Here is a 72,089-nt window from a genome sequence, read left to right as displayed (position 1 = left end):
AAGAATATAATACATGACTGAGCATGTTAGAAATATAATAAATGACAGCATGTTAAAAATATAATGCATTACAGTGCATGTTAGAAATATAATATATTACTGAGCCTGTTCTTACAGAAATGTGCATATAAAAGGTGACTGTATGACTGACAGAAAATGGTGGGTTTAATAGTAAAAACATACAAATCTTTTTTATTTAACATTTGTTTACCAAGAAAACTTGGAACAAAGCCAATTTTCAGTAGATGCCCAGGGAGAAATGCTCCATACACATGTTTTTATACCAGGGGAAGAAACCTGAGTACCTGGAGAATACCCACATGAATGCAGGGAGAACATGCAGACTCCGCACAGAGGGCATTCCAGTCGAGAATTGAACTGGAGAACCTCTTGCTGTGAGGTGGCAACACTAGTGCTGCACCACTGTGCCATCCAATGAGACACAAAATTGTGTTTGGGCTGGCTGAAGTGGAAATGTCAAAAAAGCCACTCCAATTTGTCAGAGAGGCTGAACTGGTAAAAAAGCAGAACGCTAACTAAATAATGCAAATGATGTGTGAGAAGTAAAATGCAAACTTAAGGACAAATATTGTAAAAGACATTGAGTTAATCAGACTAACCAAGTGATCAAGAAGTAGGGTGAGAGGAAGCCAGGCAAATACATGAGGTGTGACAGTAACTATAATGAGTCAGAGTAGTGTACTATATGTGGCAGATGGTTTAAGAAATGCAATACCCTGGGCCGTTATGCTGCTTTTGTAAAACAAGCAAAATAAAGAGATTGCTATTGAAAATGATGATGAAATTAAAATCATATACAAAAATATTTTTTTTTGCATTCTGTTACTACTGTGTTAGATGTATTGGCTGACTTATAAGAAAAAAATTCTAAATTAGGGTTCAGTTATGAGTTTTAAAATTCATATGGCAGAAAATCTTAGGTACTGATGGCATGTCAACTGAGATTTTCCACCATAAAATGACTGATTTACTCCAGGGTCTGGATTATGTTATTATTGTTGCTATGAATGACATCCTAGAAATTGGTCCAGACAAAAAACAAAACAAAAAAAACATAATTCAGGATAGAGGCAGTACTGCAGACAATCAAAAAAATCAGGTCTTAAAGTTAATCAGGACAAATGCTACTTTAATAAAAGTGAAATTGGGTATCTGGATACCATAAATGCACTGGTGGTATCTACTATATAACCAGATGCAAGCATGATGCATGCATCAGTTGAGCTGCAAAATTTATCTTGTGGAACTGATTTGAGACAAGCCCTAGACATGGTTACCTATCTGTGCAAGCTTGTACTTGACCTTTCAATAATGCTTTGTTCTTTAATGGACTCGATGAAGGAAGATGTGCCTTTGTCTTGGGAACATGATCAAGTCCATAAGATGATATTGGGCTGGATTCATGAATGGCTACACTAAGTGCTGCTATCATGTAAGAGGGGTGTCACGTACACAATAGCAAGTTATTTCATATTCATTCCTACACAGTATAAGTAGTGAAATTACCTGCTAGCCAGTCCAACATGGTGGAGCTAATCAGGAAGCTATAAGGCAATTATATATATATATATATATATATATATATATATATATATATATATATATATATATATATATATATATATATATATATATATATATATATATATATATATATATATATATATATACCCAGTGTAGCTATTTGCCCTGAAATCCAAAACTCTTTGGATTGCAGCTTCAATTACACTTGGAGGAAAAACTGTCATGGGTTGTTTGTTAAGAAAACAAATCAAACTTGAACAACTGAAACGAAAAGCTGTGGACTGTAGAATACCACACAACCAAAAACACGGAGTAACTGTATGGTAAATTGAAAACCTTGTTTAATACAGATTGTATAGAATGAATAAAAACATATACAAGTTAAGCGCTTTTCATCCCACCTAATTGTGGGACTTCTTCAGACAAAGAGACCTCGCAACAACTACCATTTATATCCTAGACCGGTGGTGCCAGGAATATAAACACCACAGCTGATTGAAATGCTCATTTAACATTGTGTAGTTTAAAGATAAAAACAAAGAAAAATAAACATTAAACAGCATTTGAAAGCATGTTTTCCATCAAATGCAGAACAGTTTAACCCTGTAATTTCCTGACATATACAAAAATATTTTCAGTAATTTATTTTAAATTATTTTAAAATATTTTAAAATATTCGGTGTGTGTTTTATACATTCTATACTGTAGGCCTATAAAATTAACCCAGGTCTAATAAATACAACCAAGTAAAATATGAAAAACTAAAAATAATAAGAATAATAAGAAAAAGAATAATATCACCTCTTACTAGATGATATGAGACAGAGAATAGCTGGAGTTTTTTGAGTCTGTCCATGTAGGACATGTGTTTAAGACTTAGGATCCTCTTTGTGAGGTACTTTTGTGGCCTTTCCAGCTGTTACATGTCTAGTGAGGTAAATGCCAAATGGGGTGTTATACTCAATGATTGGCCTAATGAAGGAATAGTAGAGAGAGATGATGACCTCTTTCTTCGTAGATGCAAAACACTTGCTAATGAGATGTGTCACATAGAAGGACTTTCTGACCACAGTGGCAATGTGGTGGTCGAAGGAGAGGTTGCTATCAACCTGTGTCCCCAGATCTCTTATAACACCTTCAGTGTTCAGTGGGCTCCAATTGATGTTGTAATTAGTGGGAACTGAGTTTTTCCTAAAGGGGGTGATGATGCATTTTTTGGCATTAAGCTTAAGCCCATGGTTTCGACAACAGACATTCGTCTCAGTGAGGCCTTTCTGGAAGATGTCTACATCACTTGAGGAGTTAATAATGGCTTCCAGCTTGCAGTCATCTGTGAACTTGGTCAGCCATAGTCCCTCCGTGTTAGTCTGGACTTCTGTGAAGTAGATGACAAACAGGAGAGGACCCAGAATGGATCAATGTGGGACTCCACTCATGACTGGTCGGTAGTCTGACTTGGATTCTGCTACTTTCACACCATGGGTTCTATCTGTGAGCCAGTTTGCAACCCACATAGTGATATAGGGGTTGATGCCTAGTTTAGTGAGTTTATCAATAATTCCTGAGTGGGGAATGGTGTCAAAGGCCTTGGCCAGATTGAGGTAGGCTGTATGAACTGCCTTGCCCTCATCCACAGCTCTGGTGACTGACTCAAAGAAATCAACCAGGTTGAGCAGGCATGATCTACTTTTCACAAAATCAAATTGCGTGAGATCTAGAGTTTGGAGTTTCCCTATATCCTTGTTAATTAGGTCCATGATGATGTGCACCATAGTTTTACATATCAGACTCAGGCTAATGGGGAAATACTTCACAGGGTCTGTAGTTGCTCCCCTTTTATGGAGAGGGATGACTGTAGCAGTGCACCATTTGTTAGGGACAAAGCCTGAAGTGAGACTGTGATTGAACAGGGCACATAGATGTGGTGCCAGTTCACTTTGCAGTTCATGTAGAACACATCCAGGGATATTCTTGGGTCCCATGGAAGATGCATTCTTGGCCTTGGACAATGCAGATTTAACCTGTGCTGCAGTAATGCTGGGTGCCTGGCATTCCTCCGGTATTGTGATTGGTCCTTTAGGGGTGGAGATAGGGGTAAAGTTGGCACTGAATCTGTCCATCAGTATGTTGGAAATACCTGTTGGCTCAATATAGGAGGTACCATTGTGCAGTAACTCAGTGCAAACCCGGGTTTTGCCGTGGAGATTCTTGATATAACTATATAAGGCTTTGCGGTTGTTTTTATTGTCTGCCACAATTCTGCCTTCATAGCTGGCTATAGAGGTTTTGATGAGGGATCTCAACTTTTTTTTGAGGCTAATAAGGGAGTTTTTCCAGTCTTGAGATTTCACCTTTTTCTGCAACAATTTATTCCTTCTGTTGTAGAGTTTATTCATGGCAGAGGACCACCAGATTGGCTTCATTTTTTTGGAGGAGAGCATCTTGGTTCTGTTGGGTATGGCTAGTTCCATGCATTTATGTAAGTGTTCGTATAGTGTACTGGTGTGTGATTCAGCAGTCATGCATTTATTTTCCATTGACATAGGTGCCGTGAAGTTAGCCACCTCTGTTTTTAGGAGCCCAAAGTCAGCTTTGGAGAAGTTTTTCATGGTGGTTACCGTTGCGGGGGGGGGGGGGGTGAGGGTGAGATGTAGATTTCCATGGTCATTAGTTTATGGTCGGATCTAACCAGGGAGGAATTGGCTATTGGTGTAGAACAATGGTTGCCCATGTTAGTAATAACCAGGTCAAGGATGTTGCTTCATCTAGTGGGGGTAAGAATGAGCTGGTCCAGGGCATTGGAATTGATAAATTCCAGGAAGTGTTGGGCCAGTGTATTGGTGCATGAGTATGTTTTCCCAGTTGACAGAGGGGTAGTCAAAGTCACCTAGTATGAGAGTGGACCCTAATAGTTTCCAGGGTGTTAAGGAACATGGAGTGAGAGTCTTGGAACATGGTTGAGTGCCTATAGCAGGTTATAACTTGAATTGCCATCTTATCCAATGTTAGTTGTACCTGAAGTATCTCAGATGCGTTATGCTGGGCTACTAGTTTGAAGGTGTGCATATCTTTTATGAATATGGAGACACCACCACCTCTGTAGCTTTGGTCCATGTTCTGGGGCCGAAAGGTGTGGAATGAGTTATAGCCTGGTAGCGCAGGGGTTCTTTCTGCTGCTTCAAGCCAGGTCTCTGTTACAGCACAAATGTCGATGTTCTCCATTTTGAGGAGTGCTTTGAGCCAGTGCATCTTGAGATTTAAACTTCTAACACTGAGCAGCACGACCCTCAGGTTGCATTTATTTATAGCTGTTACAGTGGTAGTTTGGTCTTTGGGACATCACCTAAAAAAGGCAGTATAGGGGTGGCAAGAGCCTTAGCCAGTATCCCAAAATCCAGGGTTGACAGATGCAGGCCATCTCTGGCAAAGCATCGAGGTATGTCAGTCATGTCAACCTAAGCGGACATATACTGGATCCCTTTAGAATAACACCAGTAACTTAGCCAATTGTTGAAGTCACTCATTTCTGCTTGTACTGCGGTATCATTCTGGGTGACAGTAGAATGCTGCTCAGGGTTAGGGTCACTGGACCTGTTTCTTTATATATTCTTTATATATTCCTTTACAGGAAAAATGTCACTCAAGGTGTCTGAGTCTGTACACAGCACTGCCAAACTCTTGAAGAGAATTTAATACACAGACCCTGAAAATTTAAGGATGAAGTATTTGGGCAGATATTCTGAAGTTAGAAAGAAATCAAGCAGTACTTACTGAAAAATAAAGAATTAGCTTGGCAAGACTGATGAAAATAAGGGAGTCACATGAATGGCTACTGCCTGGCTACTACTAATGCTGGTCTCAGCACAGCTTCACTCTGTTGGATTACAATACTCCTTTGCTTCTTCTCTCACCAGAAGGAAAATGTTAGCACCAATCCCATGAAGAGAAGCAGGCCACAACTGGTTTGGTGATCCACAGTCTTGTCCCAGATGATGCAAGGGTCTGCAGTCGAGTAGCATTTTTCTGGTAGATGCCTCAAATAGCAACCAGACCAATCAAGTCTGTTAAGCCAAGACACCAACTCTCCAGCCAGAAAGAGTCAGGAATCAATGCACTCTGCTCCTACTCTCACCAGGATCAGAATATAAGCACAGATTCCAAGCTGTCCTTTCTGGTGATCAGCAGTCTCCAGGAAATAATGTAACTGCACTTCTTCTCTCACCAGGAGAAAACAGAAGCACTAATCCCAAGATGACTACTGAGATGCAGAATGTGCACTCTCCAATAACTGGTGGTCTTGCAATAGATGCTTAAAGTTAAGATAAAAAATGGTTTATCCTAAACACTGCAGTGTACACGAGTGGAGTAGTTTTACCTGTCTAAAAGGTTAAGGCTTAGTGTAGAGTCACTATTTTTAAAACAGCAAGATAGACTAAAATGAGGTGGTCACTTTTGTATTCTGGTACTATGGAATACAGTAGGATAGCCAATAAATTTAAATAGCTGAAGGGGAGTGATTTTTCAAAATGATAATTTTGTGCTTACTCACACCAGCCAGTAAAAACAGAGAGGAAATGAGATATATGGTCAAATTAACATAAGGCAGGCAACTCAAAAGACATTGGTGTTTAAGAACATAACAATAACCGGGTGGAAGGGTGTGAAAAATTTCTGTCTGACTCACAAGAGACAGAACTGTGGTCTCTTTTCAAGTTTTAATATGCAGTTTAAAGCAGAATACAAGTAAAACACAGTGTAAAGAAAACAAATCACAGATATGGTCATATACTATTTGTCAGTTCATCCACTTTCTAAGAAGGAGCCATGTTGACTTCATTCACTGTAGCACTATATGGCACTTTAGAGTATGCAGATTTCTTGGGCACAATAGCCCTGTATAATATGAAAAAAATAAACATATCATACACAATTAAGGCACAAGTGAATGTTAACAAAACAAATATGTACGTATGAATTAATGCATCCATCCTCTACAAAATAATTTAAACAATAAAGTCCCATATTAGTAAAGAAGTAAATACAACCCCCCAAAAAGTAAAGGAAATGAAAAGAAAGTGTACATGTTATGTATGAGGGCAACAGGTGTGCAACTGAGTAGTACAATACAGCATTAACCAAAGCAATGTACACTTTTCCATTACAATTGCCTAAAACTGTTCCTGGATGTCCACTTATGTGGAGGGTGGTCTGTTATATATCACAGGCTTAACACATTTGGGTTACAAATGGCAAACACCTGACTTTGCCAGTAAGTGATACAACTATGTTCTGCAATAACTGGCCAGATGGGCATAGAGAATTTTCCATAATGCCATGTTACATTCTACACTAGGATTTGTAATGAAGAAAGTAACCGATTTACATGTCTATGTCACCAGCAAGGGACAAAAAATACAGACAGTAACACTACAGTTATATTGTAAAATGCAACCCATCACTAAGGTTGAAATATGACATTTTTAACAAATAGCAACATACCTTTGCATTAAGTTAGTTGTGACACTAGAAACAGGTTTTGCAAGCAAATAACAACATTCAGTTCTCTGGATCCAAACAGTCTCCTATGCTACAATCCAATTTCCTTCCAGCATGATTACATTGATATAGTACAGATTCAGCACTGTGAGCACTGTGAATATGCAAGTGAAATGTGAACTCATTAGAATTCATGAATTCCACAATCTGTGCTATGAAAAGTGTAGGGGACGTGAACATGGTGTAAGGACCTACACAATCACATGCACACACCAAACATCTGCCAGGACAACCACTGAGAAGTGTTACCTGTTAAGTTCTTGCAAATGTGAATGATTACTCTGCTGGAACAATCAGGTATTCACAGTCAGTCCTCTTTGATGCACATTTACCGAGGCTTACAAGAAAGCTTGTGACTACAGTGACTGACTTAGGTGAGCAACATTCCTAACATTTATATGATTTTTTTATGACACTAGTTTCTGCCTCTGTGTATATTGTGTCTGCATTCCTATGGAAGTAGATTACTCATTCAAGGTGGGAGGTTGGCATAATGGTTAAGGTACTTACCTTACAAACATAAGGTGCAGGGTTTGATTCTCACATGGTGTAATTGGCTAGGCTGAAAATGGCCCACAAGGGCAGTTAGCCTAGTACTACTCTATGAACCTATGAACCAAACATATATCAACTGCAAGGTAAACCACATAGCAGTCTTGTTAGAGAAGCATAGATAAGGGAATGATGTTCACAAAATAAAGAGAAGACAACAGCTGCAGTCTTCAAATCTGTTATTTTATATTGTATAAGGAAAGATTATCTTTCCTGTAGTCAGCATCACAGCCACCCACACATGTAACTAAAAATTCTACACAACAAAGTTCAAAACTTGGCTCTGTTGCACCTGTAATGTCAATTGATACTATGTCACATTTTGAGTATATGTAACTTCATTTTTATCTTCACAGTATAAGTATGCATATGTGGCACATAGTGATAAGAATCTCAAGTGTGTCATGGGAATGCCCTGCTCTCCTGGAGTTCTGATTCAAAAATCATGGTGTTTGTACGAACATAAATAATGTTTAAGATATCTTCATATTGAAAGACAAAAAGTTGAGGAAATATCAGAACTTTACATTTTAACTACTTGTTTCATAATATTGCCTCTGTTTTAGTACTTTCTTCTTTTCTCTTCATCATTTGCATGCTGTTTGGCATTGTGCATTCTGGGCTGGAAGATGACCCTAAGGTCCACTTCCTGAGGAATATAGTGAAAAAATTAATTTCAGATGCCTTCTGTAGCACAAACAAACCTGGAGCTGGTGCATGGACATCAGCACTCTGGATAGTACTGAGTGAAAAAAAAATCCCATCTGTCAGGTAAGTATCTCTGTGGCACAATGTGTACAACAGGTGAGTATAGAGAAATAAGACAGGTGCAGGGTTTGATTCCACTTTACAGAAATATTTTTATGGCTGGATTCAGAAATGCTATTGACACCCAGTGTTGTATATGAAATGAACAGGCTAAAGTCTGTAATACATGCTAAAACTTTTACCTGTAGTCTCTGTGAATGCATGGTACATAGGTGTTTTTGTTGTAAATTCACCTCTTCTCATTACTAGTAATAATATGTGCTATGGATGTTGTAAGACATTGCATTGTTGACAGTGTGCTAACACAAAAGTAGTAAGATAAATAATATGGACATATGTGTCATTTATGTTGGAGAAGTTATCCGTAGGTCACAAGTTGTTATCATGACACTTATAGAATATATTGCAAATGTTAATATCATGAGTAATTGTATGCACTGTTGCAAGAATTACAACCTGGACTGCGCAGTGGTGCAGCGGTAGTATTGTCGCCTCACAGCAAGAGATTCTCCAGTTTGATTCTCGGCTGGGTTGCCTTCTGTGTGGAGTCTACATGTCCTCTCTGCATTCATGTGGGTTTCCTCAAGGTGTTCCGGTTTCCTCCCACTTTACACAGACATGCATCTGGAGCATTTCTCCCTGGGCCTCTGCTGAAAATTGGCTCATTCCAAGTTGGACTTTCCCAGTTAACAAATGTTAAATAAATAAAAATAAATAAAATAAACTGTTATTGTCCATGTGTCCTCCTTCTGAGCAATAACCATTACATGAAATTCTGGTTAACCTAAATGCTATTATGATGATGCAAGCAGATGTGAAAAGGATGAATGTGTCATGCTAATGCTATAACAGCTTTGTTCCTTGAGATATATATATATATATATATATATATATATATATATATATATATATATATATATATATATATATATATATATATATATATATATATATATAGCCATTTAAAATGCTAATCTGGTCCATTTTATTATTTTTTATTTCAAATGTCTTTTTTTCATTTGAGGTCACTCAGCAGTGTGCAAACACAGTTCATTCCCTAAGGAAAAAAAGAGTAAAAGTTTAATTGAGGCTTCCTTTTGTAGTGCAAACAAACAAGGCACTGGTGTATGGCTGCCACCACTCTGGATAGTACTCAGTGAATAAATTGCATCTCTTGTATGCCTGTGGCACAAGGTGTAGGTGCAGTATTCTTAAAGAGCAAAGACAGCTGAAGCAGAGCCCAAATCCAGCTGACAAATATCAAAATGCTACTTATCAAAACGTTTTGCTTATGAATGTCATAGTAAATGCACGAGTATTATAACTATGTTTATTGCAAGAAATATATCATTACTGCATGCTATAGAAGTCCAATATAATGCATGTAAATTATGTTAAACATGACAATGATATTTAATGTAGATTGTACATTCATAGTTATGTGCACAATATTTTTGTTCTAATTATTTAGTTTTCACATATCATGTATGTGTTTATGACAGTATGTGTTATGAAACATGTATGTAACCTAACCCACTATATCTTACTCATGCCATGCAGCTGCCTGCATCTGAGATGTATTTGTAAACACAAACTCTGCTTTTTACATAGAAATGCAGTCCCATGACTAAGTAAAATCATGGCCATCTCTTAAGTACATCTGCATTTAGTCTTAACTCATTACAGCCAAGTGACGTCTTCAGTTACATGATGCCTCTAGGCATCAGATATTACTTGCTTATATTTATATTAATAATTACAAAACCATGTTACATACAAAGGATTAGACTATTGTATCTTAAAGCATACACAATGGCAAACAAAACTATATTCATATTTGACCTCTGTCTAGTACAAAAGAGATATTAATTTTTGTGTGTATAATATTTATTTATATTATAATGAATTTCATGTATTTTTTTTAAATATCTCAACAACCAAATAGCATATAGACAGAACTCCTCAGCCTCATATGAAAGCTTTTAGCCAGAAGAACAAAATGCTGCAGATAGTATGTGTATAATTTGAGTGGCTGCTGATATACTGCAAGTTGCTTACAAAATATCATAATCTTAATAGTTATTGTGTTTATTGTGATTTATAAAATCCAGTTTAAGATGTAGAACCCAAAGAATACTATCACTATAAAAAAGTTTTTGCTGAAGAGTTTGCCATTTACACTTCTTTAGTAATCCCTGTGGTTCCAGAGATATGAACATTTGTTTGAAATGTGAGGGGATAATTTCATTCTATCAAAAAGTTTAGGTTCTGCCCATTGGAAGTTATAGTGCAAACTTCCAGAGCTCCATTGGAGGAAATGAGTTAAACTACTACATCTCTAATTTCCATGTTAACGAGTAAGTTCTCCTGTGCCAGTGACAGTTAATGAGAAAAGTTTTATTCGTTTTTTTCTATTGGTTTTGATTTTCAGGTGATACTACGCAATCTTACCAGTGTCTAAATTCCATCATGCTAGTATGTCACAAGTTGTACCATTTTTCCTCCAACAAACCTTGATTATAACCAGCACCATAGAGCATATCAGCGTTTAACATTGAAATATGTCTCAACAGTTTGAGCAGTGCATATGGCCAGATCCCACTACTATTTTTAACAGCTTCTGTGCTTCTTGATGTATTCATTACCAATGTGTCTGGCAAGTCATTGTGCTTCTAGTTGTCAAAATACAGCTGGCAAGACAGTGTGCCTTTGCACATAAGCTGTTATGTGCAAGATCTGAACTGGGTGCCAATTCAGACCCATATTTCTAGCTTGAATGCTGCAGATATGGTTGATGACAATAGGGGTAATGCTCCATTTAGAGCACAAAGGTAGGATGTTGAGTAGACCAGGATTTTTGTGGCACTCCTTGTGAAGTGCTACAGCTGGAGGCTACCGCAGGGAGAATATGCCAGGTCTCAGTATAAGGCCAAGGCTTGGCATAGCTTGTCAAATGTTGTCTCCAGTGCAGCTGTCATCCCACGCACTGGGGAGCAACGTCATCACCAATACAGTGACATGAAGAGGCACCAGAGGGACCTCTTGAGCTGATGGGAGGATGTATTTAGGATTGCAAACATCCCTCATTTATGTAATTGGGGTCTATATTATGACGAACGCTTAAATGTTCGAATCTGTAAAGGTCAACCTTTACAGATCAAACAGTTAAACGTTCAAAGTTATAAAAAATTAAATTAAAAAAACAAAACAAATACAAGAAAAGGGTTATAGCAGGGGGTAAGCCCCCCTGTACCCACCACAACCCCACTACTTAAATATACCAACTCTGAGATTGCACTTTAGTGAACTACAGTGCGGAAATGGGTAACTTCCCATTCCCTACACTTTAGCACAATCTTGGAGTTGCGATATTTAAGTAGGGGGGTGTGGGGGGGTGCAGGGCAGCTTGGCCCCTACTTAAACCCTTTAGTTTTTTTTTTTGACTTGTGATTTTTTTTTTAATTTTTAAAGAAATTTGAACGCTTAACTGTTCGATCTCTAAAAGTTGACCTTTAGAGATTCGAACATTTAAGCATTTGTGGATCTAATATAGACCCATGTAATTGTACTTACCCATACCCTGTCTATGATGTGACATTAATTAGCCAACCAATGCAATTATTTATTATGCTGTTTATATATATATATATATATATATATATATATATATATATATATATATGTGTGTGTGTGTGTGTGTGTGTGTTTTTTTCTACAGTGATACAGCTGCACTAAAGATAATAGAAAGCCATGAGGTGCATCAGGAGAGACTAACTCACCTTAGAGAGGCATGGACCAAGTATGCATCTGTTCTGATTGTAAGACACATAAGTATCTCAGGCCATCACTGTATATCATCTTGAGCTGGCATATCTTAAGTTTTATATGAAACCTACATACCTGCTGTAATAGCTGTTGGACATTGCATTAGGCAATGAGTACATCAAATTAATTATGTATGGGCTCAATACACAGAAACAGAAATTAAATTTTTTCAGAAGCTACTATTTGTAAGATATTTTCACTTCAATACTGTATGATATTAACAATTTAATATTTGTAAAATTAAGTTATTACTTAGAAAGCAGATATCTGATATGGCCCAGTGAAATACATAATTATGTTAGTCATATCATGCCATTGCAATTGATTGATTGATTTTATGACACATTAATGGCTTCTCAACATATATGACCACTGGGGTTTTGCCCACCATATGTCCAGAGGTGGCTGTAGTGGCACCACCACAGACAGCACAGATGCCCAGCACATATGGGTTGCAAACTGTCAACATTGTTTCCACATCTTCTTCCCTACATGCTCCACCTGATTCAGATAGCCATGCCTGGCTACTAGTGCAATGGTACCCTCCAGTGGTAGTAGCAGTGGAGGTGGCAGTTTTGTTACCCATCAGGAGCTGACCGGGCTAGTGGAGGGTGTTATGAAGAGTACCCTTGGTGACAAAACTAGCAGGGTTGAAAAGATCTTGTATTGTATTGCCAAAGCAATGCCACATCTGGCGCTGACTCAAGCAACTGACACAGGAGACAGTGAGGACAGGTCTGAGGATAAGAACTAGATTGTCATTGGTTTCACATTGGATGTGGATGCACTTCCATGTCCCCCAGCCCTTTGAGTCCATCACCATCCCTGTCTGTCTTGTATGTCCTGTATATCTAAGCCTGCAAAAACCTTCCATCCCCAAACAGTAAGACCTATTAAAGCCACCCTTATCCTGCTTATGTCTTAATGTTAGTTGTTTTCCCCTACTTGTAAGCAAACCAAACCCTCGCAAGTACAGCAAATGCAAAGGCCCAAAAAGAATCAAGACTAGTTCAAAAAACAGCAGGCCAGCACAATGTAGTGTGGAAATAAAAAACTTTAATACATAACAGGGGCAATCAAAAATATTCACCCCACAAAAAATAAATCAATCACAGACCAGTTTCGTCTACGAAAGCTTTCCTCAGTGTTAACTTCTAAACTAGCAAAGCATGCTTATATACATCCTGGTAACCTCAAAAACTTCATTGATTGGAGATTCATAAGTGCTCATTTAATCCAGCAGGAATAACCCACTCAGTTTAATAATCCACTTTCTCTCTTTGTTATTTAATAGAGTATGCCACCCAGTTTTGTCAATCCTATCACCTAACATTCTATCAATAACCATGAATCTAAGACATGCAGAGAGGTGTATAAGTTCATAGGTTCATAAGTAGTTACTAGGCTATTGGCCCTGGGGCATATATAAGCCTAGCCAAAAAGGTTCCTTGACTTTTGCCACCCAAGAAAGTTATTTTCCTGCACCCCTGTCTAGCAGATCCACAGAAGTGATCCCTGGGGTGAATTTCCTAGTTCCCATCCAATTGTCAAGATTTTTCTTAATGAGTGCTAATGAGAGCTTTGCTTGACATGAATGGGTAGTCTGTTCCAAAGCATTGGAAGTCTCTGGGACAGGAATCTATCCCCCCAGCATGTTCTCTTTATTGTGGCGGCAAGGTTTAGGTCCCTGGAGAATGTGGGTCTGAGGGATTGGGGTTTCTTTAAGTGTAGCATGTCCAACAGATCTGGGTTTAACATGGCTTTGTATGTTATGCAGAGGTTGCCTCTGAGTAGGCGATAAGCGATGGAGTAGAGCTGGAGTTTTTTGAGATGGTCTGCGTAGGGCATCTGTTTGAGACCGGTAATCCTCTTAGTGAGGTATTTCTGTGGCCTTTCTAGTTGTTGTAGCTGTCCTGCGAGGTACATTCCAAATGGGGCATTGTACTCTATAATGGGTCTGATGATGGATGAGTAGAGAGGAACAATGACCTCTTTTTTTCAGGAGGTGAACCCCTTTGTGATGAGATGTGCCATGTAGAAGGATTTCCTGACTATTGTGGTGATATGATTATCAAAGGAGAGACTACTGTCCACCTGTGTCCCTAGGTCTCGTATTACACTTTCGGTGCTTAGTAAGCTACCACCTATGTGGTAAACAGCCACAAATGTAGAAACCAGTTCAAAAACAACTTAGCCAATGGATCCAAAAATGCAATTTATTGCACTAAAATAGCTGTAAAACACAGACACTTCTTCTCTCTAGTGCCTTGGTCAATGCCTTTAACAGAGTATAACCCTACTTTTCAACATCTTCAGTTATATACAAAAACACAGCCAATAAAACAATTTAAAAACTCATTACAAGAGCCATTTCCAATTAAGCTCTCTGTAAAGTATTGAATTTTTAAATAAAAAGTGCTTCTTCATATTGTAATTTACTTTTTAAACATGTGCCTCTTGCACAATGAACTTTTTCCATAATAGTGCCTTTTAATTTACTTCCATCACTATTATGGTACATTTTAAAATGTAGTCCTAATGGGCTTTCAACTTTTTCATTTTTAATATTTCTTAAATGTTCTAAATATCTAACTCGGAAACTACATTTAGTTTTTCCTATGTAAAATAAATCACATTCACATTTAAGTACATATATAACGCCTTGTATTATACAACTATAACTATTACATAAAACATACTTTTGTCCATTTATGCTATCAAAAGTACATACTGTATAACTACATATACTACAATGACCACAAGCTCTAAACCCAAGTTCATGTATAGGTTTTCTCAACCTTTCAATGGGGAATTTAAACTAAGCATGCACTAACATATCTTTAGTGCTTCTTCCCCGCCTATATGACACTATGGGTCTTTGAGGTAAAAGTTCTCCCAACAGAGAATCTTGTGTCAAATAGTTCCAATGGGTCATAACAATTTTCACTAGTTGTTCCGTATGAACCCCATATGTAGTCACAAAAATATTTTGTCCACTGGGACGTTATTTCTGTTTCTATCTGGTTTACCCTTATATGCATAAGATTTCTTATACTTATCTCCTAACAATCTCACACCTATCTCTTGATATTCCCTGATTGCTGGGTTAAATCTGTTTCTCTTCTGCCTGGTGTACAGTGAATAATCATTTTCTATAAATACTCTGCTGTCTCCATATTTCAGTACTTTGCCATTTTGCTACAGTTTTGTAAGCATCAACTCTTTCTGCTGGTATGACTGCATTTTTACTAGTATAGGTCTTTTCCACTTTCTCACTTCCAGGTTTGTAGCATAAACTCGATGTGGCCTTTCAATTAAAAAATTCTGCTGTGGAACACCAGCCCAGTTGCTTACTTATATTAATACAGTCTGTTCTTTCCAGTTTCCCTAATACAGCAGAAAATCTCAGGATTTCTCTATGTGCTCTGTCTTTTAATTCTATTTTTTAAACAGTTCTTATTGAGAAGCCTCATATTCAGGCAGATTTTTCTCCATGTGAACCTCTGATTTTTGCAGTGTTATAGGTTCATCTGAATGGCTAGTAAAAGCTTCTATTTCCTCCAGCCTTTTGTTGTCTGAATTGACATATTCCTTCAATGTTTCATTTATTTTAATAACTTCTGAGTACATTTGATTTGTTTTTTCCTCTAAATTATTGAAGCCATTTCTTGAACCGTAGCTGAAGCTTAAACTGCTTTTTGATAAAGAGCTGCAGAATCCTTCCCAGTCAGTGTTTTCTCCTCACCTTTTCTGGTTGAGTTTCTTTCAGGTTTTCCAAATTTCTTCTTTGCTAGCATTCAGACAGTGTTCTTACTTGCCAGTAACTGTATTTTACCAAAGAAACATTTTCAATGGCACTTATTTTTCACATTTTCTGTTTTCACACTAAGAGGGCTGATGTTAACCTGTTGATCAGTGTGCAGCCATCTTGGAAGTCCTGTTGAATCTTATTTACATTTTATTTCTACTGTAAATGTTTAGTTTATTTTTGAAGAGTACCTGTTAACAGTATGTTATCAAACTACAGATATATGAATAAACAATATATGAATAAACTTCAGTGAAGTTTGCAGATGACTGCAAACTAGGAGCCATAATTTAAATGCCTAACAATGTGGACATCCTACAAAAGGGCCTCACTGAGACAGATGCCTGGTGTCAAAGCCATGGCCTCAAGCTCAGTGCCAAAATGTGCATTGTCATCCCCTTTGGTAAAAACTCTGTACCCATGAGCTACCATATAGGTGGTAGTCTACTTAACACTGAAAGTGTGATAAGAGACCTTGGGACACAGGTGGACAGTAGTCTCTTCTTTGATAATTACATTGCCACATTAGTCAGAAAATCCTTCTACATGGCACACCTCATCAAAAAAAGTTTCTCATCCAGGAAAAAAGAGGTCATTGTTCCCATCTACTCATCACTCATTCGACCCATTATAGAGTACAATGCCCCTTTTGGTATGCACTTCACAAGACATCTGCAACAACTGAAAAGGCCACAGAAATACCTCACAAAGAGGATTACTGGCCTCAAACAGATGCCCTATGCAGACCATCTCAAAAAACTTCAGCTTTATTCCGTTGCATATTGCCTGCTCAGAGGCGATCTCTGCCTAACATACAAAGCTATGTCAAACCCAGAGCTGTTGGACATGCTCCACTTAAAGAAATCCCTCCGAGCTACACGCTCTATGTACCTAAACCTTGTCACCACAATAAACAGAACATGCTGGAGGGATAGATTCCTGTCCCAGAGACTTCCCATACTCTGGAACAAACTACCTATCTATATCAAACAAAGCTCCTCATTAGCTCTCTTCAAGAAAAATCTTGATGATTGGATGGGAAATGGAAAATTCACCCCGGGGATCACCTCTGTGGCTCTGCTCAACAGGGGCACAGGAAAATAATTTTCTTGGGTGGCGAAAGCTAGGGTACCTTTGTGGCTAGGCTTGTATAGTCCCTAGGGCTGATGGCCTAGTACCTCCCTATGAACATATGAACCTAATAATCTATTCTTAGCTTGTTCTACACATTCAGCACTACACCTATGTGGTAGTTCATGGGTACAGTGTTTTTCCCAAAGGTGACGACAATGCACTTCTTGGCATTGAGCTTGAGGCCATGACTTTAACACCAAGCATCAGTCTCAATGAGGCCCCTTTGTAGAATGTTCACATCATTAGGTGATTCTATTATGGCACCTAGTTTGCAGTCATCTGCAAACTTCATTAGCCAAAGACCTGCTGTATTAGCCTGGACTTCTGAGAACTAGATGCCAAACAGGAGAGGACCCAGGACTGAGCCCTGTGGTACTCCATTTGCCAGTTGTCTGAAGTTGGATTTGGAGTCGGCTACTTTCACTGTGTGGGTTCTGTCAGTGAGCCAGTTGACCACCCATCTAGTGACACAGGGATTTATGCCCAGTCTAATGAGTTTATCTATAATTCCAGAGTGGGGGATGGTATTGAAAGCCTTGGCAAGGTCAGGATAGGCTGTGTGCACCACCTTACCCTCATCCGTGGCTCTGGTGACTGCTTCAAAGAAGTCAATCAGGTTTAGGAGACATTACCTACCTTTTAACCCAAACTGAGTGGGGTCCAGAGTTTGGAGGTTACCTATGTCCTTGTTTATAAGCTCCAAGATGATACATTCCATGGCCTTGCAGACCAGGCTTGTCAGGCTAATGGGGCTGTAGTTCCCGGGGTCCGTGGTGGTGCCACCTTTCTGGAGTGGGATAACTATCACTGTCCGCCATTCAGTAGGCACAAAGCCTGAAGTGAAGCTATGATTGAACATGGTACTTCGGTGAGGTGCCAGTTTGTTCTTTAGTTCATGCAGAATGCAGCCTGGAATGTTGTCAGGTCCCATGGATGCTGTGTTCTTGGCTTTTGGAGGTTACCTATGTCCTTGTTTATAAGCTCCAAGATGATACATTCCATGGCCTTGCAGACCAGGCTTGTCAGGCTAATGGGGCTGTAGTTCCCGGGGTCCGTGGTGGTGCCACCTTTCTGGAGTGGGATAACTATCACTGTCTGCCATTCAGTAGGCACAATGCCTGAAGTGAAGCTATGATTGAACATGGTACTTCAGTGAGGTGCCAGTTTGTTCTTTAGTTCATGCAGAATGCAGCCTGGAATGTTGTCAGGTCCCATGGATGCTGTGTTCTTGGCTTTGGAGAGTGTGGTCTTTACTTGTGCAGCCGTGATTACAGGGACTTTGCATTCTTCTGGTATAGTGATGGGCCCTTTGGGGGGGTGAGGGGGGTGAAGTTTGCACTGACCCTATCTGCCAGGATGTTGGAAATATCAGTTGGTTCTGCATATCTAGTGCCATTGTGCTGTAGCTCAGAGCAGATCTGAGTGTCGCCATTGAGATTCTTGACATAGCTGTAGAATGCTTTGTGGTTGTCTTTAGAATCAGTGGTGATTTTATTTTCATAACTAGCTTTGGAGGATTTCATGAGGGATCTCAGCTTTTTACTGTGGCTGACCAGGGAGTTCCTGCAATCAGGGGATTTTACTCTTTTTAGCAACAGCTTCTTCCTTCTGTTGTAGAGTTTGTTTATGGAAGAGGAGCACTAGATTGGCTTTTGTTTTTTGGAGGATAACGTCTTGGTTCTGTTGGAGATGGCATGCACTCGTGTATGTGCTTATGCAGTGCATTTGTATAGGATTCAGCAGTCGTATCTCTATTTTCCATCTGTATGGGTGTTGTGAAGCTTGACACTTCTGTCTTAAGAAGCATGAAGTTGGCTTTGGAGAAGTTTTTTACGGTGGTTTCCTTAATGGGGGGTGGAGGCGGGATATTGATGCCTAGGGTGATTAGCTTGTGGTCAGATCTGACCAGTGAGGAGTTGACCTCTGGCGTGGAGCATCGGTTGCCCATATTGGAAATGACTAGGTCCAGAATATTGCTGCCCCTGGTGGGGGTATGGACAAGCTGATCCAGGGCATTAGAATTTAGGAATTCCAGAAAGCATTGAGCAAATGAGTTAGTACATGAGTAGTTTTTCCAGTTGATGTTCGGGTAGTTGAAATCACCCATTATTAGGGTATTGGGCTGTACCTTAATATTACCCAGTATATCAAGAAATGTGGAGTGGGCATCTTGGGGCATGGTGGGGGATCTGTAATAAGTTACAACCTGGATTGCAGTCTTGCCCAGTGTTAGTTGCACTTGGATAATTTCGGATGCATTATGTTGAGCAACTAGCCTGGAGGTGTGGATATCCTTAATGGATATAAACACGCCTCCTCCTTTAGTGTTTCAGTCCAGGTTAGGTGGCCTAAAGGTTGGTATGAGTTATAGCCTAGTAATACAGAGGTGCTCTCTCGAACCTTGAACCAGGTCTCCATCACTGCACAGATGTCTATGTTCTCCATTTTAAGGAGTGCCTCGAGTGAGTGCATTTTGAGGTTTAGACTTCTAGCATTGAGTAGCATTACCCTTAGATTTTTCTTGCTTATGTCTGCTGCGGTAGTGAGTTTGTCATTTGAACCTTGCCTAAAATAGGCACTATGGGATGACAAGAGCCTTAGCCAGTATCTGAAATCCCAGAGGTGACAGGTGCAGACCATCTCTGGCAAAGCATCATGGTCTGTCAATCATGTCGTCCCAGGCAGACAGACACTGGATCCCCATAGAATGACACCAGATGCTTAGCCAATTGTTGAAGTCAATCATTTTGTCCTTGTATTGTGGTATCATTCTGGACAATGGCAGGATGCTACTCAGGGCTAGGGTCATACCTGCCTGGGCTACAATGTCCGAGAACTCCTTCATGTCTCTCTTCATGTAGTCCAGGGAGGTACATCTCAGGTCATTCACACCAACATGGACAATGACAGAGTCATATCTGTACTTGCTGTGGAGTGTCTTGAGTGCTTGCATTATATGGTGGATCCTGGCACCCGACAGGCAGCTGACAGTAACTTTCTCCTTATTTAGCCTGGAGGGTGGGACATCAGTGTGCCTGACTATAGAGTCACCTATGACTAGTGTGTTGGGTATGTTATTTTGCCTTATGGACTGAGGTTGAGAGGCACACTGATTTTGAGGGCTATGTGTCATTTGGGTAATGTTGGGGAGTGGTGGTTGCTTGCGTTTCAGCTTTGGAGGTCTCTGTTGTTTGGGCAGATTTTTATTGAGATCCTCCAAAAATGTAGGTGTGTGTTTTGTGTTACTATGTGTGGGTTTAGGTGGTGTAGGTTTTGATGGACTATGTGTTGAGTGTGGTGTGGTGCAGGTATTTACCTTCTCCTCTTAATTGTCTAGTACAGTCTTGGCTGGAGAGAGCTTGGCTTCCAGTTTGGCTATATAAGTGCATCTGTCACAGGTTGTAGCATTTGGGTGGTAGGAAGAGAGGGTTGTCAGTGTACATGAGGTAATTGCTACATTGCCCCACGATGCCCAGATTAATCAGGTGGACAGGGGAAAGTACCAGGTGCTGACCCTATTTAAGTACTAAAAACCTTTTTCCTCCTAACAAGTGAGGAAAGTTGAGTGCTGCAGTAATTTGTAGATTATTTAGTGCTTGCAATGAGTTTTGAACAAGTGCTGAGTACAAGGAAACAGTTTTGAGTGCTAAAACTAGAAAACTGGCTGGTTCTAAGGGAAAGTTAGAAGAACAGACTTTCTGGCACCGGGAATCGTTTAACCCTAGTTAAATGGCACTGCGCAATGCACAAAACCACACAAGCACTGTTTTTTAAACAGAAAGATGAAAGGGATATAAATAGCCAAAATGGCCAGTAAAACTACAGATTCTGAGCTGAAACCACTCCTCCAGCGACAGACTGCTCAAAGTGCACCACTCGCACTGATGAACAGACAAGCTTCCTTCTATCTTAGTAAGGTCTGGGCAACACAGAAACTATAAAACAGCCCAGAATTCAGCAAAATCTGAAAACCAGACTCTACTGGCTATAGAAAGATGGGAAACGAGTAGAGAGATAGGATTTTTTTTTCAAAAATTAAAACAGATACAGTAAAACAAACACTTTTAAAGCAGAAAAATGAGTATCACACTTGAGTGTGTAGCCCTCAACAGTTCACCAGTTAAAAACACTTAAAATGATCAGTTAAAGTGCAGACAGTATCAGAATAAAAAAAAAACAGTTCAAATAAGTTGCAAAGTTAATAAAAACACTCAGAATAGTGTGGCTAGCGAAAATAACCAATAAAAAGCAAAACAGAGGTACTTAATCCACTCAAAGTCTCCCTTTTCTCTTTCTCTGCTGTAAGACTCTGCAGGACACCCAGGCAGGGTCTTGCTGAGGTAATATAAGTGCAAAAACCATGCAAACACAGGTTTTTAAACAGAAAGATGAAAGGGATAGAAATAGCCCAAAATAGCCAATAAAACTACAGAGTCTGAGCTGAAACCACTCCCCCAGTGACAGATAGGCTGCTTAAAGCTCACCACCCTCACTGATGAACAGAGAAGCTTCCTTCTATCTTAGTAAGGCCTGGGCAACACAGAAACTACAAAACAGCCTAGAGTTCAGCAAAATTTGAAAACTGGACTCTACTGGTTATAAGGGGAAATGAGTAGAGAGAGAGGATTTTTTTTTTGTTCTTTTCAAAAATTAAAACAGATACAGTAAAGCAAACAATTTTAAAGCAGAAAAATGGCTATCACACTTGAGTGTGTAGCCCTCAACAGTTCAGCAGTTGAAAACACTTAAAAATGATCAGTTAAAGTGCAGACAGTATCAGAATTAAAAAAAACAGTTCAAATAAGTTGCAAAGTTAATAAAAAATGCTCAGAATAGTGCGGCTAGCGAAAATAAGCAATAAAAAGCAAAACAGAGGTACTTAATCCACTCAATGTCTCCCTTTTCTCCCCCTGCTGCTGTAGAACTCTGCAGGACACCCAGACAGGATCTTGCTGAGGTAATACAAGCTCAAAAAACATGCAAACATGGGTTTTTAAACAGAAAGATGAAAGAGATAGAAATAGCCCAAAAAAGGCCAATAAAACTACAGATTCTGAGCTGAAAACATTCCTCCAGTGACAGATAGGTTGCTCAAAGCTCACCACTTTCACTGATGAACAGAGAAGCTTCCTTCTATCTTAGTAAGGTCTGGGCAACACAGAAACTACAAAACAGCCCAGAATTCAGGAAAATCTGAAAACTGGACTCTACTGGTTATAGAAAGGTGGGAAATGAGTAGAGATATAGGATTTTATTTATTTGTTTTTATTTTTTTTCAAAAATCAAAACAGATACAGTAAAACAAACATTTTTAAAGCAGAAAAATGGCTATCACACTTGAGTGTGTAGCCCTCAACAGTTCAGCAGTTGAAAACACTTAAAAATCATCAGTTAAAGTACAAACAGTATCAGAATTAAAAAAAAAACAAAAAAAAAACAGTTCAAATAAGTTGCAAAGTTAATAAAAAAATGCTTAGAATAGTGCCGATAGTGAAAATAAGCAATAAAAAGCAAAACAGAGGTACTTAATCCACTCAAAGTCTCCCTGTTCTCTCTCTGCTGCTGTAGAACTCTCCAAGACACCCAAGCAGGATCGTGCTGAGGTAATACAAGTAAAAAAACTGTGCAAACATGGGTTTTTAAACATAAAGATGAAAGGGATAGAAATAGCCCAAAATGGCCATTAAAACTACAGATTTTGAGCTGAAACCATTCCTCCTGTGACAGGCTGCTCAAAGCTCACCACTCTCACTGATAAACAGAGAAGCTTCCTTCTATCTTAGTAAGGTCTGGGCGACATAAGTGAATGCTTATACAAAGCTTTGGACTGTCTCTTGTTTCTGATGTCACTGAAATGCTCCGTCATGCGTAATTGTAATGATTGAGAAGACTGCCCAATATAATATGCTGCACAGGAGCATGTAACTAAATAAATAATCCAGGACGTACTGCAGTTAGCCAAAAATTTAATGTCAAATAGCAAGGCTATATTTTTGCTGGAAAACTGTTTAGACCTAACTACACTTATACAATGGGTATAGAGTCCACATGGAACAGAAACTTGTAATAATTCCCCAGTAATTTCTTTTGGTGTTGAGAACTGATAAATTCACCCCATTGTTTTTATTGACTAAAGTAAGAACCCAATGTTTTGCCTTGACAAAAAGAAGATAAATATTTAGGGCTAAGAATATCAGACAGTTGATGGTCAGCCATCAATATATTCCAGTGGCAATTTACAATATCCATGAGTGTGTTGGTATTGCGGCCATATGTAGTAACTAGTCGGATGTCAGTAGTCCCAGATTGTAGAAATTCTCGATACACCAACAACTCATTCCTGTCTGTAGAAGAGGCCCAATTCCTTGCAGAAATAACATTACCATGTTTGTAACCCCTAGATTTGAATCTAGAGACCAAATCCTTCCAATAATGTTCATAAGAATCCGGATCAGAACATATATTTCTTATGCAGAGAAACTGTGATTTAGGTATATTGCATATGATATTCTGAGGATGGAAACTGGTGGCATGTAGTAGAGAGTTATACTGAGGGTATTTATGGTATACTTGACTATCTAACATATTGTCAATATTCCTAATAGCCAAAACATCCGTGAAGGTAATCCGCTGAAGATCATAATTAACTGTATACTGAATACCCCACTTATTGCTGTTTAAATATTGTACAAGTTCTAATAAGTATGCATTGTCATCCCTTCAGACCATCCAACAATCATCCAATTACTGTCTCCATATGTCTACTTCATCCAGATATATATTATGATCGGGGTCATAAATCATTTGTTCCTCCCAAAAAGCCATGGATAAATCCACATGAATGGGAGCAAAAGATGATCCCATCGCGGTGCCTTGTAACTGCCAATAACATTGGCCATGCTAATAAAAGATGTTTTTAGTAAGCACATGTTCTGCTAAACAGACTAGAAAGGTATTGAACTCAGGTGGATATAATTCCCCCTTGTCTAGCCAATATTGTATAGCCTGTAGGACAGCCCAATGGGGGATGTTAGTATATAGTGCAGACACATCTAGTGTGCATAAGAACCACACAGGCTCCAGCTGCATGTCCAAAATGATCTGTAGGAATTGTGTTGTATCCTGTATCCATGATCTGACCCACTTCAGCAAAGGTTTAAGATACTTGGTCAAAAATTCCGATAGGGGTTCCGTAAGGGAACCCCTAACAGAAGCAGTTGGCCTACCAGGTGGATTGTGTTGGTCCTTATCCATCTTGGGTAATAAATATAGATATTGTTTTTAGGATCAGACACTGTAAGATGATATGAATCAGAATCAGTAATGATATCTTCTTCCCTAGCCTCTATAAGAAAATTATCACTTTCTTGTTTAAATCTAAACGTGGTGTCTAGGGGTATATACATATAATAGTGACCATCTTGCAGTTGTCTTTGAGCTTCATTGTGATACATAGCCCAGTCCATTACCACCACAGCTCCACCCTTGTCTGCCGGTAGAATGACCAAATTTTTATTATTTTTAAGATTAGTTACTACCTGCTGTTCAACCTTTGAGAGATTATGTGGTAAAATCTGAGATTCCCTAAAATAAAAATGTAGATCTTTGAGTACACTAGTTTGAAACATGGAGACATTAGGATACATTGGAGGCATGAAGGCAGATTTGTGAAATTTAAATGACTGAGTGTTAACATTAGATGGTTCAGAATCAAAATAAATACAACCTCAGATTCAAAAGCTGACATAAAGAAATGACATATTGAGTCATAGAATCCTCTTGAACAAAAAAATGGTACAAAATCTAAGCCTTTATTTAGAAGTTTTAATTATACCTCTGAAAGAGGTGTAGATGATATATTCAACACATTTTCAGTATCATTTAGCATTGTTCCATTATTTTCAAGAGACTCTCGACATTGCTTACCCTCTCTGTGCTTCCTGCCTCCCCTACGTGATCTAATCCTAAAGGGTTATCAAAACTCCTCCTTTCAGAAATTAGGGACTCAGAAGTGTGGTTTATATCCATTCCATAGCAGAAGATGAATCATCCCCTGACGTTCCACTGATAGAAGTTTTGGACTTCTTGAGAATAGATTATGGTCTCTTCCTCTTGTGTATAGGGGGCCTAATGTTGAAATTGTCAAATGTAACATTTTTAGAAAAACCAAATGGCTTAGCCCTTTGGTAATCACCCAAATCTCTATTAAATTTATGCTTTTTTTGTCCTTTAATTGTTTTTCAAGGGTCAATAGTTCTTTACTAAGTTTGCTCAAACAAGAAACATAGCATGGCTGTCCTTCAGAACTTTTGTTTCCTCACATATGGACCCAACTTCCAAAATGCATTTGTCAATAGACCATTCATAATATGATGCTAATATATCAACGGAGCTCATAGAGGCTTTCTGTTGGGCTTGAGTCCATTGTTCAGATAGACTGTCATCTATGTTATTGACAAGGGGTTGAACCCTAACTCTAAGACCCCTTGGGATGATGCCCCTGGCTTGGTATGCCTTAAAAAGTTTTAAATGCCACACATTAGTACTCAATATTTTTATACTTTTAGTTAATTAAAAAAAGATAGAGTTACAAACAATATCCGGGTCAGAAAATTTTGACCTTGCATTCTCACTATCAGTGGGCCATAACCCAAATACTATGAGGTCATCCTTATCAGCTGAAAGGCCTTGTAAAATCTTAATTAGGTCCATGATATAGATATATATATATATATACATATACATGCAAAAATATGAACCCAAAATCAAGGAAAAAAACCCATAAATTAGGGCCCAAACAATGTATAAATCAGGATATGAGGGAGGAGGTCCTAAATGTGGCGGCACCCCTCTAAAAACACTCCATATCCCATAAAGGCACTCAATATTGCTGTTAAAGTTTACTAAAGGCAACCACTAAATTACCATTGTGGAGCATATAACAAATAATTCTAAACAGCAAAAAACAGCCATATGATGTTCAGCACAATGTATGAATCCAAATATTAATTTCAGAAATATTCTTATATCCCTATATTATCCCTCCCACACCGAACCAAAGTCAAATATGGCATCAACAGACTAAACCAATTAGAAGGGGAACAATAATAGCTCTTGCATTCCACAGTACTGGGATATTAATTCCCAACCTTATAAACACTCATGCACCCTTGAATATATGTTACCACTAAATTAAATGTCAGGGAACAATAATAGCCCTTGCGTGTTATGATATATACATATAGTCCAAATTATACACCACACTGATACTGCAAAAATGTTTAACCAAAAAACTCCCACGCAATGGTATGTTCCCCTAAAATAACCCAGCAATGGAATCCATAATAATGTAGTCAAAAACACATATCCACATCCTTACCCCAAATTCATGCACTCCTAAGTAGAAAAACATATGCCTGCAATGCTACGTTCCCCTATGGCGATAGAAAGCCCATATCAAGTCCAATTAAAAATTGTACCAAAAAGAAACTGGTCCGGTGTGGAAGAAATAATATCTGTCTTCAAACTAAACCCAAATCTGACATAACTAATTATGTGTGTCAGAGGTCCAAACTCCAGAAAAAATCTGTAAAAAATTCAATATGCTGTACAAATAAGGCTGCCTGTCCCTGTAAACCGCTCCCAGTCAATAACATGCAAAATAGACACATTACAATAGGCAAACACTGATTTAAATAACAAGAAAGTCTTTTGAATAATTATTTCACCTATCATTGCATTGCCTGATGCTGAAGTAATGATGCATAATTCGACAAATCTATGCCCAGTAAAAAATAAACCAAATGACCACTGTTGCTGAATGAAAATGCTTCCATTCATGTAACCCAACTAATAAATGAAATAATAATGGCCTTAACTAATAATGTCCGTGAAAGAAATCAATATAATGTTCATGTAAGTCCACGTTCCTCCGTAAATGGCCCCCTTCCACAAAAAGAAGGGATAATTAGCTAAATGCAGACAGTTCCTGTAAGTTCTTATTACATGACAAAATGTTTCCTGATGAATAATGACCACCCAGATGACATCCAAATACAAATAAATGCAAATAAATGCAATGATAATGTTATGTCAAAATATATGAAGACTGCAAGCAAATATAATGTCAAAATGTCACCATAGATGAAAAACCAGTTCCAGGCCAAACTCCCTCATCCATCCGTGGAGCAACATTTAAATCTTCACCGTACACCACACGAGCTGTAAAACTCTCAACTGGATGGCAATCCACAGAAAAAAATCCAGTGTCAAGATATAATGTGAGCAGTAATAGTAAATCCACCCCAGAAAAAACACAAATCACAGAGGAATGTGTTGCTGCTGCAGTACGAAATGGAATCCAAAAGAAATGATACAGTTCTCGGTCATTCACCAACCCACACCTGTTAGCTCCGGAGCACTGAAGAGCATCATTCCAAAACATTTAGTTCTTCACCATATGCCCCATGAACTAAAAAAGACAAATCTGGATGGCAATCTGCATAAGGATGTAAATGCTGTCCTCCACCACGAAGAGGATATAAACCACACTTAGGGCCAACAGCGAGGAAAGCACAAAACTAGTAAGCAAACCAAACCCTCGCAAGTACAGCAAGTGCAAAGGCCCAAAAAGAATCAAGACTAGTTCAAAAATCAGCAGGCCAGCACAATGTAGTGAGGAAATAGAAAACTTTAATACCTAACAGGGGCAATCAAAAAGATTCACCCCACAAAAAATAAATCAATTGCAGACCATTTTCAGCTACTAAAGCCTTCCTCAGTGTAAGCCTTCCTCAGTGTTAACTTCTAAACTAGCAAAGCATGCTTATATACATCATGGTAACCTCAAAAACTTCATTGATTGGAGATACATGTGTTCATTTAATCCAGGTGGAACAACCCACCCAGTTTAATAATCCACTTTCTCTCTTTGTTATTTAATAGAGTATGCCACCCTGTTTTGTTAGTCCTATCACGTAATATTCTATCAATAACCATGAATCTAAAACATGCAGTGGGGTGTATAAGTGAATGCTTATACAAAGCATTAGACTGTCTCTTGTTTCTGATGTCACTGAAATGCTCTGTCATGTGTAATCATAATGATTGAGAAGTCTGCCCAATATAAAGTGCTGCACAGAAGCATGTAGCTAAATAAGTAGTCCAGTCTGTACTGCAGTTAGCCAACAATTTAATGTCAAATACCAAGGCTGTATTTTTGCTGGAAAACTGTTTAGACCTAACTATACTTATACAATGTGTACAGTGTTGACATGGGGCACAACCCTATAATAATTCCCCAGTAATTCTTTTTGGTGTTGAGAACTGGTAAATTTGCCCCATTGTTTGTAGTGACTAAAGTAAGAACCCAATGCTTGACATTTACACAGGAGACAGTGATGACAGGTCTGAGGATAAGAACTAGATTGTCATTGTTCTCAAGTTGGATGTGGATGCACGTCCATGTCCTCCAGCCCTTTGAGTCCATCACCATCCCTGTCTGTCTTGTATGTCCTGTATGTCTGAGCCTGCAAAAACCTTCCATCCCCAAACAGAGACTTATTAGGCCACCCTTACCCCGCTTATATCTTAATGTTAGTTGTTTTCCCCTACCCCTTCTTGTGCCCTATGACAAGCACTTTACTGTAGAGAGCGTGACATATTATGAATTAGGAAATAAGTAAGAATAGCACATCATACAGATGGTTCTACATGTCCATGACAGAATACCGCTGCTATGTCTCTCTCCATCTCTCTCTCTCTCTCTTCACCCTTCTGCTCAGTAAGTTGTCACTGTGCTTCACTTGTGTTATTTAACGTGTGTGAAACAAGAGTTCCTTTGTGGTGTGATGAAATAGTGCTCAGATCTACAGACAGATTTTTGCATACTTTCAAGGGTTTTAATACAGGCATTTGCTAAGTGTTGTTGACTGTTTTTAGTGCACTGTTTTTATGTGTAGCTGCTGCATACATATTATGAGCCACCATTACCCTGCTTTTGCCAAAAGCTACCTGAATCCATTTCCCCCTGTCTGTGCATCTTCTCCTTTCTGTGTCATTTATCTTTCTCATCTGCATTTTAAGCAATTTCTGGCACCAAGCACCAACTACAACTTAGGCTTAATGAAAGTACGTAGCTTATGGCAAAATCTCCAGCCATATTATTTTGGTGCTGTCCATTCTGCTGTGCTTAGCTATGTATAGTCAGGCTAATCTTCTGCTGAGCAAGCTGAAGAGTTGCATATAGAGCATACAGTTGTCATGAGGGTAATAAAGAGTAATACACACATTCTCCTTTTCTGCAATCTGTTGTCATATTGCAACTTTGCGAAGTAGGAGCTCCTATGTGGTGTGATTAGAAAATACTCAGGTCAGTACATTTTTCTTGGAATACTCATCAAGGTTTGAATACAGATGTATGCCAAAGTGTTTTTGAATGTTGGCAAGGGACAACGGGCACTACTAGAAAAAATCCAAAATGTTTATTGAAACCAAATCCAGTTAGCGCTTTCGTATAGAGTAATATCTATACTTCTTCAGACTGAAAAGCCATCACGTAAAGCACACTCTTAAATACCATCCCCTCAATCAATTACCTCACATTCTTTATGCATTTCTTATATATTTTTTATGTATTTTATTTGTGTCTAGTTTTAGCATGTATACACAATTTTATAGAGGAACATATATACATATATTATAGAACAGGAACACATTTATTAATTATTACACTTTAGGAATGAATTGTGTTGTTTAATGTAAGTTAATTATTCATTCTAACTTGGTCATGTGATTTAAGTAATGTGAGGTAATTTATTGAGGGGATGGTATTTAAGAGTCTTATTCATGTGATGGCTTTTCAGTTTGAAGAAGTATAGATATTACTCTATACGAAAGCGCTAGATGTATTCGGTTTCAATAAACATTTTGGATTTTTTTCTAGTAGTGCATCTCTTGTCATTGTTTTTATTTTTTCTGGTTGTTTGTTGTGCATTTATCAGGTTTCCTGTTTTTGAATGTTACTTATGACTCCTGTAGGTGTAACTGTTGACTACAAATTTTCATAACAAAATATCCTGCTGCTGTATTAATGTGCTCAATCCCTATTGTGAAGCCTGTTTTGTACAGATCTTGTCAGAATAATTAGGATGTTAAAGCAAACAGTAACACAACACAAATATGAACAAAAATGAACCATAGCATAATCTCTTATGTCTGTATGTGCACAGTTTTTGTCCATTGAGTTAAACAGTTTGTAGCTGGTGACTTTTTCACGCACACTACATCAAATTCTTACTGTCTGTAATTAAATAGTGAAGTTAAGAGAGCAGCAAAAACAGCCAAAAAGATATTAAGACAGTCACCTTAAAGCTATGATAACAAATCAAGCTACTCCATATTGTGCCATAAGAGTAAGTCTTTCACAGCTAATGCTTAAAAGATAAATACAAACTGAAATTGCAATGTTAAAGTCAGAACTTGAACCAAGAGCTATTCTGTACCATACGATGACTAAAAAAGCTGAGGCTTTATACAAAAACGTTTATGATCAATGTTATTTTGCATGACCCCCTACCTGTCCTACAATCTGGCCAAGCATCTTAAAGTTAGAGGGGAGAGAAAGTGAACACTACAGAAGTAACAGCACAGAGCACCACAGATTAAAGATGGTGCCATAATCTAATGCAGCAGACAACAAGTCAACCCCTAATGAATGACAATCTGAACCCAGTGTTACAGAAAACTAACCAAGTCAAACTGAGCTGGGAATAACCAGACTGATGTCTGGCAAATTTATGTATACACCTATGACTGATCTACGTCAATAGAATATTTGAGACAAGAGTGTATGTTCATAGGTAGGTTCATAGGTAGGTACTAGGCTATCGGCCCCGGGGCCTATACAAGCCAGACAAAAAGTTAATCTGGCTTTTGCCACCCAAGAAAATTATTTTCCTGTGCCACTGTTGAGCAGAGCCACATAGGTGATCCCCGGGGTGAATTTCCTATTTCCCATCCAGTCATCAAGATTTTTCTTGAAGAGTGCTAATGAGGAGCTTTGTTTGATATAGATAGGTAGTTTATTCCAGAGTAGGGAGGGTGGCCTAATGGTTAAGGTGTTTGCCTTACAAACACAAGGTGCAGGGTTTGAGTCTCACAAAGGATAATTGGCTAGGCTTAAAATGGCTCGCAAGGGCAGTTAGCTTAGTAATAACCTATGAACCTATGAAGTATGGGAAGTCCCTGGGACATGAATCTATCCCTCTGGCATGTTCTGTTTATTGTGGTGACAAGGTTTAGGTTCCTAAAGCATGTAGCTCAGAGAGATTGGGATTTCTTTAAGTGAAGCATGTGCAACAGCTCTGGGTTTGACATAGCTTTGTATGTTAGGCAAAGATCACCTCTGAGTTGGCGATATGCGACAAAGTAAAGCTGGAGTTTTTTGAGACATCTGTTTGAGGCCAGTAATCCTCTTTGTGAGGTATTTTTGCGGCCTTTCCAGTTGTTGTAGATGTCTTGTGAAGTACATACCAAAAGGAGCATTGTACTCTAATGGGTCTAATGAGTGATGAGTAGAGGGGAACAATGACCTCTTTTTTTCTGGATGAGAAACCTTTTGTGATGAAGTGTGCCACGTAGTAGGATTTCCTGACTACTGTGGCAATGTGATTATCAAAGGAGAGACTACTGTCCACCTGTGCCCAAGGTCTCTTATCACACTTTCAGAGTTAAGTATACTACCGCCTATCATGCAGAAACAACCAGTCAGTCCTGAGCAAGGTGCCTCTCCAGAAAAAAATCCAAGTAGCAAACAGCAACAGAAGAGGCTCATCACAGCTATTATTTAACTCAATTTAATCCAAAATAATAAAAATACATACAGGATCCAATAGTAAGTGCTTTGACGTTCTAGCAAACGTTTCATCAGACTTCAAAAATATAACTGTTCACATCACTCATGTCCTTATATAGCTTTTTGAATTAATTCATCCAATCACTTAATAAATATCATTATGACATCATAAAAACAATTAGTCCTTTAAAACCATACACATCCTATCTATTTCTAAGACCTTATATATTCAAATAACATGCATCAAAAATACATTATTAACCACATTTCTCACATTAAAACAATAAAACTAGAAAACTTATGTCAACATATATATGCATCCAAAAGCAACAATGATATTTACATAAATAAATACATTGAAAATTCATCTCACAATTTAAAAAAACTAATGCATATACATAACATAATTTCATGAGCCTATATTAATACTAACTATTCACTATTCTAGCTATACAGTTTGCATCTCATAAATTATATACCTAATGTGCATATGGACGCTTTACTAAAACAATAAACAGATTGTGATTAGACAGGCTGATAAAGGTGGGGCGATAGTTGTCTTAAATCATGACATGTATGTTAATAAGATGAATGAACTATTAGATGACAGTGAAACATACCAAAATTTAAATGGAGTGTTGCTAGATAAGATTATTAAGAATGTGCAGGCTGAATTATATGACCTGCTTTTGTGCAATGTGATAGACAGGCATTTGTATAAATATTTTTTAGTGGAAAAACCTGTAATTCCCGTTTTCAGAGGGTGACCGAAAATACATAAGGTTTTAATGGACCCCCCTATGAGACCTATTGTCTCAGGAAATGGTTGGCTCACTGAGCCACTATCAATTTATTTAGAAAAACAATTCAGACCAATAGTTGATAAGGTTCAATCTGTAATAAAAGATACTAAACAGTTTCTAGAGAGCTATGCAAGTTATGTTTTTTCAACACAAGATGTTAGCAGTGATTTACTTGTAACATTAGATGTGGTATCCCTTTTTACATTGATACCCAATACAGTAGGAATGGAATATGTAAAACTACTGTTAATTGATAAAGGGGTATCTAGGGACCACATTATGGGGTGTATGTTATTATTAGATATAGTATTGAGTAATAATGTGTTTATGTATGTCAGTAAGTATTATTTGCAAAAGAAAGGGGTTGCTATGGGGACCCCTTGTGCAAATTCGTATGCAAATCTAATATTGGCATACTGGAAAGCTACTTATGTTTTGGGTGATGCTTTGTCTAATAGACATTTTAGATACTATGGGCATTTTGTAGACAATATTTTTCTCATTTGGAGTGGTTCTGAACAACAGTTAGAAGAGTTTGTTGCTTATATTAATGGGACAACAGATTTCTTTAAGATTTGAATGTAAAAGTTCATTACAACAGATAGAATTTTTAGACGTAAAATTAACTAAGAAAGATAATGATGTGGGAACAGATATGTATAGAAAACCATGTTGGAGAAATAATTTATTACATCATAGCAGCATGCACCCAGGGCATGTTTATCAAAATATCATACAAAGCCAAGCACTGAGGGTGTCCAGGTTAACTAGTCAAGATGATAGTTACCAAAATCAACAAAGGATATTGACAGACACCTTTATGGAAAGAGGATATTCTAAGAAAGAAGTAGATGGTGTACTTAAAGAGAGTGCCTCATATAGGAAAGGTAAAGGTAAACCATTTTTTCATAAAAATAGAGTGAATAGAGGAAATGATAATGAGTCATATAGGGTGGAACAAAGTTTTAAGGAAAATAGAATAGTGATTCCTTTTACAAACAGGAATTTAGAAATTAAAGAAATAATAAATAATAATTGGAGATTAACGGTAGATGATGAAATAACTGAACTAGTTGGATCTAAACCTAGTTTCACCTATAAGAATATGAAGTCATTGAAAATATTACTTTGTTATGAAGAAAATGTAAGAGAAGGACCATATACACAGAGGAAAGGAACATTCTCATGCAGAAATTGCAATCAGTGCATACATATGGCTAATGACAATAAATGTATACATCCAGATACAGGATGTATGTATGTTTTTCACTACTACGCTGATTGTAGATCTAGGGACCTCATATATTTATCTCAGTATCAAACATGTAGGTCCTTTTATGTAGGAAAGACAAATAGAACACTTAGGGAATGTGTTAGGGAGCATGTATATGCTATAAATAAAGAAGATGAGGGGAATGCTTTGGCAAGGCATGTCTTGGAACATAGGGCTACACATAAGTTTAAATTTAGAACCTTAGAATTAGTTAAAAAAACAGGTAGGTTAGGTGACATTAAAATTTATACAGAAGAACAAGAAAATAAATGGATAATGAGGCTGCAAGCACATAAAGCCCATGGTTTAAATGACAAAGTGTCACTTAAACCTTTTTTAGTAAAGTGTCCATATGCACATTAGGTATATAATTTATGAGATACAAACTGTATAGCTAAAATAGTGAATAGTTAGTATTAATATAGGCTCATGAAATTATGTTATGTATATGCATTAGTTTTTTTAAATTGTGAGATGAATTTTCAATGTATTTATTTATGTAAATATCATTGTTGCTTTTAGATGCATATATATATGTTGACATAAGTTTTCTAGTTTTATTGTTTTAACGTGAGAGATGTGGTTAATAATATATATTTTGATGCATGTTATTTGAATATATAAGGTCTTAGAAATAGATAGGATGTCTATGGTTTTAAAAGACTAATTGATTTTATGATGTCATAATGATATTTATTAAGTGATTGGATGAATTAATTCAAAAAGTTATATAAGGACATGAGTGATGTGAAAAGTTATATTTTTGAAGTCTGATGAAACGTTTGCTAGAACGTCAAAGCACTTACTATTGGATCTTGTATGTATTTTTATTATTTTGGATTAAATTGAGTTAAATAATAGCTGTGGTGAGCCTTTTCTGTTGCTGTTTGTATACTACCGCCTATGTTGTAGATCATGGGTACAGAGTTTTTACCAAAGGGGATGACAATGCACTTGTTGGCATTGAGCTTGAGGTCATGGCTTTGACACCAGGCATCTGTCTCAGTGAGGCCCTTTTGTAGGATGTCCACATCGTTAGCAGTGTGTTTGAGCATGACTGACTGAGGTGGCAGATCTTGTGCTGTCCAATCAGTGCAATCGAGTGCTTTTGTTCCTCATCCAGTTGACTCTATTTTGCCTTGACTGTAAAAATTCTAATGCATGCCATAACTCAAAAGTTTTCTTATTGCAGGTTCCCTGAGTAATTCCAACCAGAGTTCACGTATTCAGCAAGTATCTCAAGGCAAGAGGCTCATACTTTACTACAGTCATATCAATCATGACTTCAGTCATAGTCAAGTAACTGTAATTCTATTTCATACAAATGTATGCTGTTGAATTGTTCATATTTAACATCTCTTTGTAGGTTCAGGTTGGTGTTAAATGTATGATGCAAATATTTGCCTGCATGTTTTATGCAATTTTATGAAAATTTTAAATTTTCAAGGAAAAGGGAGAAGATGTATAAAGTAAATGTAAGCTTCTAAATTTCTGCATATCTGTTGTGCATATGTGCATGTTTCATTTATGTATTTAGTTTGTTTACCAGGGTAATATCACAATAGACCATCTTTAGGTACCAGCCCAAGTAATATCAATGTCATCCTTTTAATAACATTATGCTGTACATATCCTTTAAGAATCAGTCTGTACCATAATATATAGGAAGCAAAAATTTCCCTCAAAAAATGTTTATCCAACTGAACCAGAAAGACCTTGGCAAAACAAGATACCATCTATGGAAAAAAACACAAACCTGTAAAGAAAGCATCAAGAGAGAGAAGAAATGATCCTTTATGTACATACAAGTTTTCTAGCACACTAGTTTCTGAAAGTAACAGCCTTTATTCATGCAGTTACACCAGTCAGCCAAATCCACTTCTTGTAGATATGACTCACTCTTTTTTATCTTAAGCATGACATTCTGATTGGGTCTAAAAGGTTAAACCAAAAGATCCTGGCAAACCAATATGCCATCTGTTTAAAAAGAACTGCAAAACCTTCCATGACGAAGGCATCATGTGTGATACACAAATTATCCTTATGCATATGCAAAATGTTACACAACACTGGTTTTGTAGTTTAATAGGTTTGTAGATTCTTTGTAAGCTTATAGCTAAGGAGACTACTGAGATGTTCAGCCATACCCAAGACTGGTGGAGAGACCAACAGAGTGCTCCTGTTAGACAAATTTTCCCCACATTTCCCTGGTGCAGATTTAGTAGTCATGCAGACTAGTTTTAAGGGTTATTAGCTAAATACTCTGCTTGCTATATAAGAGCAACCTATTCCAGAAATAGCTATAGGTTTAGTCTAGTTGTTAATTTGGTCATATAAGCTTAGTTCTGTAGAGCAAATGTTTGCTTTACCACTGGTTCTGGTCATTAAAAAAGTAAAAAAAACAGATATATAAATACGTAAATAAATAAAAATTAAATTAAAATAAAAAAGACTTCTGTGTTATCCATAGCACTGTAGACTAAGTGGATATTGCCTTTTACGATTCTGTACAGAACAGGGTAGAGGGATAGGGATTTTTGTCCATCAGAGTAGCTACAGGTTCTGAGACCTTGGATCTTTATTGGTGAGTAAGTGCTGAAGTCTAATGAGATGGTTTAAGTTCTTAGCAAGTTACATGTCAAAAGGGGTATTATATTCAATAATGAGCCTAATAATAGAGGAATAAAAGGAAACTAACTTTTTAGATCTTGAGAGGATATTATGAAGGATATGGCAGGCAAATTAGGCAAGTCAAAAGGATTTTCTAACCATGACAGAGATGTGGTGGTCAAAAGAGAGCTTGTCCTGTTGACTATGTCAGATTTAAGTGGACTGTTTTCTACATGGTATGTAGCAGTGATGCTTGGTTTACTAAAGGAAACTATGCTGCATTTATTGGTGTTGCAAGCACGCTCATGAATAATACAAATCAAGCATTTGCTTGGTCAAAATCTTGCAAAAGAATTTGAGTATCAGATTGGGATTTGATATCTGCCCCCAGTTTGCAATCATTAACAAATGTAGGTGCGATAGTCCCTTGATATTAGCTTTCATGTCAGAGAAGTGAAAGAAAAGGCAGTCCAGGAAATATTTTTTCTCATACCGCTGGTGACTTTAATGGTATGAGTTTGTTAAAAAGTCAATTACCTAACCATTGATCTATGTATTATTAATGTTGAGCTGAAAGTGTTTGTCAGTGATCCCAGTGCAGGGGATATTGGTGAAGGCCTGACAATGTCCAGGTAAGCAGCGTGGACTCTATGACCCCATACCCATGACCTTGGTAACCCTTTGAAGAACTCAACCCTGATGAACAGGCATGTTCTACGATTAACAAAGATAAACTACTGTCTCTCCATGGATATAAGGTTACCTATATTATTGTTTATTACTTCAGCTATAATGTGCTCCATAGCTATGCAAATAATATTATTGAGACTAATGGGCACGTATTTCTCAGGGTGGGTAGAGACGCCATCTATATGAAAAGCAACACATCTGTTCTATACACCTTGTGGATGTAACCAATGGTGAGACTCAGGTTGAAGAGTTGATGAAGGGATTGTTAGATGGGACTTAACATTTCTCAGCAGACATTCAGAGTTATTATCAGGCTTAAGAAACTGGTATTTCAGCATCTAATTATTTTCTAAAAAATATAGGTGTATTTCTTCATAGTTACCTGCTACCCTGTGTGATGAAGTTACCTTCATTTATTAAAGATACTTTTGATTTTTTTACAAAAGGTTGAAAACGTAATATGGACAGAAGGGATGTAGTGGATCTCCATAGATGTCAAAAGCTTGTATACTTCTATCCATCATAAGGATGGTTTGGAAGTTTTGACATTATTTTTAGGGGATAGTCCAGTCAGTAATTACATAGTAGAATTATTGGATTTTTGTTTAAACAATTATTTTGAGTTTTGCGGAGACATTTATAGACAGAAGATAGGTACGGCTATGGGGGCTTCATTTGCCCCATATATGCTAACCTATTAATGGGTAGATATGAAGTTGAGTACTTATATAGGCACAGTTTTTATTCAGCATGTTGTTATGTACCACAGGTTTATAGATGACTTTTTGTTTTTGTGTAAAGGGGGTATGGACATGTTTCTTTCCTTTATTAAGGATCTAAATAACAACAGGTTTTATATTAAATTTGATGGACCCCAGTCTGGTGAGTTCATTGTCATTTTGGATGTATCTTTGACAGGGGTGGTTGGTGAAAAAATAAAAACTAGTATACATAGGAAATGTAATAATAATGGTCACTTCCTACATATGACTAGCTGCCACCCACCCCATTTATTGAATTCCCTTCCTTATGGGGAATTATTGAGAGTGTATAGGCTATGTAGTAATAATGTAGATTTGTATAAAGATGTGCATCACAATTAATATGTTTTTAGGGCGAGGTTATCATCTAGCTGATATTAAGGATGCTTTAGATAAGTTGAATTGTATATTGTTTAATTATAATGTGAATAATATGGAATGAACTATTAATAACAGCTTAATCAATACTAAAAGGGAAAAAGGAAAGTCTGTCTGTAGACCGATTTTCATAGTTACCTCATACAATGTTTTTTCAAATAAGCAAGTGAACATTATTAAAAATGTTGGCCTTTTTTATTTGAGCTTAAGGAATTTAAAAATATAGTGTGCACTTATCCTATTTTTTTCTTTTTCTAAAGGAAGAAGTATTAAGGACATTATAGTCCATAACAAATGTACTAGACCTGTGAACAGTTTATCTAAAGAATTGGTGCCTAAGGGTACTTTTGCCTGTTCTAAATGTTCAATGTGTAGTTATGTAGTTGATTTTTTTAAATATATTAATGAACTTAAGCTTTATCCTAGAAGTCATTATAGTTGTTCTACAACTAATGTAATATATGCTCTGAGGTGCCCCTGCAGTCTTTTTTATATAGGTGAGATGAAAAGAGCCTTTAGAACTAGACTACAGGAGCACATCAGAGACATAAGATCTCAAAAAATTACTAGTCCTGTAGCTATGCATTTTAAGCTATTTCATAATAGTGATACAGCTCTGCTTAAGGCAAGCATTTTAGAGCATATTATTTGTGATGTGGATAATTTAAATGTTAAAACTAAATTGTTGAATAAGGAGAGTATTTGTATTTTAAAGTCTTGCACTTTAAGTCCTGGTGGGCTTAATGCCGAATGCACATGGAATGTTTTAATTTGAACTTTATGTGATTAATGTGATTTATGTGTTTAATTGTATAATTGAATGAATGTTTTAATGAATATATAAGGATCATGGGTATGTGTTCTATTTTGTACTGCTGAAATGCACGACTTGCCGAGGCGCCAGAGTGTTTTATTAAACCCTTGTTTTGTGGATTATTCTGGCTTTGGTTTCTTCTTGTGGTATTTGGTGTATTTTCCTTTTTTTAACTAGTTGATTTTCTTAAGAAACTGGTATTTTAAGAACTGAAAAGACTTGGTCCAAACTAATTTCAGGAGGCAGATGTCAGGTGAACTATGGGAAAAAATGGGAAGGTAGATTAGGTGAAGGTGGAAGAGAATTTACCTACAATAATATTAGAAGACAACTTTTCTCCCAGTTTGTAATTAGTAATGCCCTTTGAAGTCAGAGGAGAAAGTAATATTAAATATGCATTCAGTACAGAATTGTTGGTTATGTCTAAGCTTCCTAATATCACTGAAGAGGGCCTTATGGTTATCTTTTGAAATAGGTTATAGCCTTGCATTTTGTAACGACACGTTTGTTGGATTTACTGGTTGTAAATCTCTTCTATAAATATGAAGTTGAAGTCTTTTAGAAATGGGCATGATCTCTTTTCTTTTTATTAAATAATTTGTTAATGTGAGTGTTCCACCATATGGATTTAGTTTTAAATTTGCCATTATGTTTACTTTGTATGGGTACACATGCTTCGACACATTTATGAAAGAGAAAGTAAAATTCAGAGGGATAGGCAGCAACCTCAGGGACAAGATTTGTGGTGGAGGGAAGGTAGTTTTGCTTACCTATAAGACTGACAAACAGTCAGCAATTGGTTTAGGAGTAATCCTGGAATGTAAATGAGTTTTTAGGAGCTGTGATGCCAATTCTCAGACAGAAGGTCACAGCAAAATGCTGAACTTACATTTGGGTGGGGATAACAAGTGGGGATCTGCAAATGGGTGTGCAATAGAAGAATTTGGTCAAGTGTATCGGCATTTACAAAGTCTGGAAATCTCTGGGAATTTTTGCTAGTTTGTGTGCATATATATGAAATCATCAATAAGAAATGTATTTGGTTCTATGGCTAACTTTTCTACCTGATAAATACTTTGTGTGTTCTGCAGTGGTAATAAATTGAGGTTCTATAATTGGCTATAATATAGCAAGTTTATTGAATGTAACTAGGGCTTCAAATACTTCCAGATTTGTATCATGTGGAACCTGATGAGATGCAATCATTTTATAAATACAGATATTCCCCCACAGCTGCCAGTGCATGTGAAGGCATGTCAGCGGCAGTGCTACCACTACACTGAAACCAGGTTTCCTTAATTACACAAATGCAGCTGTCTCCAAGGGTAAAGACTTCCTCAAGTTCAAAAACTTTTTGTTTGGGCTTCTGGCATTTCGTAGTACTGTGTTGATATTATCTGGACTGGAATTTGCTATGCTGAGATGTCCATTGGTTGAACTCTTCCTAAAAAGGCTCTATGGGAGTAGCACACATTTTAGCCAGTACACAAAAACTGAGAGTTGAAAGCAGCAGGCCATCTCTTGCAAAGTCAGGGATCTGTTGACCACTTTATCCTGTTATCCTGTGCAGACACACATACTGGATACATATATATATATATATATATATATATATATATATATATATATATATATATATATTCACTTTATAATCTCGAAATACTGAAATATCGAATTTCAGTATCTTGAGTCTATAAAGACAAACTTCCGAAATAGTGAAACCCCATAACTGTGAATCTGCAAATATCGAATTCACAATTTTGGTGGTGCGCTACGGGACATGGGATGCACTGTGTGCCTGATTTACATTTCGTATGTGGATATGGTTGGCGATTAAGGTAAGTGAATATTTTTTATGGGTTTTGGGTGGGGATTTGAGTGTATGTTTATAGGTTCATAGGTTGGTACTAGGCTACTAGGGGCCCTATACATCCTAACCCATAACAATTCCCTGGCTATTTCTTCCCACATTATTTATAGGTTCATAGGTTTTGTGAATGTGAATGTGTTTGGAAGTTTTAGGCGTGGGTTAGGGTAGGTAGGCAAGAGTATGAGTGTGTAAGTGTTGAACGTGGTGGTGTTTGTACATATGTGATGTGTGCGTGAGGGGATTGTAGTGTGTAGTGGAGAGTTTACTGTATTTTTCTGTTTGGTGCGACCTCAGAGTTAGTATATATAAGTAGCGGGGGTGTGGGGCGCACAGCCCCCCACATGGTGGGTGCAGGGGGGCTTACCCCCCTGCTTATAAGTAGAGTAGGTTTATTTATTTGTATTGTTGTGTTTGTGTGTGTTTTGTTTTGTTTGTTTTAATGTGGGGAGGCTGGTGTATGTGTTGTGTGATGTATTGTGTGTCTACATTCAATGTTTTGATGTTTGCGATTTTCGGTGTTTTGGTTTTTCGGCTTTATTGTCTCGAGATACTGAAATTCAATATTTCAGTATTTTGAGATTATAACATGAATATATATATATATATATATATATATATATATATATATATATATATATATATATATATATATAAAATTACACCCATTTACTGAGTGATTATTGAATCTAATGAATTTATCTTTGAAAACAGATGACAGGTTAGTATACATAGTCTTTATCTGAAAAAATATTGATGTGATAGAAGAAGTTATCATTTCTAACTATTAATTTATTGGGAATTAACATTTCAAAGTGGCTTGAAATATTGTTATTCTATATGCCCCATATAGGACAGACAAACCAGCAAGCATTCCTAGATTCTCTCACCAATATATTTGCTAGTGATTTAAATTTACCTGGTATATGTTTGGAGATACCTTAAAGCAGTAATCTGGCTTTGTAAAAGGCACTAGAATTTATTCAGGCTGTAAATGGACCCCCAGTTAAAACGTCATTCTAGTAGTTGTATGGACAATTCAAGGTAGAGCTATGTCACCTCAACTGTACACTCAAATGGAGAACTCTGATCATAACTGCCTGACATAAGACTTAGAGCTGTCAAAGAATAGGAACTGTTAAAGTGTAGTTTATCAGAAAATTAATGATATCCTATGAATTAAAACTATAATTATAAATATTTATACATTATACCAGGTTCTTAACTTGGATCTCACAATTTTAATCCACATACTTTTGTCCGTTATGCTCCTATTACTTCCTCTTCCCTAGTTGCATAAGTATTTTCTCTTTTTCAGTTATTTGCGAAAAAGTTTAGTTATTAAAGCTCTCTGTGGCGACTTCTGTTGTAAATGTGTACATAGTTATAGGTTTCAAGTATTATACATGCAAGCTTTATTTTGTTATTTTATTCATTTCATTGCTTAATGTAATGTCAATCCATTTTTATTGTATCGAAAAATTTCAATAAAAATAATTTTGACAAAAAATTTTGATATCCTATGAAAAGGGGACTGGAAAACAAGCTGAGTAAGGATAACATTTGTTCTACTTGGAACTCTTTACTTTTATTAAGGCTTAGTGGCAGATAAAAAGGCCCTTGTTAGCTAGCTATAGAAAAAAAGACAAGAATTTTCCCACAAGTGATCCATCAAATGTCCTACTGAGCAAAAAGAAAAAAATGGCCCCTTTTAGCACGTTATCCTTAACCCTAGCCCCACTCCTGCCTATAACCCCAGCCCTATACACTGTATTATTAAAAACATTCCCTATCAGTACCACTGCACAGGAAAAAAGGACACACAACACACCCAACATTAAATGCACCCCATTACCTAGCTCTTACTCTACCATTAACACACATATGTACTAACCACTGTAATCCAATCTTTCACATTGTCATAACCACCAACTTTTCAGTTAAACTTCATTTTCCTGTGCACTCCTTCATAGGTTCATAGTTGAATACTTGGCTAACTGCCCTGAAGGATCACTTTAAGCCTAGCCAATATTCCAAGGACAGACCCAATCAGTGTACTCTGTGTCTATGAGGTGAAGACCTTGACTATTACAGCAAACCCACCCTCCTTCCTCATAATTACCTACATTATACACAACTTTAATTCAACCATATTAGACTCATATAAACAAACATTCCTTTGTGCATATCTGCAGTCACTCTTTTTACACCTGCACAAACTTTGTTACCAAATTAATATCAAATTTGGATTACAAATATATATCTTATAGGTTCATAGGTAGGTACTAGGCTATTGGCCTTCGGGGCCTATATAAGCCTAGCCAAAAAGTTCACTGGCTTTCGCCACCCAAGAAAATTATTTTCCTGTGCCCCTGTTAAGCAGAGCCACAGAAGTGATCCCCGGGGTGAATTTCCTATTTCTCATCCAATCATCAAGATTTTTCTTGAAGAGTGCTAATGAGGAGCTCTGTTTGACATAGATAGGTAGTCTGTTCCAGAGTATGGGAAGTCTCTGGGACAGGAATCTATCCCTCCAGCATGTTGTTTATTGTGGTGACAAGGTTTAGGTCCCTAGTGTGTGTAGCTCAGAGGGATTGGAATTTCTTTAAGTGGAGCATGTCCAACAGCTCTGGGTTTGACATAGCTTTGTATGTTAGGCAGAGATTGCCTCTGAGTAGGCGATATGCGATGCAGTAAAGCTGGAGTTTTTTGAGACTGTCTGTGCAGGGCATCTGTTTGAGGCCAGTAATCCTCTTTGTGAGGTATTTCTGCGGCCTTTCCAGTTGTTGTAGATGTCTTGTGAGGTACATATCAAAAGGGGTGTTGTACTCTATAATGGGTCTAATGAGTGATGAGTAAAGGGGAACAATGACCTCTCTTTTTCTGGATGAGAAACATTTTGTGATGAGGTGTGCCATGTAGAAGGATTTCCTGACCACTGTGGTGATGTGAAGGAGGAAAGACTACTGTCCACCTGTGTCCCAAGGTCTCTTATCACACTTTCAGTGTTAAGTAGACTACCACCTATGTGGTAGCTCATGGGTACAGAGTTTTTACCAAAGGGGATGACAATGCACTTTTTGGCATTGAGCTTGTGGCCATGGCTTTGACAGCAAGCATCTGTCTCAGTGAGGCCCTTTTGTAGGATGTCCACATTGTTAGGAGTTTCAATTATGGCTCCTAGTTTGCAGTCATCTGTGAACATAGTTAGCCAAAGACATTCTGTGTTAGCCTGTACTTCAGAGAAGTAGATACCAAGCAGGAGAGGACCCAGGCCTGAGCCCTGTGGTACTCTACTTGTCACTGGTCTGAAGTCAGATTTGGAGTCTACTACTTTCACAGTGTGGGTTCTGTCAGTAAGCCAGTTGGCAACCCATCTTGTGACATAGAGATTTATACCTAGTTTAGTGAGTTTATCTATAATTCCAGAGTAGGGTATGGTGTCAAAAGCCTTGGCAAGATCTAGATAGGCTGTGTGAACCACCTTACCTTCATCTGTGGCTTTGGGGACTGCTTCAATGAAGTCTATCAGGTTTAGGAGACATGATCTGCATTTTACAAACCCAAACTGTGTGAGGTCGAGGGTTTGGAGATTACCAATGTCTTTGTTTATGAGTTCCATGATGATACATTCCATGGCCTTGCAAAACAGGCTGACCAGGGAGTTCCTCCAATCATGGGATTTTACTCTTTTTTGCAACAGTTTATTTCTTCTGTTGCAGAGTTTGTTTATGGCAGAAGACCACCAGATTGGCTTCCTTTTTTTGGAGGATAGCATCTTGGTTCTGTTAGGGATAGCATGATCCATGCACTCGCATAAGTGCTTATAAACTGCATTTGTGTAGGATTCAGCAGTTGTACCTCTATTGTCCATCTGCATGGGTATCGTGAAGTTTTCCACTTCTGTCTTAAGAAGTGTGACGTTGGCTTTGGAGAAATTTTTTTGGTTGTTTTCCTAATGGGGGTGGGGGGTGGTATGTGGATGTCTAGGGTGATTAGCTTGTGGTTGGATCTGACCAATGAGGAATTGACCTCTGGTGTGGAACACCGGTCACCCATGTTGGTAATGACCAGGTCTAGGATATTGCTGCCCCTGATGGGGTTGTGGATAAGTTGATCCAAGGCATTGGAATTTATGAATTCCAGAAAACGAGCAAAAGAGTTGGTACATGAGTAGTTTTCCCTGTTAATGGTGAGGTAGTTGAAATCACCCATTATTAGGGTGTTGGGTTGTACCCTAGTATTTTCCAGTGTATCAAGAAAAGAGAAGTGGGAATCCTGGGGAATGGTGGGGGGTCTGTAGCAAGCTAAAGTTTGGATTGTGGTCTTGCCCAGAGTTAGTTGCACTTGGATAATCTCGGATGCATTATGCTGAGCAACTAGCATGGAGGTGTGGACATCCTTAATGAATATGGACACACCTCTGCCTTTAGTATTTTGGTCCGGGTTAGGTGGCCGAAAGGTGTGATATGAATTACAGCCTGGTAATGCAGGAGTGCTCTCTGGAGCTTTGAACCAGGTCTCTGTCACTGCACAGATGTCGATGTTCTCCATTTTAAGGAGTGCCTCGAGTGAGTGCATTTTAAAGTTTAGACTTCTAGCATTGAGTAGCATTACCCTCAGATTTTGCTTGCTTGTACCTGTTATGGTGGTGAATTTGACATCTGAACCTTACCTAAAAAAGGTACTGTAGAGGTGGCAAGAGCCTTTTCCAGCATCTGGAATCCCAAGGGCGACAGGTGCAGGCCATCTCTGGCAAAGTATCGTGGTCTGTCGATCATGTCATCCCAGGCAGACAGATACTGGATTCCCTTAAAATGACACCAGAAGCTTAGCCAATTGTTGAAGTCAATCATTTTGTCCTTGTACTGTGGTATCATTCTGGGTGATGGCAGGATGCTACTCAGGGCTAGGGTCATACCTGCCTGGGCTACAAGATTGGAGAGCTCCTCCAAGTCTCTTTTCATGTAGTCCAGGGAGGTATGTCTCAGGTCATTCACACCAACATGGACAATGACAGAGTCATATTTGTACTTGTTGTGGAGTGACCTGAGTGCATGCATTATGTGGTGGATCCTGGCACCTGACAGGCAGCTGACAGTAACTTTCTCCTTGTTTAGCCTGGTGAGTGGAACATCAGTGTGCCTGACTATAGAGTCACCTATGACTAGAGTGTTGGGTACGTTATGTCTTATGGGCTGTAGTTGAGTGGCACACTGAGTTTGTGGGCCATGTGTCATTTGGGTTGTGTTGGGGGGTAGGCATAATCACCATAAGGTACTTTGAGAATCACTGGTACAAAACATTGATTCAGAAATGCACAAATTAGCTGATAATTAGGTCTTTCTAATTTTGGTTAAAGCTGATGTCATAAATTGATCTGCCTGTGGTAGGCACTTTAAACAACTGCTGACCTCTGTTTCTGAATCCTGACCACTGTTATTCACTTTTCCAGTGTTGATGTTGTGTCAGTCATTGTGCTTCTCCACCATTGTGTGTCTGGTGTGCACGCAGAAGTATTTGATTCTTAGTAGTGATGGTGCTGGTGTTATTGGATAAGGTTTGAATTGAGTTAACTGCTAGTGATGCTGTTTTATATTTAAGATCAGAATAGTGAGCAAGGGGGCATCTTGGAGCCTTCTGTGGATGATATTTGTTACCCTATAAATCAAAATATTAGCATGTTTTCTATTTTGTTTCAAAATGAAATTTTACTCTGCTAACTTAACTGGTCTTGTTGACAGAGATGATAGTGGCAGAACTGGACTACCATAGGAAAAATGTGTATGTGTACTATTCTATCTGAGAGGGTGAATGCAGAAATAGCAATCTGGCAGCAGGTCACAAAAATACTCTATTTTAGGGTGTCTAAAACTGGACTCACAATGACCTTTTCTGGTTTGCAATCGGGTTAGCCATGCTCAGGTAAATTATTCTCATATGCAGCTTTAGGAAAATATGTGCTGAGAAATGACACTTATAATGATATGGTAAGGTATTTCTGAGTGACACTGCGGTCTGAGTATTGGGTCAAATTAAAATGAGATATTTATTTTATTACTTATTTCTTATTTTTTGTTTTGCTGACTGGATTAATCTCACTAGGTATGAAATCTACTTTTTTGGAGAGAAGAGAGGTGGTATTCCTCCTGACAAATTGTTGTTTTTCTGCAGCTGATTTCAAATTAAAATTTCTGAAAGAAAATAAAATGAGCCTTTTTTGTTAACTGTTTTAACATTATCCACTAAGTCAGTGCAATGCATCTGTAGATTTACCACTTTGCTAGAATTGTGAAAGACCTTTATTTCACTGCCTCATTTGCTGATGTTTCGGCTAAAAAATAATATGACGCACTATGTGCTACTGTGTTTTAGCAGATATATTTGAAATATTTGAAAATATTTTAGAGATTGCACAAACATGTCCACATTTTTCTTTCTTAAACTGGCAGAAAAAAATATTATGACATTTTTATTGCAGTCGGCACATCTTGGCTCCATTGTAAAGAGTGCTTTATTATTATTTTTCTCCCACAAGCAACATGATGCATCTTTCTTTTGTTGCCGTGAATTCAACACACTGACCTTCTGATGAAATTACTTTGATCTTCTGATCTTGTGTTTTGCTTCTGTCTTATACTTTGACGTATTTCTGAGCATTTTTCACAGTTTACATTACTTTTCTTTCTTGAGTTCAATACAAAGGGTCCTGTGTTCTGTTTGATTGTTTCGAAACTTGCAAAGACTTGAAAAAAGGGTATTCATCACAATGGTTCTTAGAAGAAGAGATGCTGTAGGGTACAATACCATTTGTTAGACCAGCAAGTACCTTGTGTCAGGATAAAAGTGCATACGTAGCTTTGGGAATCTCATACGCCCCTTATCTAATTCTGTAACAAAAAAAAAACAGGTACGTAAGCAATACTTCATGTTGTAATTTAAAACAATTATATAGGACTGCAGAAAAGGTAGGAAAGCATGAACTGTGATACTGGGGAAAAAGCAGCATTTACTAGTTTTATCACTTGCAGATAGTAACAATAGGAAGATGGTAGAATGAAAAGAGATTCTGGAGCCAGCTTAACATGATCCAGAAAGGTGAATAGATATAATAAATAAAAACATTATAAAGGAAACTATAGACAGAAATTGAGAAAATAAAAAAAATGCTTTTGATAATATTATAATCCTCTGTAGCAGTAATGTGTCTACATCAGTGAAGGTAGCTATAATTTTTTCATAATTTGCTCAATCCAAAAAGATGTGGTAGAGAAAAACATTTTGAAGCTAGTTTACGTTTTAGCCAAGGCTTCATTTTCTTTTCACATACTGCTTTACCATACATTACTGCTTTTTCCTTTCCTTCCTGTGACTACTCTGTTAGTGTTCATGTCAGGCTTTACAGTAGCTCTTGAAACAGTTCTCAGAGGCGTTGTAACTGACAATTTTGGCTTTAGTTAGCTCCACCTCCTAGAATATATTTTATAATACTTTTCAAATAACTAATGCTCTTGCTTTTCAAAGAAAAATTGGCATCTGTGATGGAGAATAATTGGGTTGTGGAAGGAATGCCAGCTATATAATTGTAAAAAAGGTAGATGCAACAAATACCCTGCAGTTGTAATTGAGTGGTAACTGGTGTTACACTAAAGGGCCAAGAAGAGCAGAACAAGGTCCTGTTATCAAGACGTAGGAAGTTACAACCTTGTTTGAGAAACTGAATTAGGTCAGAAATATTATCCTACCACAAAATTTTGGGGTGAAATAAGTAACAATGTAATACAATCGCTAAAACTGACACATTTATGTTAGTACTAATGATAACCCAGATTACAACCAAAATTAAAAAAAATATTTTTTTTAAGTTTCAACATATATTTGTCTATTAAAAAGCCTTGTTGCAGGCTGGAATGAAGATTGCAGGATGGAGTAGCAAGAATACAAGACTTGGATGATTTTGCCACTGCTTATTCTTGTCTGCACTTGTGTTTGTCAGTTTCAACTGTATTCCTTCCACTACCTCTGAACCGCATGGCTGAATTCTTGCTATCAGTTAGTAATTTGTAATGGAAGACTAAAACTGTGTATGCTTTATTTAAATTCATTAGTTTACATGAAGTATCCAGTGGTGTACCATGAAATGAATTATTCAGAATACCCTTACTAGAGCCTTTTAAATGGAGTGATGTGTAACACTGTTTGAGGGGAATGGAAGGTCCTGTTTATTCTGAGCAGCATGGTGTAACTGGGAAAGAGTATGCTAATAATCATCACTTGACTATGAGAGAAGCATTTGCTCACAATTCGAATGGTTTTCCCTGCCAGGGTTTTGCATTTGTAAGTAAATTTCACCAGGAGTAAGTAAGATCTGTCAGGAAGTGATTATTACTGGAATCATTATAAAACAATATGTCTTTCCTTTAACAAATACGTCAGTTGTACAATGGTCTTATTTCCACTAGCTGGATATCATCACACATAAGAAGAAGCAGAATCAAGCTCTGTATCTAGTCAGCATTCACATGTTTCTGTATGTACACACTCACACTGAAAAGGTGAATTTGTCTTGTGGTTAATGGCACTGGTGCTGGTCCATTAGCTGATTGCAATTGTATTTTTCTACTTTACTGACTTTTCAGTCTGGAACTAGAGGTATTTTTAGTCTGATATAATTTCATGAATTTGTAGCCAATGTCTCAATGACAGCACATTTGGTTAAAACTGGTGACTGAACCTCTTTTTTGTGGTAGTTTTACATTTAGCTAATCAAATAACATTTAATGATTATTTTTTAACAGTGTATTGCAGATAGCAATGGATAATGCATTTACAAAGTTTTATTGCATATTGCTTGAAATTAACAATTGCTACAACTTATGCTTAACACATAATAGTTTATCAGTGGCTCACACATTTCTTTTAGTTTAAACAAGAAGGCAAAGGCAATGTTACAACTTCTATTTAAACATACACATTCTATTTAAACATTCATTACTTTAGATAACAATACTTCAGAGTGTAATGCAGTATAAATGAACATGAGATTGACAATGTAGTATTACATTAAAGAACACATTCTCAGAGTCCAGCATAGTTAGCCTCCATCAAGTGACAGAAAAATGCTCATCACTTACCTAGAGACGATGTGCTTCGATCCTCTCCATCACAAAAAGTAGGCAGATCACTCTCTCTCTCACACACACACACACACACACACACACACACACACACACACACACACACACACACACACACTGGAAATAATCAAAGTTTGGCTAAGCAAATTATTTTTTAATGTTGATTTAAAATGAAATATGCATATTCATTGGGCGAACTCTTGGACACAGGAGGGATGAATTCTTGGCTGTGTCACTCGCAACTTGGGATCATTTCATGACCTGGTCAAGAAGGATGAATGTATACCCCAAGAACCAGAATGTGTGTGACAGCCAAGCCTTGCATTCTGTAGCTAACACTGAGTATAAACATGGGGCCCAGAACTTTAAGCATTCTTAGGCAATGCAGAAAAAGATGATGGCTGCCAGGATGATGAGTTAGAATGCTGTGAATCTGAAAGAGGCAAGGAAACAAAGAGAAAAATCATCAAGAAGAAAGAAAATAAGCATATTCATTGACTGTCATCCTTGAATATGCTTATGTCATCCTTTATACTGCGGTGGTGGTGCTGCGGTAGCATTGTCGCCTCATAGCAAGACGTTGTCCCATTCGATTCTCAGCTAGAGCGTTTTCTGTGTGGAGGCATACGTGAATGGGGCATGCCTTTGTTGAAGGTTGTGCGTCAGGGCTGGTAACCTGGTATGTAAAAATCCACTACCAATCATTAGCAGACCGGAGTTCCACTGTGGCGACCTCTAACCGGGAAAAAACCGAAAGACACAAACAAACAAACAAATTGGCTGTCATCCTTCTGCATTTAGCTTGATCCCATAATAACACAGAATCATTAACATTTTGAGCACACAGCATAATAAGACTAGTTTGTACTTCCTCTATAACAGGTCTGGACTTCTGAAACAAGAATATCTACAGTTTCCAGACAGGAAACACATAGAGATCACTTCTGTTTTTAAGGGCATATAATACTGAAGTAAGATACTCTCCTACAAAACCATTCAGGTGAAAAATAAACAATAGTTTACCTAAAACAGAGTAATTGTAATACACTGTTATCTTGAGTCCTGGTTAATACACATCTGCAGTTCCACTGACTTTGAAACTGTTCCTTTTTCTTTCTGTGAAAGCAAGGTTGTATTTTGTGAATAACCTTGAACACTGATTTCCAAAAGCATAAGACAGCCTATTTTCAAATTTGTTCTTACTTCATGCTCTTTCAGTAAGACAACTACATATAAATTGCATGCACCTAAGTAAATTGCATGATCTCAGAGAGTTAAAAGTATATAGATAGTCAGGAGTTTATTCTGTGTTATATCCAAAAGGCAGATGGTTTTACTTAAGATGGTTTTGGGGCAGATGTTACCCAACCTATTTAAATGGGATCTAGAGCTGTCCACCCCATTAAGCTTTGGTGATGATTTAGTCCACTGGCTTTGTTTATTTGTTTGTTATTTGTTTGCTTGCTTACCTACTTTTTTACTTATTTATTTTAATCATACTAGAAACACATGAGAAATACCCTTTTCAGAATCCTAGTATGTTCATTCAATAAAACAAAGTAATTTAAATTGTAATTATTCCAAAAATCATTTAAACTAAGCATATCTGTGAATTTAAGATAATATCCTTAATAAGCACTTTGAACTTTCAGCAAGTGATAAACAGTCCACCAGATTGATGAAAATTTAAGCAATACCTTTGAAATTCTAAATACAGGTGATTTTTAGCAATTGATTTATGATACAGTGTCAGTGAAATGCCAGCCTTGGAACCTGACCTGGAAGGCAAGATTGATTATATGGTACACCAGTTACAAAAGTCAAACTGTTGGATTTCTGATACAACTGACAATTATAAGTAAAAGCAATAGAATCAGAACAGTCATTTAACAATATATGACAGCAATTCACAAGTTTTTCCAAATCTACTATGTAAAGTAAAATATCATGTGTAAAGTTTATTTTTTACTACTTCCTTTTGATGTAATTGTGCTCTCATCATATAGAGTAGACTTTTTTAATACTAAGACTAAACATTTTTACTTGAGTTACATCAGTGGACCTATACTTATTAAGTTTAATAAACTTCTGTTTTTATTTACTATATGCTGATCAGTAGTCCAATTACTTACTTCCTGATTCCTTGTCAGCCAACAGTACCTTCTGATGATGTCATAAAGAGGACATTTGAAGAGAGTCTCATTATGCCAGGAACATGTACTGACACTCGGTAACATTTTATGCTAGTGAATATGATTACCTTTTCTGAGTATATCCCAAATTTACTCAGGGACTTGGCAGGGCTACTGAGTCTGGCCAGTTTCTCTGGCAAAGCAACTTCACATGCATATTAGAACTGTATATTGCTAGCAGGGGATCTGGGTCTGACATCTAGGTAGAGATACTTGACCACAATGCTGCACCTTGTGCGATTACTGAACACAAAATAAAAATGAAAAAAATATACTGGTATTCAGACAACTCCGCTATCAAGTAAAAAAACTAGTGAATAAAGAGAAACAGTTATACTACAACATCCAACAAGAACATAGATTTAACCCAAAACATTCTGGTCCTCCATGTCATCCCTACTTAACCCTGGACCAAAAAAGAACACAGCCCCTCCCATGATGCCCTACCTTTACAAATAGCTAATGACTTCAACACTCACTTCAATGTCTCATCTCTAAAATACTGAAAAGGTACATACACTGACAGCTTATACAGTACTTACTACAAAATAACCTACTGACCCATACACAACATGGTTTCCACCCAGGCCACAGCACTTTTACAAGCCCTCCTATCCTTCACCAACACTGTAAATAAGGAGAGATGCAGGTAACTTTGTATAGGCCTTATTCCATGACCTGTCCAAAGCCTTTGAAACAGTCTCTCACTCCTTACTCCTGGCTAGGCTCTCTAATATAGGACTTACATCTCCTAACATACAGTGATTCTGTAGCTATCTAAACAATTGAAAGCAAGTCATGCAATGGCTAAACACCTTCTCTCCCTTTCTGCACACTCCCACTCTAGTCCCATAGGGTTCCATCCTTGGCCCCTTACTCTTTAACCTCTTTACAAACAACATGTACACCTCCTCATTCCTAGGAATACTCATTCAATATGCAGATGACTCTACTATTATCTGCATCTCTCCTACACATCCCCAATTGCACTCTGTTACACAACAAACCTTTACCTCCATTGAAATCTGGCTCCTAACTCTCAACTCTTCCTTAACCATAAAAAAAAACAAATTCTTCTCTTTATGCCAAAATATCATTCACTAGATATAAATCAGTTCAAAATACATTCACGGGACAACACTGTTATTGAAATTGTCCACCAGACTAAACTGCTAGGAGTCATCATCGATAATCAAATTATGTTTGATCTCTACATCCAGCATAATATTAAGAAAACCCACCAGAAATTAGGCATCCACTATAGGAACAAACACTGTTTGAATACATCGAACAAAGCCACTCCTGCCAAAGCCCTCCTTCTCACCTCTGTACTATATGGTGCCACAATTCTCACTAACCTACAGTCCTCTATCAGAACCAAAATAGAATGTTGCTACAACACAGTGGCCATGTTTGCCACTAACTCAAACACCAGTACACACCACTGTACAGTACTACGTAAGCTACAATGGCTTGAACTCCCTAACCACCATCTTTATGTGCAACTCTCAACCTTACACAATATCATTTATAAAGCTTTAGCATGCCCAGCCCTCAGTCACATGGACAAACCTTACACACCCAACAGAACCTTGAGGTCTTGAAAAAAAAACTCCTTGATATCTCCAGTCCCTCAAAAGTACCAGGACAAAGCTTATATTCTTACTCAGTTGCTAAAGTTTGGAACTCGTTCCCCCTGTCCACAAGGACAATCGCAAATCTGGAAGCCTTCAAATCCTCCCTAAAACAACATCTAAACAATACATGGCTGTGTGCATGCTCAACTCCTGGCTAACTTAACCTCAAAATCTCCTCCTCTGGCTGATCTTCTTCTGGCTAACTTTTTCCCTCAACTTCTACCCCTTAGCTAATCACTACTTCCAGATCCCATATTCAATGCTATAGACCTTTCAGCTGTTTCTCGTTCCTTTACTCTTCCATCATCTCCTCACGGTTGCTTTCTGTCCTCTATGATAATGTAGTGGCTGCTCTTACATCATAGCACTGTGTCAAACTACAAGGTTGAACTGAAGTATAACATGTATTATACAATGACTGTCCATTAGCATTCAAAAAGTAGTACGTTGATTGGTCAGCCCAACCAGCATGCCCGTTGTAATTCCGAGCATATACCAATGGAAAAAGGTCCGGTCACCCGGACTTTCTTCCATTGGTTCATACTGTAACTTTTAAATTTATTTTAAACAAAAATAAATAAATAAAATTATAAATCCAGACAGTCCAGACATATGAGAGAGACAAGATGGAGAAAATACTAAGAAAATCAGGTACATTATTCAAAACTAAAGAAACAAACCTAATTTTCCTTGTATTTCTTCCATTCTTTCTCTTTCCTACCCCTAAAGTGTCTGAAACCTTTTTTATTTAAAAAAAAAGGAACAATGGAAATCTTCCTTTCTCCATTGCTTCCTTTCCAAAGCACTGGTGTACTCATAGGCGCCAGAACCATAGATCAAGGAGGGAGTGGACAAGCAAGTGTTGTTGCCAAGGTGTAGGGTACATTTGTTATGTCCAGTGGCTTGGGCAAGAGACTGGCAGTAGGCATGTGCTAAGCTATCAGAAGGTTTAGTTTTTTCAAACTCGCAGTGGGAAAGGGTGGCTGCCAGGAAGTTTGTGTCTTGGGTGAAAATGGTGTTGAGAGTGCAAGGAGTGATGGTGGATAGTTATACCACACATCCTTTTAGAATAGGTTATGGTGTTAATTTGGCAAAGGTCTGTGGAATTGATTAAGAGAGCAGGAAGATGGGATTCTAGGGCATTCTTGAGTTACATTTTTTAAAAATCTATCTAGATAGATTGATATACTCTATATATATATATCAGAGGGAAAGAGAGAGAGAGAGAGACTATCTGGTATTTATATAAGGCACAGATAGAGGGAAATGGGACACTTATTTGATATTTATATAAGGAATACAGTACTAAGGTGAGAGCTTTAAATATATGAAGGTCTATTTCATGCAGAATTTTGTGAAAAGAAGGTGCACCAAGTTGAGTCTAGGAGAAGATCTAGTAGGCGTGTTTTAAATTAGATAGATTCTGTTTAGAGCTGGAATGTTCATTGGTACTGATAGCAAACTGAGAGTTGAAAAGGGTGGTTGACTGCTGAATGATATCTAAGGGGTACTGTGTTTGAGATGATAGCAGTTCTGTAATTAATGGGGAAGAAGTCACTACTGATCATACTGTAAAGTGGAGTAGACAGCAAATATGTAACACTTCTCTCTTTCACTTCTTTCTTCTATAAAGCAACTTATGTTCCCATCCCGCAAAATAACACTCCACCATCTCATCCCCCCATGCTGTGAATGTACTCATTATGAACCACCTTTTCCACAATCCATTTGCCTTTCTTTCTGCTTCCTTCCAATATGCCAGTCTATTATGCAAAATCTCTTATAATTCTTATCAAATAAGTATGTTCTGATGTTGCAATTTAGCTCAAATCTGAGTTTGTTATATGCTTACTACTTAAATTTTGTTTTTAAATCTGCTATGTTATATTTTCTTTATGCAATTGTCTAATTTTTATATGGGACTGTGTTATGTACCCTGGGTTCTATTTACAACTGTTTATTTTGCATTTATTGTTGGTATATTCCCAAATGTGCAATTGCAATTTTTTTCTAATTACTTTTGCTTTCCTGCCTGATGACCATCCTGCCTCTCTAACTGGATTAATCCCATGATTTACTCCCTTTTAGGGAGTCTCTAGAACAATGTAGATGAAATCCATCCAAAGGGGTTATCATTAAGGCAATCATAAGTGTTGACTGTATCCTCATTGACATCCCTGTTATGAGGACATTTGAAGAGCATATACCCACGAAAAGGTATGGGGGAGGAGCGAGACCCATAATACCCTCCCCCTGCTATGGTTTGATGGACCAAAACCCTTCCTTGGGATGCCTCTGCAACACTGTCTATATTCCAAGGAAGTGTAGCATGGGTCCTACTCCATCCTGATGCACAGCCATCCTCCACTGCCAGCTCTTGTCAAGCATTTGATCAGACATGGGTCACTTGGACCACATCAATGCATTATTATGAGTGATTCTTTGAAAATGTTCTCCTTTGTTTTCTATTTGAAATGAGTCTGTACCAGCTAGATAACCTGGTTACAAACATTAATGAATCAGCAAAACAAACAACTGAAAGGATGGTGCCACCACTAAGCCTCCTGTTTTAGAAAATCAAGACAAGAAGGCACAATATCTTCAGCCTTTAGGAGACAGCCAGATGACCATTTCTCTGCTTATGAGTGAAACTAACATGCATTGTAGGAAAGAATGGCATTTCAGTCTGACTTCAGTTATATAGAAAGTCATGGAATCACTTATCAAACAAAGACCTACAGCATATCAGGAAATCAAGTGATGCACATGACCCTAGGCTGAATAGCGTCTCACTGGAAAGGTTATGTCATGTGAAAGTACACAGTTCTTTCAATCAGTTATCAGGCAAGTGGACCAGAAAAGGAATGTGTATGTGTTCTGTTTGGATGTTAATAAGTCTTACAGAATTGGTGATCTGTACATAGCCACTGTGACTTGAGAATGAACATTTTCCATCAAGGTGTTAATGTAAAGGTAATGCCCACTGAAAAATGAGTCTTCCACTTCATGGCAGTATATTAATTTAACATGAAACTCAGGTAATTAAAATGCAAACTGCCTCCATTGTTTATGGTTGCTAAACAGCACTCATAAAATTAAAATGATGAAGTTAAAATCAAATAAATAATGAGTAAAAGTGTATGTGTGTGTGTTTGCATGTGTGTGTGTGTGTGTGTGTGTGTGTGTGTGTATGCTTATGTGAGTGAATGAGAGAGAGAGGCAGCGATGACTGCAACATGTAGTCTATTATCACTAATTGTTTAAACATAAGCCTTAATGAAATTTGTAATCTTTTGCATTACTGCCTAACATTACTTCACAGATAATGGCTTGAGCACTGCTGTGCAACAAAGTCTGGGACAGTAAAGCAGGGGGGAGTAGCTGCGCCTTGCATTATTTTTTTTCATTTTATAACAAGGCAACAACTGTGGATGTCTAAACTGATGTTAAGTGCAGGGTGCTGTGTATGTGTGTGCATGTGTGTTTTGTGTTTCTTTCTATCCATGTACATGCGTGCACATGTGGCTGTTTGTCTGTATATATTTTTCTGCATATATGTTTGTGGGTCTGTCTGTGCTTCTGAATGTGTGTGTGTGTGTGTGTGTGTGTGTGTGTGTGTGTGTGTGTGTGTGTGTGTGTGTACGTGGTTCCCTTCATTAAACTGGCAAACCATTTTGACCAAGATTGTAGTACAGTGAGGATAGGGGAATGTGCCCTTTTACCTACTGTAGTGCAATTTTGGAGTTGGTGGGTTGTAGATTAGAGGTGCAGGGTGGCTTTTCCACTACAAAACCATTGTTTGCATTGTTTGTGGATATTGTTTGGCTTTTCTATTGGTTTCAGTAATCTGGTTTGTTGATCAAATGAACTAGATCCATGTATGTGTGTGTGGGCATGTGTTTGTGTGTATGTATGTGCATACATTAAATACTTACATAACTTATATTTTTGATGTAAAATACTTACTCCAAGAATATTTACATATGCTATATATTACATATACTATATATTACTATATATTTACATATACTATATACTGCATATTGGATGGTGCAGTAGTGCAGCGGTAACATTGCTGCCTCTCAGCAAGAAGTTTTCTGGTTTGATTCTTGGCTGGGGTGCTTTCTTTGTAGAGTCTGCATGTTCTCTTTGTGTTTATGTAGGTTTCCTCTCACATTAGAAAGACATGCATCTGGCATGTTTCTCCTTGGGCTTCTGCTAAACATTGGCTTTGTTCCAAGGCAGACTTTCCCAGTTAACAAAAGTTAAATAAAATACTACAGCAAGTTTGAAACACTAGGCCGAGGAACCATTTTACACCAAAAATATATAATAATAATAATAATATTAAAAAAAACTATTTAATTGATAGCCCGTTCTCCAAATACAATGATGGCCTTTAGTGTGTGTAATGCTGCACTTACCTATACTTGATGATTAGAATTACTCAGGCTCAAACCCTGAACCTTAGATACAACAGCGTGCACTCTCTACCTGTACCACCACTTGTGATTCAGGGAGATGAGTCCATAGCTCTCAACTGTTTAGATTTGCACAGAATATTTGACTCATACTTTCGGTCTGTTCCTCTTAAAATTTGTGATTTTCTGCCAAATCAGTGAGAACAGAATTCGCTAAATAATGATAGCCCCTTAAGTTTCAGTCTTCTTATCTTTTTAGGAAACACATGGTAACACAAAACATTATTTTAGCAACGTTCTAAGATTATACAAGCAATATTTAAAATGTAAGAATAAAAAGATCCATGACTCGATAACACCACAGCTTTATTGTAAATGTAGAATCACTGACTTAGCGCTTTCACCCATAACATTGGACTTCTTCAGACTCTGAAGAAGCCCGATGTTATGGGTGAAAGTGCTAAGTCAGTGATTTTACATTTACAATAAAGCTGTGGTTTTATCAAGTCACAGATCTTTTTATTCTTACTAGTGTTTGTTCAACTTGGTGGTCCAATATTTAAAATGTGTCCTTGGTTTTTGGCCTTTGCTCCCCCCAAATAAATTTTGGCTTTTTCCCGATTTCTTCTGCTATGAAATTGAGAGATTTATGTGTGTCAAGTAGATGGTGCAGTGGTAGTGTTATTGCCTCACAGCAAGAGGTTCTCTGGTCCAATTCTTGGCTGGGTTGCCATCTGTACATCCTCCAGGTGTTCTGGTTTCCTCTCACGTTACAAAGGCATGTGTCTGGAGCATTTCTCCCTGGGTGTCTGCTGAAAATTGGCTTAATTCCAAGTTGACCTTCCCAATAAACAAATGTTGAATAAAAAAATTTACAAGGAGCTTAGAGCTTCAGGGGAACAGAAGTTTAGTGCTGCTTATTCTAAGTCTGCATTGTTAGTAGCACAACAGGTAGTAGCCTTACTTTTGATGCAGAAGGCTGTGGGTTCTACTCCCACAGTACGCAGATGGATCACTGATACTGTACTGTGTTGTACTTTAAAGGGAGTGGATGCTGCAGTCTTGTGAATGTCCTCATTTGGAGGAATTACCTGGTAACTATGAACCTGTTATCAGTTTGCCTTCCATTCCCTATTGCAATATAACTAGCTTATCATTTTTAATGTAACATAGGTAATTTATTCTTCAAGGGCAACAGACACTTTATTTGTAGATGAAACAATGAAATATAAAGTTGTTTCCTAGCAGCAACCTCTTCATTAGTTAGAGATCCCTTTAATGTGGAATTATTTAGATGACTTACTTCTGCAGAGATTTTGCATATTTATGGATATTGCTAGATTGCAATGACAGAAGTTTGAGTGGCCTTTTATGGTTGAAATTTTCTGAAATGGGTAGTTTTGTCATTATTGGTTCATACATTTTGTTTCATTGCTTACTAGAAGACTGTTCAAAACTAAAAATTTAAAACACATTCTAACAGTGGGTGCTGTATTATATAAGGAATATAATTTAATACAATCAAGAAGGTGAATCAAAGAATGCATACATGCTTGCTTGCTGCATACAAGCCTTTTGACACAGTCCCCTACTCGGGCGTAGTACAGAAGATGAATACTGTAGGAGCAAACACTTGCATCACTAGCTGGATTGCCAACTTGCTCACAGGATGAATTAAATCAAAATAGGGGAAGACACCAGTCACCAATGGAGTCCCCCAGGGTTCGGTGTTGAGACTTTTTCTATTTTGCATATAGATCTCAAAAGTAAAAGGAAATAGCAAAGGACTTTGGCTGGCTAAGTATGAGATGACTGTATGCTAGGAGCAGTTATTGAATCCCCAAATGACTTAACCATCATACATGAATGTTTGTCCCAAATAATAACCGGTGTCAAAATCATGACAATGCCCTCTGAGAACTGATCCAATTGTTTGGCATTTGGGAACTTGTGTGTACAGTGACATAACTTTTGACCAACATGTGCCCAGAGTCATAAGAAAGTCTTCCTATATTGCACAGCTTGTAAACAAATTGACTGTGACTAGATCTAGAGATGATGTCGTCCCCTTTACAAAGCTCTCATTAGGTTAATCATTTTGTATAATGCCCACTTTGGCATGTATCTGTCCAGTTCCATGCAACAATTGAAATACCTTCAGCGATACCTTACTAAAAGGATACAAGTCCTAAACACTAGGTCTTGCATGGACCACCTCAAAGATTTATTACTATACTCAGTATCCTACAGTGTGCTTAGCGATGACATGTCTGGCATACAAGGCATCCTCTGACCTAATATAGATGTACCTACTGAACATCAGCAAGTCAAATGGCATCAGAAATACTCAGTCCAGGTATCTAAACTGAATGTTGTGGAGAGATGGATATATATCACAGAGGCTACCACTGTTCCAGAACAGACTATCCATAAAAGTAAAACAAAGCTCATTCATCTATATTCAAATGCAACTTGGATCTAAGGATGGGTAATAAAAAATGTACTCTAGGATTGCCCCTCATGCCACTAATGGATAGAGGCAGTTCCTAAATGCTGCATCCCTTACATGGGTCCCCTCAAATTATCTATGGTATGATCACAGTTATTCTCACGAGGGCTAATATACAATTATCAGCCATTCATCCATCCATATTCAAATTCAACTTGGATCTAAGGATGGGTAATAGAAAATGTACTCCAGGATTGCCCCTCATGCCACTAATGGATAGAGGCAGTTCCTAAATGCTGCATTCCTTACATGGATCCCTTCAAATTACATATGGTATGATCACAGTTACTCTCATGAGGGCTAATATACAATTATCAGCCATGGAATAGGTAAGACCAATCAGAAAATGTTAATTCAAGCACCAAAAGGGAATTGGCTATGCTTAAAATGTCCTCCAAGTGAACCTATGTTGTGTTAGTAAATACTAATAAAAAAATTGCCCTTTTTAAATAAGTGCCTCTCTCACCCGCCACCCCCCCCAGTCTTCAACAGCTTCCAGCACCTATGGATGTACTAGGTAAGCAGCGGAATGCAAGTCCCATATGCATGCACAGTACATTAAAAAAAAACAACAGAATATGCAGCAGAAGCAGAAGAACACCATGGCACTGTTATCAAAGACATTATTTAAGAAAAGTAAGACATTTTTTTCTTAAATAATGTTATTATATAATAGCAATACCTGACTCCATGGTTTGGTATATTGAAGATTTCCCCATGGTTGGCTTTATTTAATCAGTCGGGCTTTGCCCTCATGATTAAATCACACCAACCATGGGTAAATCTTCAATATACAACATTAAGTCAAAAACTATCCAATAAGTTCCATGGCTCTTTTGTAACCTTGCGCTGTCAAAAATCATTCCAGTTTTTCATAGGTTTATCATAGGATTTTTGTGTAAATATTTTAGATTTATTATTATCATACAGTGTGCTCATTTTAAATATTTTAAATCAACATGAACATGGATGCTTGAGTATGGTTATTGTGATGAATTTTATTGTTGAATTTTTTGCACGAACCACACTGATAGATTTTGTATATATTGCAGTATTAGGAAGTGTAGTGAGGCCTTTAAGGGGTGGAGTATGGCATAGGACAGAACACAGGAAATTATTTAAATAGGTATTTTTCAGCTTCCTGTTGGCGCGAATTTTAAATCTAATGATTGGTGTATAAGGGCAGGGGGCGGTATTTGCTATACAGGATATTACATCAGTTTCTGCTTCCTTTTGGCGCCTTATTTCTTTTAAAAGGATTTTGTTATTTTATTCAAAAGGTTCTGATGAAGCCCACAAGTTGTAGTAGGTGAAAGTGCTTAACCATATTGGAATGATTTTTGTTATTTAAGTGCATTTATCGTTTTGTATCGTTGTTCTTCTTTGGAATAAAGGACATTGATTTACTTGTTCAGTTCACATCAGTTTGGAGTTTATTCTTCAGTGTCCTATTCCACCAGGATTCCTCATATTTGGTATTTGTTGCTGAATTTTATTTGGATTTACCTTGTGGTTTTTGTGATTATTTCAACAGTGCAAGGTTACAAAAGAGCCGTGGCACTTATTGGATGGTTTGTGACTTAACGTTGTAAGTTGTTTTCATGATTTTTATTCATAAATCTTCAATATACCACACTAACATCATTGGTTATTGCTATATTAACCTATGAATGGCTATAATATACTTAACATCTGTGTTAATGAAGAAATTAATGTACTACATGTATATGCAAGTATGTCTGTAATGTGCCACTCTATATGTAAGTTAAATGCTAGGATGCATGTTTCTCCATATGTACTATAATTTACTATTCCACTGTATAAAGCTATGATATAGTAATTTGTATGTACAATATGACTGGAGTTTTTCTCCCTGGGCCCCCTCTGAAAATGGGTTCTCTTGACCCAGATGAACTTTCCCAATAAACACATATCAAATAAATAAATAAATAAATAAATGAGGCTGTCTGGTGGAAGAACTCAAGCAGTAGGGTAGCACCACAGTCATACCACCTTTCTCCCCATCCAAGATGAGGGACAAGTTTGAGGGGCTACAAACCATCAGGAAATTGAATCTATTTTTGAAATAAGAATACTATGAGCCATCCCCACAAGAATTTGAGGATGGCTCAAACTTCACCAAAATTGGCCAGCAATATTGCAGTCAAATATGCAGCCAAATACCAGATAGTAAATTATCAGACTTTTATTATTTTATTATACAAAAAGAAAACGAACAAGAATATCCCTTTAGAAATGGTACGAAACACAGAGGAGGTAGGAAACACAAGAAAAGATCCACTAGAACATTCCCTGGAGGGCTTAATCCAGAACTTTCTAACATAAGTAAAAATGAACTGTCTAACCAAAATGTTTTAAACTTATCTAATGTACATCTGTCGGGTGATCAATATACTCTTTTGAATAAAGGGCTTAATTTTATACCTGGCTTTTTTTCTAATGAATACCATATAGTTACAGATGTTACAAACTTTTGCCGTAGTCTTAACCTTAAGCTATTTTTTGCAGATGATACATCTCAAAGATCAACTGATTTCAGATTTGGCAAATCTGAGTTCCAGCCCCCCATGAACAAACATGTGTCAATTTTTATGCAGTCAGTATTCAGGGATTTACACTTTCAGAATTATGGACACACCATGTTAAAACATAATTTATCAAAACAGGAGAACACAGCCCTCCAACAATTACGAAACAACCTAAAGATAGTGGTATTACCAGCAGATAAGGGTGGTGCTGTGGTTGTACAAAACATGAGTGACTACCTTCAAGAGGGTCTATCTCAACTATCGGACCAAACATGTTACATGAATATGGCCATAGACCCAACCCCGAACTTCAAGCATGAAATTGGCTCTTTTTTGGATTTAGCATGTGAAGAGGGCATTATCAGCAAAAAATGTGTTACACAACTACTGGTCAAGGAGCCCCGCAAGCAGATTATGTACTTACTACCCAAGATTCACAAATCAATAACTAAACCTCCAGGAAGACCCATAGTTTCTGGCATTGGGTCTTTAACTGAACCCTTGTCCGCTTTCCTAACACAATATCTCAAACCTCTTTTGGGTTTGATCAGGGCAAGACTACAGGACACTACACAGTTTCTGAAAATCATAGAGGATACACAATTGGAGCCGGGTTGGTTAATGTGCTCACTGGATGTCAAAGCCTTGTACACCAGTATACCACATTGGGCGGGGTTACAAGCCCTACAATACTGGTTGAATAAGGCAGGTTTATACTCACCAGGATTCAATACTTTATTAATATGCATGTCAGAACATGTACTCAATAAAAATGTATTTTATTTCCAAGGTCAATGTTATTGGCAAGGGGGTACTGACTATGGGAGCATCTTTTGCTCCCATTTATGCCGACCTTTTTATGGCATTTTTTGAGGAATGCATGATTTATGACACATCTCATAATATATACCTGGTTGAAATGGACATCTGGCGCAGGTACCTGGATGATTGTTGGATGGTATGGCGTGCGGATGTGGGTTATTTGCATGAATTTGTGGACTATCTCAATGGCAACATCTGGGGAATTGAATTCTCTATTAATTATGATATGCAGAGTATCAACTTTTTGGATGTAACTATCTCAAGGAATCAAGATCACACTTTGGCCACTAAAGTGTTCCGCAAATACCCCCAATATAATACTTTATTGCATGCATCTAGCATGCACCCACGCCATACTATCAGGAATATCCCGGTGTCACAATTCATGCGCCTGAGTTCCACCAAATCTGATTATGACTCTGCTAGCCTAGATTTGAGTCAGAGATTTGCCAGTAGGGGATACAACCCTTCGGATATTAATAGTGCATGGACACGATCTGCACAGATGGAAAGGAATAGATTATTGGAATATAACATCCCTTCTGGTAACTCCAGAACACCAACCACCAGATTTATTACTTCATATGGCAGAAACTACTATGTTATTAGGGATATTGTCAACAGACACTGGAATATACTACTAGCCAATGAACAACTTAGATCTGTTTTAGGTGAAGAATGTCAATTCTCATATAGAAAGGGCAAAACATTGGGTTCTCATCTCTCCCATTACAAACATATTGGTAGTGGTGGAGCAATCCACAAACAACTTACAATAATGGGACATGAATTATTGGGCACACACCCATGTGGACACTGTGGATCCTGTAAACAGATTACTAAGTCAATGCATTTCAGTCGTAACACCAGCAAGGTCTTTGATTGTAAAATCTTTGGAAACTGTAGTAGTGATTGGGTTGTGTACCTGGCATCATGTCATTGTGGGGCATTTTATGTGGGACAGACCTCCAGACCACTCAGGTCACGAATAAATGAACACCGTAGTGACATTAAAAACAAGAGGGACTAACGATTATATCGACATGTTCTCAAACATACACAAGCACAGTTTAGGTTCATGATTATTGACCGTATTGTGGGTGATCGTAGTAACCCACAAGGGTGGCATGGCATTCTCAATCATAAGGAAAAGTACTGGATAGTCACTTTGGGTGCTCTCTTTTCACCAGGTCTTAATGACCACCTTTAATGTTTGCCAAGGTTGAGGCTACATGGACTTTTGATAACACCCATCACTCAGACATACAATGGTACATCATTTGGGTATCATCTTTTCTATCTGCTAAATTACTTTTCCATTTCACATAAAGCAAAAGCAGAGGGATGTACTGAATCTCATTAAATTCTACACATACATTTTTCTTCAACATTCCTCTGAATATTTTACTATTATTATTTGTCCTATATATATATATATATATATATATATCTTACATATATATATATATATATATATATATATATATATATATATATATACATATATGTACAGGTGTGTCTACATATACATGCAAGTAGATGCACATAAAGGGCAGTTGCCGGACAGAATTTTGTATTATGTTGCTATGAAATATGGACCTATACAGGTTTATTTATTTTTCATGTTTATCATTATTATGAATTTGGTGGTGCTTATTATATCATGTATTAACTTATCTTTCATGACTCAATCTATTATGACATTGGCTATTGTTGGCCTTTGGCACTTTAGTCTTTGGGCACTATGCTCTTCACTTTTAACCTTGTTTTAAAATTGTGAGTTGGCTTTCATACAACATAATATACATTATTCATGAGGTCTTAGAACACATCCATATGCCTATTGGCTAATGATTTGTATAAATTAGCATTTTTCATCTTTATAATTTTGTTTGTTTGATTAACACTGAAGAAGGCATTAAGTTGCCGAAACCGGTTTGTTTTCTATATTAAAAGTCTGATAATTTACTATCTGGTATTTGGCTGCATATTTGACTGCAATATTGCTGGCCAATTTTGTTTCTACATAGTTTGGTTGGGCCTTGCATCCCCCACGTGCATGGTATTTGGTTTGAACCTCAAACTTCACCAAGCCACACATAGGTACGGTCCAAGGCTCACCTCTTGGCTGATGAAATCTTCAGTGCAGCTCCACCTGTATGTAGAATTTTGTACTTCAGGCAGTCTAGCTTCCCACCAGCTGCTGCCTCCACTGCATAGGCTTATATCCAAGTGGAGCTTTCACCCTGCAGAAGAGCCTATTCACTTCAGTGAACCATTTTTATTTCGGCACCAAACCAGTTGACACACACAAACATAGTTTACTGTAGGCTGTCATTGTGGTGTCTTCCATACCTCCTTGTTCTTCTGAAAAAGTGATGATTAATTTAAATAAGTATTTGTTAAATCAATGCTATTACATCGCAAGCCATGCAGTACACATTTTACTAATAACCTTATTCTATTACATTTCTCATTTGTTACTTCTCATTTGAATGTCAATGCATGTATTCCTCAACTTAAGTTATTGTCTGATTGCCTCATTGAGTTGCAGTCTCTGTCACTCTGTGCTGAAATCTTCTGGAAAGTACAGAAAAAATGCATACCCACGACAAGCTGCTTACCGCTCTTATTACACCAGCAGAATGCAAGACCACATGAGTTGGAATTAATAAGTATTTGTACAGCTACTCTGCATGCATTAAATACAAACACAACTTTATTAAAATTAATAAACATAGCTTCCATGAAAAAAATCAAGCAAAACTACTTGTTTTACATATTTTGGAATCAGAAAGCTCACTTTATATCATAGCATAATTACTGCAAAAAGAAATAGTAAAAAAAAAACTTTGCATATGATCTTAAAAGTAAAAAGAAAAACAAAGATAGTGACAGCACTGTTCTAACATATCCTGGCAAACTATTTCCGTACAGTAATGGTACAGTCACTTTAGTTATATGATTAACATGGCTCAAATGGCTTTCAACCTTAAGGTGTAAGTAACTATATTGAAAAATCTACTCACTTTGACTATTATCATTTTTTTAAATTTTAATTCTGTTATTTCAATATCTGTATAACTTCTATTTTTTTAACTTTGTATAAACTCTGTACAATTTCGTGGAGCTTTTCTCCCCGGGCCTCTACTGAAAATGGACATGTCTCCAGCTAGACTAGCCCGGTCAACAAATGTAAAATAAATAAATAAATAAATTTAAGTGCCCACAGGCCAAGATTAAAACTGAGAATCACACTATTTGTCAAGTATTTCTGCACTCAGATAATTTCAGACTATAACTCTGTATGGGTACAATCATTCTCACTGCCATAAAAACATCATAACTAAGGCCAGAGATCAACAAGACAATATCATGTGCCTAATCAAGCGAGAACAAAAAGCTAATAAATATCTAATCATTTCTGCATAAAAATGTAAAGACAAAGGGCACTAATATTCCATCCTGTGTGGCAACAGATGAAAAATGTTACAGATCTATAAGTCAATCACGCAGATCTGCTCGGTTAAGTAATTGCTTAACCACTTAACCAAAATGCAAGGAAAAAAACATTTAGCAGCCTGTTTTATAACAACCAGATCATGTCACCAAAATCAAAGACCCTAGACAGATCAACACATAAAGTCAAAACTGCTTTATCACTATCCAGTGCCACATAAATTGAATAAGTTCAATCAAGATGGAGTCAATTTCATAACCTGGGAGGAATCCATGCTGACATTCAGAAAACAGGAGTCTATATTCTACAGAACTGCTAACTTTAAAACTGTCAAACCTTTCAAGCATGATAGCAGTCTGTAAAATATATTGTTCTCTGCCTTATTAAGTAATCAAACTTATGCCAGACTTTATGACAAAACACATTGTCTTGTAGCTTGATTGAAACAAAACATATTTTCTTAAATTTAATCTTAGTTTTATATAACCTAGCCTATTGTTTTATTTATTTTGACCAGTAGGGTTTATTGCAGTACAAGGGTCCCCTGTCAGCAATGCCTTAATTACAATAATAAAGAAAAATGGTGAGTTCAACAATATAAATAACAATCAGAGAATAATTCAGGGTTGACAACTAAATTATATTGGATATGAACAGTATGTTATACAAAGAAATTAGTTGTAATCAGAGCAACTGGAAAATTAAGTGTTTCCACAATTCCCACAATGTTCATCTTGATCTCCTTGCAAAATTCATAATTATGAAATAATGTATAACATTACATTTTTGACCAAACTTACTTGACTAAACATACTGACTCTATTTACATATTTAAGTAAATCTAATGAAGGATAGTATAGTTTAACATGTTGCAGTAAAAGATAAAGACATAGTAAATCATTTTCAGGTGATTTATTCTTAGTCTGGTTCCATCTCTCTGGCTTTGTGAACTTTTCAGTAGCAAACATAGTTAAACAACAGGTGTGAGAAAAGGTGAAAATGTTTCTGTTTGCATTGATGAGGCAGCAACCACAAAGCTTTGTTCTGCAAGGGTAAGACATTTTCTCTGCTATAAAGTCTTCATTGTAAAATTGAATTTAAAAATATAAAAAGTTTAGATGGATTGGCTGCTTAACAATCTGAATGTGCTCAAATTAAATTCAATGACTCCGCACAACTTTAACTGACCTAACAGCATGCTCATAAAACATAAAGACAGACCTATCATTACCACTAGTGAGCATTTTCATGAAGATTGTGCCATTTTCAGTATTGTTTGCTATGTATATTTGCTCTTTGCATTTAAACATTTTTTTGAATTAGGTTTTACTGTTGAGAATATATTGCTGGGCAACAGTTGACAAACTGATTTATTAATTCCTTTTTTAGTAAAACAGGCAAAGCTAATATCTATGTTTCTAATTATAATATATTACATATGCAGTACTTAAGTGATTGTCTAACATGCATATACTGTACTGTTTGTGATATACAAAAGCCATGCACTTTGCAAAGTTTAGACTGCATTGCACTTAGGAAATCTCAAACTGAAAGCATTCACACATAGCAACACATCTGTCTGATACGTACCTCTCAACCTCTTAGAGAAAGAAATCTGGACAAAGCCATAAATAATGGGGGGAAATGCCCAAAACAGGGACACTTTTTAAATATTGCTCAAACAAACTTAGAAAGTTGATAGAATAACAGGTTTTACATTATCATAAATTTTCTGAAGGGTATAAAGTTTGAAACTCAGATGTCTGTCATTATTTTTTGACTTCAATGATTTGCCATTGATTTCCCAGAAAACCACAATTTCATGAGAAACAGACTGACAATATAAGGTAAAAATATAGACATTCTGTGAAAATTTGTACAGTTGAGAGGTATGGACTCTGATAATATTTCTGATTGATACAAACCGTAGCCTATAAAATAAAGAAATAATAGAGGGTAGTGGGTTCGGGTACTAAAGCCACAATTTTCCCACAGATTTTGCAAATATTTCCATATTTCATGATGCAATTTTCTTCAGTTTTCCAGTGGTCCTGCTATGCTGAATGATAGTACAAAATAAAGTGATACTAGTTTAATTTCTAAATTAAACAAGTATAATAAAGTACGCTGACTAGGTGGATTGTATTTTGGAATATCAATTACAAGTATGTGCAGTTTAGTACAGTTAATAAACTAATTAATTAAGTATGGTTAGCAATGAATGTGTTAAGTTAGAGGGGATAACAGAAAAAAAAGTATAAGGAATGAACAGTACAGTCAGCATTAGTGGGGGCATGTTGGGATTATAAATTAGTTGGCTACTAGTAGTAGAAGGTTAAGTGACTTGATGTTATGGTGATAGGAGGATCTATAGAGACAGTCTAGAGCAGAAGAACATACTCATTTTATAGCATAAGCTACATCACATCAGCTGCTGCAGTGAGGCATTGGAATATGTGACATTTAAATCCCCCTTGAATTATTTAAGAGTTGTGAGAGTATACATTTATTGTTTGTCTTTTTGGCTTTTCCTGGTTAGGGGTCGCCACAGTGGAACTCTGGTCCGCTAATGATTGGCAGTAGATTTTTATGGTGCTGAGTTGCCAGCCCGATGCCTAACCTTCAGCGAAGGCACGCCCATTCATGCATGCTTTTCGGAGGACACTCGGCTGCAGGGAGGACATGCAGACTCCACACAGAAGGCACTTCAGTTGAGAATCGAACAGGAGAACCTCCTGCTTTGAGGCAACAACACTACCACTGTACCACTGCGGCACTTCGAGAGTATACGTTTATTGAGGAATACAATTACAAACAACTGGGGCAGTGAATAAGAAGACCTCTTAAATGAAGTTAAGAAAGTAATTTAGCATTTTAAGAATATATGTCTTATGACTATAAATGCAGTGAGCCTAGCCAGTGAGCAAACAAGTGTGATTAATTAATTGATTACTTCATTAACTGATTGATTAATTAATTTGTGAGATGGATGTAAAAGAAGGATTTTTGAACATTATAGAGGTGACTTATTTTTAAGGAGGATTTTTACTTAAATTTGGAATGACTGAAGGTTTATCCCTTTGAATCCTATTGAGCAGTCTATGATTTTGTTTGATCACATTTAGTAACTTCTGAGTGTAACATGGTTTATAACACAGTGATCTCCTGTTACATTTTATGGGGTAAATACATCCAGGACCTTCCATAAAACATTGTTTAAGAATTTGATCTTTTCATCTACATCTGGAAAAAAAGCACAAACACCTCTAAATAACCTGATCAATTAAAAATAGCAAGTCACTCAAAGTGATCATATATTCCAGTAATTAAACTCAACAATTCTGTGTTGTATGTTGCCAAGTATAATATACCATTGGTATTAATCACCACTTAGATATAACTTGAACCTGCAGTATCCTATTATAATGTTTACAATATTAGTCAAAACCCAGTCCACAACAGATAATTGAACAGGTGGAACATGAATATGGGTAGGCCTTTCTGTTACTTGGTACAAATTAAACTCAGAATAGATCTCGAGTACATTAGGAGTGATGACATTTCACTTTGGATTAACATCTACAATCACCTCCCTGCTTAAATGAGGAGGAACATCCCTAGTTATGGAATTGAGTAATCCATAAAGATATCAGAGAATGCACAGATGTATATAAATTACTAACAAGTGTGGAAGACAGTAACATATTAAACAAAACAGAGATTGAATGTACACATGAACAATGAACAGCTGCTAAGCCTTAAAACTAATACTATCTTTAATAGGGGTAATGCTATCCCCACCTTGTCTGTTTGACTGAATGTAAATATATATCACTTATCAGATAAACTCTGAGCCTCTCAAAATTCAGGAAGCTCACAAAGTTTCCATGAAACAAAACAAATGTTCTGTAATGAATATTACAGAGTACAAATATGATAATAACAAACCTGTGTAACATTTCTTTCACAGAGTGGTACTTGTGTCAGATATACATGCAGACAAAAGTGTTTCAAGCTGATATAACATTAATTAAGCATTAAAATGAAGAGTTTTAAGCCTGAAGTTAGGACTAAATGCAAGCAGGGGTGTTTCAGTAAAAACAAAACCAAGCAGTCAGATAGGC

The sequence above is a fragment of the Protopterus annectens genome, chromosome 2.part1, assembly GCF_019279795.1.
Source record: "Protopterus annectens isolate FY-2018-M chromosome 2.part1, PAN1.0, whole genome shotgun sequence".
In the NCBI taxonomy this organism is placed as follows: Eukaryota; Metazoa; Chordata; order Ceratodontiformes; family Protopteridae; genus Protopterus; species Protopterus annectens.
The sequence above is the reverse complement of the archived record's forward strand: the minus strand, read 5'-3'. Positions refer to the sequence as shown.